The sequence below is a fragment of the Sardina pilchardus genome, chromosome 23 (genome assembly GCF_963854185.1).
Source record: "Sardina pilchardus chromosome 23, fSarPil1.1, whole genome shotgun sequence".
Classification (NCBI taxonomy): Eukaryota; Metazoa; Chordata; class Actinopteri; order Clupeiformes; family Clupeidae; genus Sardina; species Sardina pilchardus.
In genome coordinates, this window is record NC_085016.1 from 29,398,766 (window position 1) to 29,470,854 (window position 72,089).

The following is a 72,089-nucleotide window of genomic DNA, read 5'->3' on the forward strand; positions in this document are numbered from 1 at the left end:
TGGGCATGCTCAGTGGTCCAGTTCTACTGGGCATGCTCAGTGGTGTAGTTTTACTGGGCATGCTCAGTGGACCATTTCTACTGGGCATGCTCAGTGGACCAGCTCTACTGGGCATGCTCAGTGGTCCAGTTCTACTGGGCATGCTCAGTGGACCAGTTCTACTGGGCATGCTCAGTGGAGCAGCTCTACTGGGCATGCTCAGTGGACCAGCTCTACTGGGCATGCTCAGTAGACCAGTTCTACTGGGCATGCTCAGTGGAGCAGCTCTACTGGGCATGCTCAGTGGACCACTTCTACTGGGCATGCTCAGTGGACCAGCTATACTGGGCATGCTCAGTGGACCAGTTCTACTGGGCATGCTCAGTGGACCAGTTCTACTGGGCATGCTCAGTAGACAAGCTCTACTGGGCATGCTCAGTGGTGTAGTTCTACTGGGCATGCTCAGTGGACCAGCTCTACTGGGCATGCTCAGTGGTCCAGTTCTACTGGGCATGCTCAGTGGAGCAGTTCTACTGGGCATGCTCAGTGGACCAGCTCTACTGGGCATGCTCAGTGGTCCATTCCTACTGGGCATGCTCAGTGGAGCAGTTCTAGACCAGTTCTTACTGGGCATGCTCAGTGGACCACTTCTACTGGGCATGCTCAGTGGACCAGCTATACTGGGCATGCTCAGTGGACCAGTTCTACTGGGCATGCTCAGTGGTCCATTTCTACTGGGCATGCTCAGTGGACCAGCTCTACTGGGCATGCTCAGTGGACCAGTTCTACTGGGCATGCTCAGTGGTCCATTTCTACTGGGCATGCTCAGTGGACCAGCTCTACTGGGCATGCTCAGTGGACCAAATCTACTGGGCATGCTCAGTGGTCCAGTTCTACTGGGCATGCTCAGTGGTGTAGTTTTACTGGGCATGCTCAGTGGACCACTTCTACTGGGCATGCTCAGTGGACCAGCTATACTGGGCATGCTCAGTGGACCAGTTCTACTGGGCATGCTCAGTGGACCAGCACTACTGGGCATGCTCATTGGACCAGCTCTACTGGGCATGCTCAGTGGACCAAATCTACTGGGCATGCTCAATGGTCCAGTTCTACTGGGCATGCTCAGTGGTCCAGTTCTACTGGGCATGCTCAGTGGTGTAGTTTTACTGGGCATGCTCAGTGGACCAGTTCTACTGGGCATGCTCAGTGGACCAGCTCTACTGGGCATGCTCATTGGACCAGCTCTACTGGGCATGCTCAGTGGACCAAATCTACTGGGCATGCTCAGTGGTCCAGTTCTACTGGGCATGCTCAGTGGACCAGCTCTACTGGGCATGCTCAGTGGTCCAGTTCTACTGGGCATGCTCAGTGGACCAGTTCTACTGGGCATGCTCAGTGGAGCAGCTCTACTGGGCATGCTCAGTGGACCAGCTCTACTGGGCATGCTCAGTGGACCAGCTCTACTGGGCATGCTCAGTGGACCAGTTCTACTGGGCATGCTCAGTAGACCAGCTCTACTGGGCATGCTCAGTGGTGTAGTTCTACTGGGCATGCTCAGTGGACCAGCTCTACTGGGCATGCTCATTGGACCAGCTCTACTGGGCATGCTCAGTGGTGTAGTTTTACTGGGCATGCTCAGTGGACCAGTTCTACTGGGCATGCTCAGTGGACCAGCTCTACTGGGCATGCTCAGTGGTCCAGTTCTACTGGGCATGCTCAGTGGACCAGTTCTACTGGGCATGCTCAGTGGAGCAGCTCTACTGGGCATGCTCAGTGGACCACTTCTACTGGGCATGCTCAGTGGACCAGTTCTACTGAGCATGCTCAGTGGTCCATTTCTACTGGGCATGCTCAGTGGAGCAGCTCTACTGGGCATGCTCAGTGGACCAGCTCTACTGGGCATGCTCAGTGGAGCAGCTCTACTGGGCTTGCTCAGTAGACCAGTTCTACTGGGCATGCTCAGTGGACCAGCTCTACTGGGCATGCTCAGTGGACCAGTTATACTGGGCATGCTCAGTGGACCAGTTCTACTGGGCATGCTCAGTAGACCAGCTCTACTGGGCATGCTCAGTGGTGTAGTTCTACTGGGCATGCTCAGTGGACCAGCTCTACTGGGCATGCTCATTGGACCAGCTCTACTGGGCATGCTCAGTGGTCCAGTTCTACTGGGCATGCTCAGTGGACCAGCACTACTGGGCATGCTCATTGGATCAGCTCTACTGGGCATGCTCAGTGGACCAAATCTACTGGGCATGCTCAGTGGTCCAGTTCTACTGGGCATGCTCAGAGGTGTAGTTTTACTGGGCATGCTCAGTGGACCAGTTCTACTGGGCATGCTCAGTGGTCCATTTCTACTGGGCATGCTCAGTGGTCCAGTTCTACTGGGCATGCTCAGTGGAGCAGCTCTACTGGGCATGCTCAGTGGTGTAGTTTTACTGGGCATGCTCAGTGGACCAGTTCTACTGGGCATGCTCAGTAGACCAGCTCTACTGGGCATGCTCAGTGGTGTAGTTCTACTGGGCATGCTCAGTGGACGAGTTCTACTGGGCATGCTCAGTTGACCAGTTCTACTGGGCATGCTCAGTGGACCAGCTCTACTGGGCATGCTCATTGGACCAGCTCTACTGGGCATGCTCAGTGGTCCAGTTCTACTGGGCATGCTCAGTGGAGCAGTTCTACTGGGCATGCTCAGTGGACCAGCTCTACTGGGCATGCTCAGTGGTCCATTCCTACTGGGCATGCTCAGTGGAGCAGTTCTAGACCAGTTCTACTGGGCATGCTCAGTGGAGCAGCTCTACTGGGCATGCTCAGTGGACCACTTCTACTGGGCATGCTCAGTGGACCAGTTCTACTGGGCATGCTCAGTGGTCCATTTGTACTGGGCATGCTCAGTGGACCAGCTCTACTGGGCATGCTCAGTGGACCAAATCTACTGGGCATGCTCAGTGGTCCAGTTCTACTGGGCATGCTTAGTGGTGTAGTTTTACTGGGCATGCTCAGTGGACCAGTTCTACTGGGCATGCTCAGTGGTCCATTTCTACTGGGCATGCTCAGTGGAGCAGCTCTACTGGGCATGCTCATTGGACCAGCTCTACTGGGCATGCTCATTGGACCAGCTCTACTGGGCATGCTCAGTAGACCAGTTCTACTGGGCATGCTCAGTGGACCAGCTCTACTGGGCATGCTCAGTGGACCAGCTCTACTGGGCATGCTCAGTGGACCAGTTCTACTTGGCATGCTCAGTGGACCAGTTCTACTGGGCATGCTCAGTAGACCAGCTCTACTGGGCATGCTCAGTGGTGTAGTTCTACTGGGCATGCTCAGTGGACCAGCTCTACTGGGCATGCTCATTGGACCAGCTCTACTGGGCATGCTCAGTGGTCCAGTTCTACTGGGCATGCTCAGTGGACCAGCACTACTGGGCATTCTCATTGGATCAGCTCTACTGGGCATGCTCAGTGGACCAAATCTACTGGGCATGCTCAGTGGTCCAGTTCTACTGGGCATGCTCAGAGGTGTAGTTTTACTGGGCATGCTCAGTGGACCAAATCTATTGGGCATGCTCAGTGGTCCAGTTCTACTGGGCATGCTCAGTGGTGTAATTTTACTGGGCATGCTCAGTGGACCATTTCTACTGGGCATGCTCAGTGGACCAGCTCTACTGGGCATGCTCAGTGGTCCAGTTCTACTGGGCATGCTCAGTGGACCAGTTCTACTGGGCATGCTCAGTGGAGCAGCTCTACTTGGCATGCTCAGTGGACCAGCTCTACTGGGCATGCTCAGTAGACCAGTTCTACTGGGCATGCTCAGTGGAGCAGCTCTACTGGGCATGCTCAGTGGACCACTTCTACTGGGCATGCTCAGTGGACCAGCTATACTGGGCATGCTCAGCGGACCAGTTCTACTGGGCATGCTCAGTGGTCCATTTCTACTGGGCATGCTCAGTGGACCAGCTCTACTGGGCATGCTCAGTGGACCAAATCTACTGGGCATGCTCAGTGGTGTAGTTTTACTGGGCATGCTCAGTGGACCAGTTCTACTGGGCATGCTCAGTGGTCCATTTCTACTGGGCATGCTCAGTGGAGCAGCTCTACTGGGCATGCTCATTGGACCAGCTCTACTGGGCATGCTCAGTGGACCAAATCTATTGGGCATGCTCAGTGGTCCAGTTCTACTGGGCATGCTCAGTGGTGTAGTTTTACTGGGCATGCTCAGTGGACCAGTTCTACTGGGCATGCTCAGTGGACCAGCTCTACTGGGCATGCTCAGTGGTCCAGTTCTACTGGGCATGCTCAGTGGAGCAGCTCTACTGGGCATGCTCAGTGGTGTAGTTTTACTGGGCATGCTCAGTGGACCAGTTCTACTGGGCATGCTCAGTAGACCAGCTCTACTGGGCATGCTCAGTGGTGTAGTTCTACTGGGCATGCTCAGTGGACCAGCTCTACTGGGCATGCTCATTGGACCAGCTCTACTGGGCATGCTCAGTGGTCCAGTTCTACTGGGCATGCTCAGTGGAGCAGTTCTACTGGGCATGCTCAGTGGACCAGCTCTACTGGGCATGCTCAGTGGTCCATTCCTACTGGGCATGCTCAGTGGAGCAGTTCTAGACCAGTTCTACTGGGCATGCTCAGTGGAGCAGCTCTACTGGGCATGCTCAGTGGACCACTTCTACTGGGCATGCTCAGTGGACCAGCTATACTGGGCATGCTCAGTGGACCAGTTCTACTGGGCATGCTCAATGGTCCATTTCTACTGGGCATGCTCAGTGGACCAGCTCTACTGGGCATGCTCAGTGGACCAAATCTACTGGGCATGCTCAGTGGTCCAGTTCTACTGGGCATGCTCAGTGGTGTAGTTTTACTGGGCATGCTCAGTGGACCAGTTCTACTGGGCATGCTCAGTGGTCCATTTCTACTGGGCATGCTCAGTGGAGCAGCTCTACTGGGCATGCTCATTGGACCAGCTCTACTGGGCATGCTCAGTGGACCAAATCTATTGGGCATGCTCAGTGGTCCAGTTCTACTGGGCATGCTCAGTGGTGTAGTTTTACTGGGCATGCTCAGTGGACCATTTCTACTGGGCATGCTCAGTGGACCAGCTCTACTGGGCATGCTCAGTGGTCCAGTTCTACTGGGCATGCTCAGTGGACCAGTTCTACTGGGCATGCTCAGTGGAGCAGCTCTACTGGGCATGCTCAGTGGACCAGCTCTACTGGGCATGCTCAGTAGACCAGTTCTACTGGGCATGCTCAGTGGAGCAGCTCTACTGGGCATGCTCAGTGGACCACTTCTACTGGGCATGCTCAGTGGACCAGCTATACTGGGCATGCTCAGTGGACCAGTTCTACTGGGCATGCTCAGTGGACCAGTTCTACTGGGCATGCTCAGTAGACAAGCTCTACTGGGCATGCTCAGTGGTGTAGTTCTACTGGGCATGCTCAGTGGTGTAGTTTTACTGGGCATGCTCAGTGGACCAGTTCTACTGGGCATGCTCAGTGGACCAGTTCTACTGGGCATGCTCAGTGGACCAGCTCTACTGGGCATGCTCAGTGGACCAGCTCTACTGGGCATGCTCAGTGGACCAGCTCTACTGGGCATGCTCAGTGGACCAGTTCTACTGGGCATGCTCAGTAGACCAGCTCTACTGGGCATGCTCAGTGGTGTAGTTCTACTGGGCATGCTCAGTGGACCAGCTCTACTGGGCATGCTCAGTGGTCCAGTTCTACTGGGCATGCTCAGTGGAGCAGTTCTACTGGGCATGCTCAGTGGACCAGCTCTACTGGGCATGCTCAGTGATCCATTCCTACTGGGCATGCTCAGTGGAGCAGTTCTAGACCAGTTCTTACTGGGCATGCTCAGTGGACCACTTCTACTGGCATGCTCAGTGGACCAGCTATACTGGGCATGCTCAGTGGACCAGTTCTACTGGGCATGCTCAGTGGTCCATTTCTACTGGGCATGCTCAGTGGACCAGCTCTACTGGGCATGCTCAGTGGACCAAATCTACTGGGCATGCTCAGTGGTCCAGTTCTACTGGGCATGCTCAGTGGTGTAGTTTTACTGGGCATGCTCAGTGGACCACTTCTACTGGGCATGCTCAGTGGACCAGCTATACTGGGCATGCTCAGTGGACCAGTTCTACTGGGCATGCTCAGTGGACCAGCACTACTGGGCATGCTCATTGGACCAGCTCTACTGGGCATGCTCAGTGGACCAAATCTACTGGGCATGCTCAATGGTCCAGTTCTACTGGGCATGCTCAGTGGTCCAGTTCTACTGGGCATGCTCAGTGGTGTAGTTTTACTGGGCATGCTCAGTGGACCAGCTCTACTGGGCATGCTCATTGGACCAGCTCTACTGGGCATGCTCAGTGGACCAAATCTACTGGGCATGCTCAGTGGTCCAGTTCTACTGGGCATGCTCAGTGGACCAGCTCTACTGGGCATGCTCAGTGGTCCAGTTCTACTGGGCATGCTCAGTGGACCAGTTCTACTGGGCATGCTCAGTGGAGCAGCTCTACTGGGCATGCTCAGTGGACCAGCTCTACTGGGCATGCTCAGTGGACCAGCTCTACTGGGCATGCTCAGTGGACCAGTTCTACTGGGCATGCTCAGTAGACCAGCTCTACTGGGCATGCTCAGTGGTGTAGTTCTACTGGGCATGCTCAGTGGACCAGCTCTACTGGGCATGCTCATTGGACCAGCTCTACTGGGCATGCTCAGTGGTGTAGTTTTACTGGGCATGCTCAGTGGACCAGTTCTACTGGGCATGCTCAGTGGACCAGCTCTACTGGGCATGCTCAGTGGTCCAGTTCTACTGGGCATGCTCAGTGGACCAGTTCTACTGGGCATGCTCAGTGGAGCAGCTCTACTGGGCATGCTCAGTGGACCACTTCTACTGGGCATGCTCAGTGGACCAGTTCTACTGAGCATGCTCAGTGGTCCATTTCTACTGGGCATGCTCAGTGGAGCAGCTCTACTGGGCATGCTCAGTGGACCAGCTCTACTGGGCATGCTCAGTGGACCAGCTCTACTGGGCTTGCTAAGTGGACCAGCTCTACTGGACATGCTCAGTGGACCAAATCTACTGGGCATGCTCAGTGGTCCAGTTCTACTGGGCATGCTCAGTGGTGTAGTTTTACTGGGCATGCTCAGTGGACCAGTTCTACTGGGCATGCTCAGTGGACCAGCTCTACTGGGCATGCTCAGTGGTCCAGTTCTACTGGACATGCTCAGTGGACCAGTTCTACTGGGCATGCTCAGTGGACCAGCTCTACTGGACATGCTCAGTGGACCACTTCTACTGGGCATGCTCAGTGGACCAGCTATACTGGGCATGCTCAGTGGACCAGTTCTACTGGGCATGCTCAGTGGTCCATTTCTACTGGGCATGCTCAGTGGACCAGCTCTACTGGGCATGCTCAGTGGACCAAATCTACTGGGCATGCTCAGTGGTCCAGTTCTACTGGGCATGCTCAGTGGTGTAGTTTTACTGGGCATGCTCAGTGGACCAGTTCTACTGGGCATGGTCAGTGGTCCATTTCTACTGGGCATGCTCAGTGGACCAGCTCTACTGGGCATGCTCATTGGACCAGCTCTACTGGGCATGCTCAGTGGACCAAATCTATTGGGCATGCTCAGTGGTCTAGTTCTACTGGGCATGCTCAGTGGTGTAGTTTTACTGGGCATGCTCAGTGGACCAGTTCTACTGGGCATGCTCAGTGGACCAGCTCTACTGGGCATGCTCAGTGGTCCAGTTCTACTGGGCATGCTCAGTGGAGCAGCTCTACTGGGCATGCTCAGTGGTGTAGTTTTACTGGGCATGCTCAGTGGACCAGCTCTACTGGGCATGCTCATTGGACCAGCTCTACTGGGCATGCTCAGTGGACCAAATCTACTGGGCATGCTCAGTGGTCCAGTTCTACTGGGCATGCTCAGTGGTGTAGTTTTACTGGGCATGCTCAGTGGACCAGTTCTACTGGGCACGCTCAGTGTGTGACACTGCCACATTGGTTTAGGTGCTTTTTATCAATTGTTGAATTATTGCATATAATTAATATGTAAGTCTCATGTAATATCTTTATTTGATATGTATATGTACTTATTTATATGTATTAATCATGTCTCTGTACGCTGTATGGAAAAGGTATGGAGAGGGGTGTTTTTTATAAGGCCAATACGCCTACCACCGCGCACCCGAACTTATATAGGGGAATGCGCTAGGTGAATGGGGGCGGTCTGAAGTAGATAGCAAGTGCGTATGTGATTTTTGAATCGGTGGCGCCAGTACTTCAGTGCTGCAGCTACATTGTTTGTGAGAGCTTTCCTGCGAGTTTGAGTCAAAAATAGACAATACTACTGGGGAAAACTTAGTGACAATCCAGCTAAACCGTGTGCGTTTCCTGGAGTGCGTGACCTGCCGCAACAGAGGACGCACGGAGAGAAATTCTGTCGCTGTCTGCTTGGTGGATTTATCTACCAGATTTCGGTGAGCTCGATCCATTTTTTACTATTTTTTCACATTGCTGGGCCTAGCATAAAGACTGCGATCGCGTTGTTCCTTTTTTCTGGGATTATATTTTTTGTTTGTTCGTCGCGGGACTCTTTCATTTCCTGGAATGGATTATTGACATTTGTGCGCGGTCTTGGATAAGGACAGGAGATTTTTCGTTAGTTTGGACTCTTAGGTTTGTGTGCGGGACTGAGAGAAAGAGGGAATTACACGCTTGGGTTTGTTTGGGGACTTTGGAATTGTGTGTGAATATATAGCGCCGCTGTGCGCAATCTGATTTATTGTTTGATGCGTGGCTTTCTTCCTTCAACGAAATATCGTTTCATTGTCTATTGAAAGTATTCTAGCAGCGCTCAGATTTAACTTTTCGTTTTACTTTAATTATTTGGAATATATCTGTTTATTGCCAGTCATTAATTTTTCATTCAAAAGAACTCCCTTCGCGTTAAGTAACACGGCCTAAGATAAAAGGTTGAATTGTTACATATGGTGGCCAGTACGGGGATTGAAATATATAATTTATGACTGTGCATTCGTGTTAATATTGTCGTTAATATTGTTAACGCTTGTCTTTTGAATTGAGAGCATTTCTGTGTATAGCAAGCTATCATTTACACACATTGCATTGGGTTGCATTTAAAAAAAAAAAAAAAAAATACTGCTGTTTATAGAATAAGGAGTCCGCCATGTCGGAAATGAGGATGATCCCACTTATAGCTCTTGATGATTCCCTAGAGGAAGAAGAAGAGGTAGATGGAAATGAGCCTAGCACCAGGGCCTCTACTCCTACATCTAACCATGGGCCTAGTGAGCCGGGCCATAACCCACAAGGAGATGCGTGGGTCACTCGGAGAAATCCTGTGGGTGAAGTAACATCACTGATTAGTTCTCTTTACATATCCCAGACAGAGGAGAATGACCAAAGCATAGGAGATGAGGATCATACATCTTACCTCACACTTCCTGCTCTTACCTCCATCACCACTGACTTAGGTTCAGTCATGGAAAGATTGGATAATCTTGACACTGACTTCCGTGACTCTGTTACTAGTGCTCTCAACAGAGAAGCGAGCATCAGGGGATATGTTGATAGAAGTGTTGATGCACTGGAACAAGATATGATATCTACACTCAAACAGTTTGAAGAAATGTTAGTGGAGTGTTTACAGCGGCGGGATGAAAAGTGGAAGGCAGAAATACAACGGCTGAAGCGCGCTAGCCATATGCCTGTCACTAAGCCTGTCCAAACCACAGGGGCTACCATCCATCCTCTTTATAGTCGCTATTCCACAGCTCCAGCTTCTCATGGCTTGCCTATGGCTCAAGCTTCCACTGGTCTCGCCTCTCAAAGCTATGTTCCTCTTAGCACTGCTACTCCTACCGGGGTCGCCTCTCAAAGCTATGTTCCTCTTAGCACTGCTACTCATACTGGTGTCGCCTCTCAAAGCTATGTTCCTCTTAGCACTGCTACTCATACTGGAAATGCCTTTCCATCTCTTTTCTCTTCTATTGCCTCTCCTGATGTGCCGTCTGCCGCCGCCAATGTTGCTGAGCCCGCCGTTCCTCTTTCTGGTCAGCTCATGAGGGGCCAACCGGTTTCTACCACCGCTGTGACCCAGATCCAAACTCCAATCACTGGTTCGGGTTCTCAGCAGCCAACACAGCCCTTCACCACCAGCACCAACCTCCCTACTCCTTTGACTGGCCAGACTACAGCCACTGTGCCTGTAGTTTTCTCAAAGCCTGCTCCTGGCCAGGCCACAGCCACTGTGCCTGTAGTTTTCTCTAAGCCTGCTGTTCGCATGGACTTCCCCTCTTTTAGTGAGTCCAGAGAAGTGTCTGATGTTCTGGAATTTGTGGAGAAATGTGAAACATATCTTGCTGTTCGGCCATTACCAGATGCAGAACTAATAGGTGCACTTTCTGGTGTTCTTAAAGGGCCAGCGCATAGCTGGTGGTCTGTGGCGAAAAACAAAGTTCACAACTGGCCAGAGTTCAAGGAGGCGTTTCAGGCTGCTTTCCTTCCTCCTGATTACCTCTCGGAGGTAGAAGAAAAGTTACGCGACAAGGTGCAGTTGCCTGAGCAGTGTTTGAGGGATTTTGCGTATGATTATCGTGCACTTTGTCTCCGGTGGAAGCCTGAAATCACTGAGATAGAGTTGGTGAGAAAAATACTTAACAACTGTAATCCCCGAATAGCTGGCTGTCTTAGAGGCACCGTCACTACTATTGACCAGCTTGTTCAAGTAGGCACGTTGGTGGAAAAGGACCACACCTCTTCAAAGGAGTACTGGGGCAAAGTGGATCAACAGAAAGCTAAGGAAAAGACCTCAAAGAAGACTCACGACAAGGGCAGCGTCAAAAAACCTGCCGATATGGTGACTGTAGTTCATCATGGGGAAAAATCATCTCCGTTGGCTCTACTGCATGTTCCAATTGCAGTGAGGGGAAAACATTGCCGTGCTGTATTTGATACTGGATGCACTTTTTCTCTCATGCGTCAGAGTATGTGGCTGGAGATGGCTCGTGAGGGTGAACAATTGAAGTCCAGTGGAGATCAGAACTTTGCTCTTGCTAATGGAGTGACCTACGGCGCCATGGGAAAAGCACATCTGCTCTACTGCTGGCATGAAATGATGTGGGCACTGGATACATATATCCTGGCGGATGACAATCTGGCTTTCCCCATCATTCTTGGGTTGGATTTCCTCAGCAAGACCTCTACCATCATCAATATGGGGGACCAAACGTATGGAGTGAAGGGACCCAGAGGTTACACATTTCATCCATTCCTGGCACAGCTGGATGAGCATCATGGCACTGTCGCTCGTCCTAATGCCAGTCTTTATGTGGCTGTTCCTTCAGGGAACTCTGTAGTGCCATTTTCTTCACCCAGCGTGGCAACCCTGTCCTTTCCTGATCAGCCTCCGGAGATCCAACAGCTGCTGCAGGCCTGGCCTGATGTGTGTTCAGGGGGACTGGGGAAGACCACAGTGGAAGAGCATAAGATCTTTACAGAGGATGAGGTCCCTGTCCGCTGCAAAGCCTATCGTGTATCTCCTTATAAGCTTAAGATCATTGCAGACCACGTAGATCAGATGCTCAAGGATGGCATTATTGAGCCTTCTCAATCTGCGTGGGGTGCTCCAGTGGTTTTAGTCGGCAAACCTGATGGGTCAATCAGGTTTTGTGTTGATTTTAGACGCCTCAATGCCAAGACCCATCCAGACGCTTACCCCATGCCTCTCATACATGACCTGCTTGAGTCTATGCATGGTGCAGCGTTCTTCAGCACTTTGGATTTGAAATCTGGATATTGGCAGGTTGCAATGTCTGAAGAGAGCAAAGCAAAGACTGCCGTCATAACTCCAATGGGCCTCTACCAATTCAAGTCTATGCCGTTTGGACTTAAAAATGCCGGAGCCACGTTCCAAAGGCTGATGGAGAAGGTCCTGGGGCAGCTGAGGGGGAAAATATGTTGTGTTTACATTGATGATGTGATTGTATACTCAGCCACACCCAAACAACACCTCCGAGATTTGAATGCTGTCCTGAAGAAGCTCCATGAGGCAAAGTTGACGCTTAACCTAAAAAAGTGTCTCTTTTTCCGACAGGAGCTGAAATTTTTGGGCCATGTGGTGTCAGAGAAGGGCGTTCAGGTTGATCCAGAGAAGACCCTGGCGGTGACATCATATCCCACTCCCACCAACATCAAATCTCTGCAGCGTTTCCTGGGCCTAGTAGGGTGGTATCACAAGTTCATTGATCACTTTGCAGACCTGGCCGCGCCACTAAACCGTCTGAAGAGGAAAGATGTGGGGTGGATCTGGTCAGAAGAGTGTCAGCGAAATTTTGACCAGCTGAAGAAGGCACTGGTGAAAGCTCCTATCCTGACACAACCTGATCACACACTACCATTTGAGGTTCATACGGATGCCAGTGTCGTGGGTCTGGGAGCTGTGCTGGTCCAGCGGAATGATGGTGGGGAGAAAGTGATAGCCTATGCTTCCAGGGGGTTGCGTGGGGCGGAGTGTAACTACTCTACATCCGAAAAAGAGTGTCTTGCGGTGGTGTGGGCCATTGAAAAATGGAGGCACTTCCTTGAAGGTGTAGAATTCATTGTTTTTACGGATCATGCTGCCTTGACTTGGGCCTTTAACTGTCCAAAGACGTCATCACGCTTAACTCGCTGGATCCTGAGGCTGCAACAGTTCCAGTTTAAAGTCCAGTACAGAAAGGGCTTACATAACATTGTTCCTGATGCTTTGTCGAGAGCCGTGACCCCTCCACCTTCAGCAGCAGCATATGTTGCCATGAACACTTCCATCAGTTCCACCGACCTTCCCACCTCATTGTCGGCAATAAGGGAAACTCAGGAACAGGATGCAGATGTCAGTGATATGGCCAAAGAGGCTGCTGATGATAGTAGGCCAGGTAGGGTAGGGTTCACCATGGTGCAAGGTCTCCTGTACCGTCGATCGCCTGTGAGAGAGGGGGGAGACAAGTTCCAACTGGTTGTACCCAAGAGCCTTGTGCGCGTGTTTCTTGCCTACTTCCATGACCATCCACTGAGTGGGCATTTGGGCAGATTAAAAACCCTCTTAAAGGTTCTTGAGGTGGCCTGGTGGCCATCTGTTCGAAAGGACGTGTGGAGCCACGTCAAGGGCTGCAACATCTGTCAGGCTTATAAGCCTGAAAACCGCCAGCCTGCAGGGTTCATGCAGCCCACCCCAGTCGAAGATGCCTGGGAAAAGCTGGGAATGGATCTTATGGGGCCATTTCCCCGCAGCAAAAAGGGTAATACTTTTCTGCTTGTAATTGTCGATTACTTTACAAAGTGGGTGGAGATGTTCCCTTTAAAGGACAGCAAAGCCCACCGCATTGTGACCATCCTGAGAGAAGAGATCTTCACCCGTTTTGGCGTTCCGCGTGACTTAGTCTCAGACCGGGGGCCTCAGTTCACTGGGCACGAGATGGCAAACCTCTGTAAGACCTGGGGAGTGACACAGAGGTTTACCACCAGCTATCACCCCCAAGCTAACCTCACGGAACGTTCCAACCGGACCATCAAAACGATGATCGCCTCTTATGTCGGGAACCAACACAAGAACTGGGATCAATGGGTCAGAGAGTTCCGCTTTGCCATTAATGCCGCTTACCACGAGACCACGGGCCGAACACCCGCAGAGCTGGCACTGGGAAGATCTCTGAAAGGGCCACTAGAGAGATTGATTAGGACATCGCCGTCTCCTCATCAACCTCCATACACCATCCTGGAAAGACAAAAGGAAATGTTTGAAGAAGTCAAGAAGAGGGTTGGGGGGTGTCAGGCCAGACAAGCCAAGTATTATAATGCCCGCAGGAGAGGTGCACAATTTCTGCCGGGAGACTTGGTCTGGGTTCGCACTCACCCACTCTCAAAAGCGTCCGAAAACTTCTCAGCCAAGCTTGCGCCTAAATGGTCAGGTCCGGCTACGGTGGTGAGAAAATCAGGCCCTGTCAATTACCAAATACAGTGGAATGACCAGAATAAAAAGATTGACACCGTCAATGTGGTTAATGTGAAGCCCTACTTCGGGGTTCAGCCTCCGGTACCTCTGGCTGGGGGGGGGGGACTGTGACACTGCCACATTGGTTTAGGTGCTTTTTATCAATTGTTGAATTATTGCATATAATTAATATGTAAGTCTCATGTAATATCTTTATTTGATATGTATATGTACTTATTTATATGTATTAATCATGTCTCTGTACGCTGTATGGAAAAGGTATGGAGAGGGGTGTTTTTTATAAGGCCAATACGCCTACCACCGCGCACCCGAACTTATATAGGGGAATGCGCTAGGTGAATGGGGGCGGTCTGAAGTAGATAGCAAGTGCGTATGTGATTTTTGAATCGGTGGCGCCAGTACTTCAGTGCTGCAGCTACATTGTTTGTGAGAGCTTTCCTGCGAGTTTGAGTCAAAAATAGACAATACTACTGGGGAAAACTTAGTGACAATCCAGCTAAACCGTGTGCGTTTCCTGGAGTGCGTGACCTGCCGCAACAGAGGACGCACGGAGAGAAATTCTGTCGCTGTCTGCTTGGTGGATTTATCTACCAGATTTCGGTGAGCTCGATCCATTTTTTACTATTTTTTCACATTGCTGGGCCTAGCATAAAGACTGCGATCGCGTTGTTCCTTTTTTCTGGGATTATATTTTTTGTTTGTTCGTCGCGGGACTCTTTCATTTCCTGGAATGGATTATTGACATTTGTGCGCGGTCTTGGATAAGGACAGGAGATTTTTCGTTAGTTTGGACTCTTAGGTTTGTGTGCGGGACTGAGAGAAAGAGGGAATTACACGCTTGGGTTTGTTTGGGGACTTTGGAATTGTGTGTGAATATATAGCGCCGCTGTGCGCAATCTGATTTATTGTTTGATGCGTGGCTTTCTTCCTTCAACGAAATATCGTTTCATTGTCTATTGAAAGTATTCTAGCAGCGCTCAGATTTAACTTTTCGTTTTACTTTAATTATTTGGAATATATCTGTTTATTGCCAGTCATTAATTTTTCATTCAAAAGAACTCCCTTCGCGTTAAGTAACACGGCCTAAGATAAAAGGTTGAATTGTTACAAGTGGACCAGTTCTACTGGGCATGCTCAGTGGAGCAGCTCTACTGGGCATGCTCAGTGGAGCAGCTCTACTGGGCATGCTCAGTGGACCAGCTCTACTGGGCATGCTCAGTGGACCAGTTCTACTGGGCATGCTCAGTAGACCAGCTCTACTGGGCATGCTCAGTGGTGTAGTTCTACTGGGCATGCTCAGTGGACCAGCTCTACTGGGCATGCTCATTGGACCAGCTCTACTGGGCATGCTCAGTGGTGTAGTTTTACTGGGCATGCTCAGTGGACCAGTTCTACTGGGCATGCTCAGTGGACCAGCTCTACTGGGCATGCTCAGTGGTCCAGTTCTACTGGGCATGCTCAGTGGACCAGTTCTACTGGGCATGCTCAGTGGAGCAGCTCTACTGGGCATGCTCAGTGGACCACTTCTACTGGGCATGCTCAGTGGACCAGTTCTACTGAGCATGCTCAGTGGTCCATTTCTACTGGGCATGCTCAGTGGAGCAGCTCTACTGGGCATGCTCAGTGGACCAGCTCTACTGGGCATGCTCAGTGGACCAGCTCTACTGGGCTTGCTAAGTGGACCAGCTCTACTGGGCATGCTCAGTGGACCAAATCTACTGGGCATGCTCAGTGGTCCAGTTCTACTGGGCATGCTCAGTGGTGTAGTTTTACTGGGCATGCTCAGTGGACCAGTTCTACTGGGCATGCTCAGTGGACCAGCTCTACTGGGCATGCTCAGTGGTCCAGTTCTACTGGACATGCTCAGTGGACCAGTTCTACTGGGCATGCTCAGTGGACCAGCTCTACTGGACATGCTCAGTGGACCAGCTCTACTGGGCATGCTCATTGGACCAGCTCTACTGGGCATGCTCAGTAGACCAGCTCTACTGGGCATGCTCAGTAGACCAGCTCTACTGGGCATGCTCAGTGGTGTAGTTCTACTGGGCATGCTCAGTGGACCAGCTCTACTGGGCATGCTCAGTGGTCCAGTTCTACTGGGCATGCTCAGTGGAGCAGTTCTACTGGGCATGCTCAGTGGACCAGCTCTACTGGGCATGCTCAGTGGTCCATTCCTACTGGGCATGCTCAGTGGAGCAGTTCTAGACCAGTTCTTACTGGGCATGCTCAGTGGACCACTTCTACTGGGCATGCTCAGTGGACCAGCTATACTGGGCATGCTCAGTGGACCAGTTCTACTGGGCATGCTCAGTGGTCCATTTCTACTGGGCATGCTCAGTGGACCAGCTCTACTGGGCATGCTCAGTGGACCAAATCTACTGGGCATGCTCAGTGGTCCAGTTCTACTGGGCATGCTCAGTGGTGTAGTTTTACTGGGCATGCTCAGTGGACCACTTCTACTGGGCATGCTCAGTGGACCAGCTATACTGGGCATGCTCAGTGGACCAGTTCTACTGGGCATGCTCAGTGGACCAGCACTACTGGGCATGCTCATTGGACCAGCTCTACTGGGCATGCTCAGTGGACCAAATCTACTGGGCATGCTCAATGGTCCAGTTCTACTGGGCATGCTCAGTGGTCCAGTTCTACTGGGCATGCTCAGTGGTGTAGTTTTACTGGGCATGCTCAGTGGACCAGTTCTACTGGGCATGCTCAGTGGACCAGCTCTACTGGGCATGCTCATTGGACCAGCTCTACTGGGCATGCTCAGTGGACCAAATCTACTGGGCATGCTCAGTGGTCCAGTTCTACTGGGCATGCTCAGTGGTGTAGTTTTACTGGGCATGCTCAGTGGACCAGTTCTACTGGGCATGCTCAGTGGACCAGCTCTACTGGGCATGCTCAGTGGTCCAGTTCTACTGGGCATGCTCAGTGGACCAGTTCTACTGGGCATGCTCAGTGGAGCAGCTCTACTGGGCATGCTCAGTGGACCAGCTCTACTGGGCATGCTCAGTGGACCAGCTCTACTGGGCATGCTCAGTGGACCAGTTCTACTGGGCATGCTCAGTAGACCAGCTCTACTGGGCATGCTCAGTGGTGTAGTTCTACTGGGCATGCTCAGTGGACCAGCTCTACTGGGCATGCTCATTGGACCAGCTCTACTGGGCATGCTCAGTGGTGTAGTTTTACTGGGCATGCTCAGTGGACCAGTTCTACTGGGCATGCTCAGTGGACCAGCTCTACTGGGCATGCTCAGTGGTCCAGTTCTACTGGGCATGCTCAGTGGACCAGTTCTACTGGGCATGCTCAGTGGAGCAGCTCTACTGGGCATGCTCAGTGGACCACTTCTACTGGGCATGCTCAGTGGACCAGTTCTACTGAGCATGCTCAGTGGTCCATTTCTACTGGGCATGCTCAGTGGAGCAGCTCTACTGGGCATGCTCAGTGGACCAGCTCTACTGGGCATGCTCAGTGGACCAGCTCTACTGGGCTTGCTAAGTGGACCAGCTCTACTGGGCATGCTCAGTGGACCAAATCTACTGGGCATGCTCAGTGGTCCAGTTCTACTGGGCATGCTCAGTGGTGTAGTTTTACTGGGCATGCTCAGTGGACCAGTTCTACTGGGCATGCTCAGTGGACCAGCTCTACTGGGCATGCTCAGTGGTCCAGTTCTACTGGACATGCTCAGTGGACCAGTTCTACTGGGCATGCTCAGTGGACCAGCTCTACTGGACATGCTCAGTGGACCAGCTCTACTGGGCATGCTCATTGGACCAGCTCTACTGGGCATGCTCAGTGGACCAAATCTACTGGGCATGCTCAGTGGTCCAGTTCTACTGGGCATGCTCAGTGGTGTAGTTTTACTGGGCATGCTCAGTGGACCAGTTCTACTGGGCATGCTCAGTGGACCAGTTCTACTGGGCATGCTCAGTGGACCAGCTCTACTGGGCATGCTCAGTGGTCCAGTTCTACTGGGCATGCTCAGTGGACCAGTTCTACTGGGCATGCTCAGTGGAGCAGCTCTACTGGGCATGCTCAGTGGACCAGCTCTACTGGGCATGCTCAGTGGTCCAGTTCTACTGGGCATGCTCAGTGGAGCAGCTCTACTGGGCATGCTCAGTGGACCACTTCTACTGGGCATGCTCAGTGGACCAGTTCTACTGAGCATGCTCAGTGGTCCATTTCTACTGGGCATGCTCAGTGGAGCAGCTCTACTGGGCATGCTCAGTGGACCAGCTCTACTGGGCATGCTCAGTGGACCAGCTCTACTGGGCTTGCTAAGTGGACCAGCTCTACTGGGCATGCTCAGTGGACCAAATCTACTGGGCATGCTCAGTGGTCCAGTTTTGATTTGATTTTATTTGGATCCCCATTAGCTGATGCAAAAGCACCAGCTACTCTTCCTGGGGTCCACACACAACATATAATAGACAAGAAAATCAACATACAAATAAGAAATCAACATACAACACAACAGATATAAAAACAGGAAAAGAAAATACTTTTCCTGGGGTCCACACACTATAACAAACAAGAAATCAACAAGACAACATATATAAAAAAACAAACAAATAAAAGAAAAACAGAAAAATAATGACTAACTAAGCCACCAACACACAACACAGACAAACCTCAACAAGAGATGAAGTGACAAAAAGGAAAAAGTGCATGTGAGTTAATAAAAACCAGTAGGCTACTGTACATACTAGGATTTAGTGCAATCAACCATAAGGTGCTGCTTTACTTGTTTTTTGAAACTAACTTTGCTCTGGATTTTTGATATCTGATCTGGGAGGTAGTTCCATTCAACCATAGCTCTACATAGCACTGTGCGTTGTTTCAGTGTTGTTTTGATTAGTGGAATTGTGTAGTTACCACTAGTAGCATGTCTAGTGGGGTATGTGTGAACATTGGAACTAAGTGTGAGCTGTCTAAACAAACAGTCTGGTTTGTTTAGTATATTTATGGTCTTTATAAAAGAAAGAAGCGATGCTTTCAACCTCGCCTCAACTGTCAGCCAGCAAAGTTGGTCATGCATGTTTTTTACATTGGCTCTCTGTGTGCATTTAAGGGCAAGCCTTGCTGCTCTATTTTGTACCCGCTGAAGCTTCCCTAGATTAATTTTTGTGGTACCTGACCAGACCACTGAACAGTAGTCTAACTGTGACAAGACCAGGGTTTGTAGGACCTGTTTGGTCAGATGAGGTGTTAAAAAGGAAGAGCATCTTTTGACTACAGATATGTTCCTCCCCATCTTTTGCGCCAATAAATCTATATGCCTTGACCATGACAGTTTACAGTCTAAGTTTACACCCAGGAGCTTTATTTCTTGTACTTGCTCAACCGCAACATTGTTCAGTACTAAATTGAGTTGGGGCTTAGAGCTTAATGAGTGTTTTGTTCCAAATACAATACTCTTGGTTTTAGATATGTTCAGGACAAGTTTGTTATCAGAGATCCATTTGAAAACCTCCTGCAACTCTTTGTTGAGGGCTGAGGTGATTTCCTCAACTGTTTGTGCAGACATATAGAGAGTTGAATCATCTGCATACATAGACACACAGGCTTTCTTACAAACAAGTGGGAGATCATTTGTAAAAATGGAGAAGAGCAATGGTCCAAGTGAAGAACCTTGCGGAATCCCACAATGTATATGTTGTGCATTTGAGAGGCTTCCATTAAAGATAACTTTCTGTGTCCTATTGGTTAGATAACTTTCTATCCATGCTATGGCAGATGGAGTAAAGCCATAACACTTGAGTTTTTTCAATAGTAAGCTATGATCAATTACATCAAAGGCAGCACTAAAGTCTAATAGTACTGCTCCAACAATATTCTGTTGATCCATATCTTTTAACCAATCATCCGTCATTTGCGTGAGCGCTGTGGAGGTTGAGTGTCCTTCCCTGTAAGCATGCTGGTAGTTGCTTGTCAAGTTGTTCAGTGACAGGTAACATTGTATCTGACTAAATACAATTTTTTCCAGCAGTTTGCTTAGAACAGGTAACAAGCTGATCGGTCGGCTATTTGAGCCAGTAAAGGCAGCACGGGCATTTTTAGGTAGAGGGATTACCTTAGCCTCTTTCCAATTCTGAGGGCACATATTACTATCAAGACTAAGATTAAAGATGTAGCATACAGGAGTGGCAATATAGTCCGCTACAATCTTCAATAACTTCCCATCTAGGTTATCAATACCTGGTGGTTTCTCATTACTGATAGACAATAAAAGTTTTCTCACTTCTTCTATGGTCACATTGCAGAATTCAAAAGAACAGTTCTTGTCATACATTATTTCGTTTTGTATACATGAATCAGTTCTACTGGGCATGCTCAGTGGTGTAGTTTTACTGGGCATGCTCAGTGGACCAGTTCTACTGGGCATGCTCAGTGGACCAGCTCTACTGGGCATGCTCAGTGGTCCAGTTCTACTGGACATGCTCAGTGGACCAGTTCTACTGGGCATGCTCAGTGGACCAGCTCTACTGGACATGCTCAGTGGACCAGCTCTACTGGGCATGCTCATTGGACCAGCTCTACTGGGCATGCTCAGTGGACCAAATCTACTGGGCATGCTCAATGGTCCAGTTCTACTGGGCATGCTCAGTGGTCCAGTTCTACTGGGCATGCTCAGTGGTGTAGTTTTACTGGGCATGCTCAGTGGACCAGTTCTACTGGGCATGCTCAGTGGACCAGCTCTACTGGGCATGCTCATTGGACCAGCTCTACTGGGCATGCTCAGTGGACCAGCTCTACTGGGCATGCTCAGTGGACCAGTTCTACTGGGCATGCTCAGTAGACCAGCTCTACTGGGCATGCTCAGTGGTGTAGTTCTACTGGGCATGCTCAGTGGACCAGCTCTACTGGGCATGCTCATTGGACCAGCTCTACTGGGCATGCTCAGTGGTCCAGTTCTACTGGGCATGCTCAGTGGAGCAGTTCTACTGGGCATGCTCAGTGGACCAGCTCTACTGGGCATGCTCAGTGGACCAGCTCTACTGGGCTTGCTAAGTGGACCAGCTCTACTGGGCATGCTCAGTGGACCAAATCTACTGGGCATGCTCAGTGGTCCAGTTCTACTGGGCATGCTCAGTGGTGTAGTTTTACTGGGCATGCTCAGTGGACCAGTTCTACTGGGCATGCTCAGTGGACCAGCTCTACTGGGCATGCTCAGTGGTCCAGCTCTACTGGGCATGCTCAGTGGACCAGTTCTACTGGGCATGCTCAGTGGACCAGCTCTACTGGACATGCTCAGTGGACCAGCTCTACTGGGCATGCTCATTGGACCATCTCTACTGGGCATGCTCAGTGGACTAGATCTACTGGGCATGCTCAGTGGTCCAGTTCTACTGGGCATGCTCAGTGGTGTAGTTTTACTGGTTATGCTCAGTGGACCAGTTCTACTGGGCATGCTCAGTGGACCAGCTCTACTGGGCATGCTCAGTGTGCTTCTGTCTGTGCTAGAGCATGCTCAGTGGACCAGCTCTACTGGGCTTGCTCAGTAGACCAGTTCTACTGGGCATGCTCAGTGGTCCAGTTCTACTGGGCATGCTCAGTGGACCAGTTCTACTGGGCATGCTCAGTGGACCAGCTCTACTGGGCATGCTCATTGGACCTTTTCTACTGGGCATGCTCAGGGGACCAGTTCTACGGGGCATGCTCAGTGGTCCAGTTCTACTGGGCATGCTCAGTGAAGCAGTTCTATGGGGCATGCTCAGTGGACCAGCTCTACTGGGCATGCTCATTGGAGCAGCTCTACTGGGCATGCTCAGTCGACAAGCTCTGTGGAGCAGCTCTACTGGGCATGCTCATTGGACGAGCTCTACTGGGCATGCTCAGTGGACCAGTTCTAAAGGGCATGCTCAGTGGACCAGCTGTACTGGGCATGCTCAGTGGACCAGCTCTACTGGGCATGCTCAGTGGGCTGCTGTCTGTATGCTAGAGCATGCTCAGTGGACCAGCTCTACTGGGCATGCTCAGTGGGCTGCTGTCTGTATGCTAGAGCATGCTCAGTGGACCAGCTCTACTGGGCATGCTCAGTGGATCAGCTCTACTGGTCATGCTCAGTGGTCCAGTTCTACTGGGCTTGCTCAGTGGACCAGCTCTACTGGGCATGCTCAGTGGTCCAGTTCTACTGGGCATGCTCAGTGGACCAGTTCTACTGGGCATGCTCAGCTCTACTGGGCCTGCTCATTGGACCAGTTTAAGGTCATATTTTGGATATAGTTCTGTAAACATAGGAATCCAAACTTCAAGTATTGGTGTTCACACTCATCAAAACAAATACAACGTCAAATCACCTGTCCCCACAAAAGAGGTGCGTAAAAACATTTTGTAAACCCTCTATAGTATAACCATTTATATCACCATTGATATACTTATTAATACCAACCATCATGACTTACAGTAATACTAACACACTCTATTTCTATTTCCCTTTCCCCTATACCTCACCTGTGAGGTAAACCATTACCAGCCATCAACCATCTCCGTGCCGGGGCCGGACCATTGGTCCGACATCCCATTAGTCCGACATCCCATTCGTCCGAAAATGAACCATTCAATAGAGATACCATTAGTCCGACATCTCATTACTCCGAAAAAAAGAGAACCATTGGTCCGACGTCCCATTAGTCCGACCATACACAGTAGAGATGCATGGATGACTTGAAACTGAAAGATGCAAAATTCGCGGAAAAGAGGAGACATCTTTTTTTGCAGCATTGTGTGTCTAACAACAGGTGGAAATGTGCTAGCCTGTTGTAACAATCAACCGTTTACCTTCGGCTGCGTTAATTAAACGCAGAAGGGTTTTTTTGAATGACTAAATATGAATGGCAATAAACAGATAATTCTGAGAATGAAGTAGGCTACAACGTAGACTACACATCTGAGTGCGTCTCTTGATTATAACAATGAAACAATGTCGCTTTCTTCGGTTTAACAGTAAAGGAAGACACACACCAAACAATAACCCAGGTCGTGCACAGCGGCGCTTTATATTCACACACAATTAAATGTCCCAAACAATCCCAAGCGTTGCAATTCCCCCTTTCATTCAGTCCCGAAAATAAACCTAAAAGTCCAAACTAAACGAAAGATGTCCTGTATTTTGCCAGGACCGCGCACAAGAGTCAATAATCCAATCCAGGAAAACTAAAGGGCCGCTGCCGACAAAACGTCCCGCAGCAATCAAAAAAATATAATGCTCAGAAAAAAGGGAAAACGCGATTGCTGTCTCTCTGCTAGACCAAGCAATATGAAAACACAGAAAAGCAATCGATCTCACCAAATCTGGTGAATGCACCAGCAGTCCCCGAATTCGGCTTTTTCTCTTCGTGCGCCCTCTGTTTGGTAACGCAACGGTCCAAACTGCGCACAGCGTTTAACTAATGTGAAAGTACGTTTCCTCGGTATTGTTGTTAGTTTCAAACTCGAAGGAAAACATTTACAAACACTCGTTGCCGCAGCACTGAGTAGGCTAGGCCTACTGGCGCCACAGATTCAAAATCTCACACGCATTTGCTACCCTCTTCAGACCGCCCCCATCATAGCGCATTCGGGTAAGGTGCGCGGGTGCGCGTGCATATAAAAAAAATACATAGAAATAAGTAGGCTACATATACATACAATGATATTACATGAGAACAGAGTTATTATATGCAATTAAACAATGTAATATTTAAGAAATGGCACCTAAACCAATGTGGCAGTGTGTTGTGTGACATTTTGGGAAGCCAGGACTATGCACAAATTAAAACGAGTTTCTGGAGTGAAACTTTGAATTTAGTCAGACCTGTGTGATAGAAGAATATGGCAAGGCTCTATTTCTAGCTCATATCGAGAAGAACGCACGATGGAAATAACTGTGACTAACTGTAGATAACTTGTAGCCTAGAACATAAAGGTAGGAGTTCATTGTCCTATACGTTTAGCTATGTTGGAATGTAGGCTAATTTGTGGTTTTGTCGTATGAAAGTTTATACGACTGAAACACGTTTGCTTCGATGTTCGTTTGCAAAAATATAAAACACATCTCATGCTAGATGAAGTTCATCGCGGGATGTGAGCCTGGGTCACCTGCATGACAGTCACGCACCCATCCACTAGCCTATGTCCCTGCTATTGAAATCATAGGCCTACTACAAATAGCGTCACATCACTCTAACTGTAAACAGTGGTAGACGGAGTTTTTAGGAAATAGACCAAAGTCTGGATTTGTTTATGTATTGTATGGTCGGACTAATGAGATGTCGGACCAATGGGCTTCTTTTTTTCGGACCAATGGGATGTCGGACTAATGGGATCTCTGGTCAATGGTTCATTTTCGGACTAATGAGATGTCGGACTTATGGGATGTCGGACCAATGATACGGAACCCCCAAACCGTTGGTTCCGTCAACCTGTGCTTTCGTCACCTGTAGCCTACAACTTTAAAAAATAGAAGGAGAAACTTTTTTCCGACAGTGTTGCAAGCATTGATTAAGGCTACCTATTCGCTAGTTTCAAAGAATTTCTGAAAATGATGCAACTTACATTGTTTGAACTTGATCTGTGTGTGGTCCAAGGAATCTTGCGGCTCTGCAGAGAGTACGTCTTTCGTGGTGTCATGCGCAGCGTGACAGGATATCAACTGAGGTATGTTTTGCGTGTTCTCGGGTTCGGTTCCCAGGCGATGAATTTACATAAGCTATGTTAACACATTAATATTGCCATGTTTAGTTATACTCTTTAATGAAAGGCATGATTTGGGTCATGTGCAGCTTGTTGTCAGTGGGCTATACGATGCAAGGCAAGCCAGCCTATAGCCTAATTCTGTAAAGGCTATGATAATTAAAACCGCTTCATATAGTCTATTGATTAGGCCTGTAGTTCGGAAATCGAACCGATTGTATTACACAAATTAAATATGAAATGACATATTGAAAGCCAATATAGGGAGGGAAAGTAATCTCATCGCCATCTAGTGGTTGCGTTCCTAAAGGCTAGCGGGAGGGGATGGGATTTTCTTTTAGAAAAAATGGTACTTTGGGGTTAACTGTAACCATTTTTGAGGCCGTTTAAAACGTGCATCAAATCACACAATTTGGTCGTTTTGGGTGTCGTAGCGTGTAATAAAGGTCGTCAACAATCAAATTGACTACTTTTAAAATTAATTTGAAGAGTTTAAGAGGAGAGTTTTTGGTTTTCTTCTAGCTTGGGTAAGCTGCAGGAGGATATAATTTAGCAATTGCTGCCAACAGGCTAGCCTACTGTCAAAAACATCCTTGTGTGCGGATGACGGTCTGATTCAAGCAGGAGGGTAGAATTTGGCGAATTTGGCGGCAGCTGCTGCCAAAATACTGTGGGGGAAAAACATCCTTGCGGTTTTGACACCACATAATAAACTCAACAAGGTAGCCCAGGTGCTGGCGAGCCGTACCTCTGCGGACCTGGTTTCTCCACACTATACTTTTGCCCCGGCCGCAATCGCTGCCAATCCTTCTTCTCCTCCTCTTCAGATGAAGAAATAAAAAAGAACGAGTCGATTTGACAATTACAACTTTTCTTACAATCCCTCCAACAGGCCACCGCCAACAAGACAGGCTCAGCAGCCTCATACAACTGTAGCCTACTGTGTTGCTACGGGACCCGACGTCAGCGGATAGGCTACTAGGAGCGCGATTGGCAAGACAACTAGAAATTCTTCTTTTAAACTCTTAAAACGAATGAAAAAAGTAGTCAGTTTGATCGTCGACAACCTTTATTACAACCCACGACACCCAAAACGACCACATTGTGTGATTTGGTGCGTTTTCAACAGCCTCAGAAAATGGTTACAGTTAACCCCAAAGTACCGAAAAAATATATCTCGGCCCATGATGGGAACTTAGTTAAATGCCTTCTATATGCTATGCATTTATGTCAGCTCTATTGCTTCTAGTGGTCATACTTTATTTTTTAGGATCAGTTTAATTGTTTTGAGTTTGTTTGTAACATGGTGATAACGAACTACAGTAGCCTACTAGCTACAGTAGCATTTGACGTCACCAGTTTGGGCGCTTCATCTCCAACTGATCAAAACGGCAATTTGCTTAACTGGCTTTACATATTTTTGTAATAACAGAGAGCGATGTAAACCGCGTAATTACCTTTATGTTGGGATAACTTGTGTTATACTCCTACTCACACAAGAGCTGGCAGTAAGTGTGATTGTCTACTAACTAACCAACTAGCTAACAGGCTAATAAACAAACCATGCTAGGCGAGTAACGTCGTGGAAAGGTGTCACGTCACTTGAAGTTGTAGTCCATTTATGAAATGAAACGAGCATAGGGTCTGATATTTTCACAGTTAGTAGATTATTACAGTATGAAGACTGAAAAATATTTTTGGTGGATAAGATCGCTGGTAGGCCTATAGCCGCGTAGTATTTTTTTGAAAAGTCGGTCTATGGGACTTAACATTGGAGCTGCTCTTCGATAGGAACGCAACCGCTTGGGGCGCTGGTTTTCACTTTCCCTCCCTATTGCATTTCAGATAATTATATTTCACAAACACTTTGGCAGAACTATATGCTTATGGGAGACAATAGGCTAGGTTTTCTTCCAATACTCCCAGGACAATAGGCTACTAATTTATTTTATGACCACCGAAAAAATATTTCAGAGTGAACCCTTTTAATCTACAAACGTAGCCTAGGTTATCTTTATTGTTGAATAGCCTATGCCAAAGTTGTTTTGAGTTGAAATAGCCTGCTTATTCACTCGTTTTGTTCAGAGTGAAGACAATCAAAGTCACAATTCAAACCATCATAATTAGGCTGTTTAGCGATTTACAGTAGCCTACGATTTCGTTATTATCCTTTTCTGTAGGCAACTAATATTTTTTTCACTCGGTGTTCAATTTGATTACTTCCGATGAAAATCCTTTAGATGGCGCTTGTAAATCGAACTGAAATCGTCTAGTTTGCCTTAATTTTACGACATATCCTCTTTTCGTCAATCTACGGTTTTGGTCTACTTTTCTACCTCGTGCACGAGTAGACACAAAGTTGATTTAAGCCTTGTTTGAATAAACGAGGCCAAGATGCAGCTAACATAAGTTAATGGAATGGCTTCAGCCCCAAGTAAAAGTTGACGCCAGTTCAAGCCAGGTTATTTCTTTTAAAGTCTAAATTTCAGGGTTAATTTTTCAGGAAGTTAATGCAATGTGCTTATTAAACATAAATATCAGAACCGCCCACCATTGTTTTGTATGGGTTTTGATACCAAAATGCTGAATATTATCGAATATAATATGAAAAGTTGGCCCCCTCCCTTCCACTAGATGGGGTATGACGTCACAAGAGGAACTTATTAGAGTTACGTTAACAGTGTTTCGGTGCAATGAAGAAATAAATGGTATGAAAATAAATGTCCCCTAAATTTGTGCCCATGACAAATCAAACGACAAAAGCCTAAGTAAACGTTTTTTTTTTTACCATCCATAAACAACAGATGAACCTTTGCAAAAAAATTATCCCCGCTGTCATTGGATTTGAACTAGCCCTTCACTGGCTTCTGGCTAGAGTGAAATTGAGAGACTGACATGCTAACAACACTACCAAACATATTACGGGAAGACAACAAGATTACTATAATCTTTAGTCATAGGCAACGTTAATTGAGGCCATGTGAATTTGGGATACAAGGTTTTTCACAGATACCTAACGTTTTCCACAGACGCAGTCGCTGCATATGCATCTGGCTGAGAGGGACATCCTCTTCTAAAGACGAAATCAAGTGGCGAAAAAAAAAATGCCCTCGCTGTAGGCTATGGGTCTAAAATTAGGCTACATTGCCCATAATATTTAAATTATGTCGCCATCAGCCCTTTTCATTCACTCTAAGTGAAAAGTCTGTGTGAAAGGGAGGCGCAGTGTTCCTCCTTTCAAAAAAGCCACCGTGTAGGTGTAATAGCACTAGGCGTGAGGTTGACGTAGGCCACAACATTGGCATCGGAAGAATATTTTGTTTCGTCGTGACACTTTCAAAACAACAACAAAATCTGACAGCATCTTTGCAGACTGCTAATCCTTGTTTTTGAAACGATTTATGATATGATAGTGAAACGATTTAAGATGGTAGGCTATGAACACAAATAGGCTTTGCATACATTTGCAAACATGCTTTGGGTAGACAAAACGTTTTTGGATTTGATCTTACAGTTGTCATCATTTAGCCTGGCATAGCCTAGTTTAATTAGGCTATATTTTAGGCCTGCATAAATAACCTAGCCTAATAAGCTACCTCGAAACACCCCGACATTTGCTGTCCGTAGGTACATCGCAATTTTAACAGTCTTGCAACTGCAGCAACATTTTCTTTTATTTGGACTTCAGAAAGACTTTCTATGAGGAACATTTAAAAACCCATATTGAAAGTAGCCTAGGGTGTACCCCTTCTAACACGAAGACATTTCACAGACAAAATTGTGAAAGCCTACCTGTCGAAATTGCTGCTTTTATAGCTTCATTTAATGCTAAATTATAGGCTCTGAAAGAAAAACACTGTGCACACGGCGTTGGTATACGGCATACTTAAATGAAATCGGTTGAAAAATAAAGACTTGAAGACTTAGGCTAAAGTTAATTGAGAGTGAAACCTCTAAGCTTGGACGCTATCCTTGGTGTTAAATTACAATAATGACCATTGACTCCCGTCATGGCGAAACGGGGGCGAAACCTAGAATTCTCGCGTCTGTGACATCAGCTAGGAAACCTCAATAGTTAAAAAGACTAGGCTACACAGGCTACAACTAGGCTACACAGAATAATAGATAAATAACAATAACCCAAATTCATTTAAATATGCCGTATATACCAACGTCGTGCGAACAGTGTTTTTCCAAGTGTCTCCAGGTGTGTGATTGTCCTAATAGGAATGTACAAGCTGTTAACAAAGGTTTTTAATTTGTGAATGATACCGAAAGCTTTAAATGATTGCCTGGCTGGCAAGTACCTATAGCTGAAACGACTAGCTTGCTAACAAACAAACAAACATGAAACTGATCAGTTTGTGCTAGAAACGAACTGTGAGAAGAAGGCTTGAACCTATAATGTCTATCAGGTTGGACTTCAAATGCGAGGAAATATATGTGGCCCGGTTAAATGCATGAGAAGGACACAATAATATATAATGCAGGTCTTTTATTCCCCAACTGTATCAGGTAAAAGTACTGTAGTTTTAAATGTAAGGATTTGGACAAAATAGATATAAAACTCTAATTCATGTGTAGTAAGCTATCAAACAGTAAAAAGTATCTTTAAAACACGTTCTATAAGCAATAGACAACAGTAGTGGCTCTGGGTGACTGAAATAAAATAAAATAAAAATAGAAACAAGAAATAAATAACAGCATAGCACATTTAACAAGCCAAAACTATCAGCATCACATTTAACTTTCAGCAGTAGCTGCCTCCAACAGTATACATTTAAAATGTGACCCATTGTATTGCATTCAAACAGGGGAAAACAGGCTAGTCTGCACGTAACTCATATTACACTAACTCATTAAACAACCGAATAGTTAAGGCATAAAATATTATCATATGAATGCATTGAAATTTCATCCGTATCATAGTAGTCATTAAAACGATGACTCAACTTGACGTCGCATGACGGACAAATACATTCACAACATCAGATGACAGACAACCACATTCACAAATAAAGGCAGGTTAACCAACGGAACTCACTCGTTTTAGCACCCACATATGTGACCGTTGGCGTCCCCAGCTAACGTAGCTTCAAACTCCCCTCTGTATTGAACAAGGGTTATACAACGGGGAAGGAAATCAGAACAACACATTTATTGAGCTGTGAACTGTGGGCACAACATGACCGTTGATCGTTTTCTGTAATTACGTGTGGAAAACACAGACTCCGTGTGGAAGTATGAAGGCATAGAATTGATACATTAAACTCTGTGTGGAGTTGCTAACACTCACGCTGGGTCGCTGTCCTGTTCTTAGCCTGCTAGGAGATGTAGCCCCGATCTGGCACACTATCTACAAGAATCATTAATAATCACTATTTTAGTTGATAACGTTAATAATGTTAATTACACTAGTTTCCACTCCACAGCCCCAAGCTCACCATTCACTCCTGCATCCGACTGCCCAGCCACATCAATACTTCACGGACATCGCCCGAACACTTCTTCTAGCTTCGTAAACGGCCCTCTAGTCAGCCCCGTTGCCCACAGCAACACTTCCACCCCCCTTCACGTCACTGCGCGAGTCGTTCAAGTTTCCCGCTGTGTGTTCGTCATTCTAAAACAACCCTGTCCTCTGTTCACCCGGTTACATATATATTAGTGCTAATTGAAAATATGAAATGGGAGCACAGGTGCGAGTACTGAATTCAACCCTTTTATTCGCATTTTGCTCCTAAAAATCCACACCAAGTGGATCAAAGTATAGGCAAGTACAATTTTCGCGCATCTGTATACAAATTTCATAGTTGACAACTCTAACGCTCCTGGCTGGAAACTCACGCTTTCAGCATCAACCTCGCTGTCTCTCACACACTCAAGAAATGTCACTCCAAAACCATTCTTCTTTTTCTTCAATCTGTTCGTTATCAGTTGGTGACTTTGTAGCGATTAGCCTACCGTTGAAACGGCAAACCATGATAAGAATGTTGACTATATAGCCTACAATTACCGTGTTCATTTCAAATATTATTATTGTAAAAGTAAATTACGTGGGGCATCCAATATATTAACCTGACACGGAGTTCCGTTGTATATTAAACTCTTGAAGTTTATTCTTCCAAGTACACAACTTATCTTCCTGGGGTGCGTTTCTCGAAAGCATCGTAAGCCTACGATGATCGTAAAGTCCCTCTTACTACCGTCTTAAGATTTGCCGACTGTTTCCCGAAACCATCGTAGCTTAAGAGCATCGTGAAAACACTCGTAGATCTACGAGTGATCCAGAGTGCTCGTTACTGCCTAAGAGCGTCGTAACGCATATGCCTCAGTGGAGTCTCCAGCAGGAATATCAGTGACATTACACGTGTCTATGGAATGTCACCGAACTTCCTGCTGGTGACTCCACTGAGGCATATGCGGCAAGACCTCTGCAATATGCGTCTAGACACTGTATAAAACTGACTTCGCTTGTGCGAGTGTATAGGCTATGTTCTTAGGTAGTCTTAGGTGGCTGGTGCAGTAATTATTCATCAATGTTGTGAAAGTGTTATTATGTGTCCCAAAAAGGAGACGGAAGGAATATGATGGAAAAAAAAAAAAAAAAAGGCCTATGAAGTGGCCAAAAAAAGCAAAACAGGCAACAGGACAATGGGGCGGAGAACAAAATGAGAGAGTTGTGGAGACGGTGTAGGAGAGAACTTGGAAGGGCAGTGGGGCAAAAACATAGGGAGGATGCAAGGTGTGCTGGTGGTGATTGGTGACAGTGCTCTGTGGGGAGGGAATAACCAAAAAAACATCAAAAAAAGGTGTGGATGACATCACGGCGGGCCTCAAAACCAGCCCAATAGTGTTGAGGCTGGTCGTCGGGACGTCCTCCCTCGTGTGGCACACCGGCAGCCTCCTCCTCGTCCTCCTCAGGCTCATCCAGCTGAAGCCCTGCCCGCACGGCAATGTTGTGCAACATGGCTGTTACACAAATTACCGCGCAGGCCTTGGCTGGACTAAAGAGGAGTCCCCCGCTGGATCGGTGAAGACACCTGAAGCGCATCTTCCACCGCCCGATGGTGCGCTCGACAACGCTCCTCGCCAGACGGTGAGCCTCGTTGAAGGCTCGCTGGTGGTCGTCCTCAGGGTTGGCCACAGGTGTGAAAAGGAATGGCCGGAGAGGATAACCACTGTCACCGAGGAGTCGCCACTCACCCCTGGACGCAGTTGCCTCCCGGCCAATGGTGGACTCCCTGAAGATGAAGGAGTCGTGGGTGCTCCCGGGCCATCTCGCTACGACGTCGAGGATGATGCCTCGGTGGTCACACACAACCTGGCAATTGATGGCCGCATAGCCCTTCCTGCAGATGTAGATGTGACCATCATCGTGGGGTGTCAGTATGGGAACTAACGTGCCATCCACCACTCCGGTCACCTGCGGAATATGGTGCGTGCGGAAAAAATGCCCCTGTATCCCCGTCATCTCCTCTCTCGTGGGGAAGGTCAGGTGTTCAGGTACCAGGCGCAGCAGGCAGTCGGTCACCGCCTGAACGGACCGTGACACAGAAGCCTTGCATAGGCCATGGCCATCACCCACGACCTGGAGGAAACTCCCTGTGGCGAAGAATCTGAGGGCGGCCTACAGTTGCGTTTCCGCGGTGAGCGCAAAACTCCTCCGAGTTGAGCGTCTCAGGTCCTCGCCGGTGGCCTCAAGGAGTTGCCGGATAGCCTCCCTCGGCAGCCTGTACCTCTCAATGATCGCCCGATCATTAAACACCTCCATGGGGTTGTTATTCGCCCGAAGGGTAGCGTTCAGACGCACAAGGTCACTCCGGGGACGCCTCTGCCTCTCTCTCTCTCTTTCTCTCTCTCTCTATGTCGCTCTCTCTCTTGCGCACGGAGCGCGAGCACTCGCTGTCTCCCAGCCATGGTTTGCTCTGCCGGCCTACATTGTCGCTAAGTATATGTAGGTTCGTATAGTAATTACAAAAACATGCAGATGATTAAAGATAATTGATGTGGAGGCTGTGAGGTATCATCTTGATGTAATCACATGCGCAACAATTAAGTGTATGTGGCCAATGCGTATGTGTACGTCTGCCAAATAAAATGTAATTACACACACTGGCTTATGTGAGGGTTCATGTGTACAGGTTACACAACACTGCACAGGTGACTCTGATCCTGTGAGCCATTAGGAGTGTGTGTTTCACATCAAGGTACTTGTGTGTCGAAAATGCAAACGACTCATTTGTCTAATTCCTCATGGCAGGCAGGCAATAACGGTTGTCATTAGTCAAGGTTGTGTTCTGCATGTTCTTTATGGCTCAGACACATGCAACAAAGGCAGCATCATTACATGATTAGTGAAACTGTCATGCGTATTGGCTTTAACAACTAATGGTTCACATCTAAAACCTTTACAATTAAGTCAGCATTTAGCCCCACACTTTTCAATGGGAACAACTTCATCATACTTTATGAACATTTCACACCGATTTCCTTACACCACCTAGGTTCTTAATGTGGCAAAGTGAATGGTTTGCTATATTTTGACACATGTCGACTACGCCACCTGAGGCCCTTCCCCTCAGAATATGAATGATTTAAAACTGAATTATGGTATTACAAACTACCAGGCAACACAGGTTCGGGGTCACAGAAAACCAGAGAGGCATGTGTTCCAAAAATAAACTCTTATTTATTGACATTAAAAACATGGGTGAGTTCTCTCCAGTGTGGGTTCGCTCAAGTCAGTATTATTCTCCAGTGTGGATTCGCTAAACAGCAGTAGTACTCTCCAGAGTGAGTTCGCTAAAGTCAGTATGGTGGCTATTCAGGGAATGAGACACTCGTGAATACACAGCACTACAATGCACAGCACTCAGTTGTCACAGCAAACAGTGTAATCATCACAATCACTCACGCAGGCTTATGGTGACAAATCATGACACACAGTGTAACAAGCTAAGGAATTAGCCTCCATAACCGAACTGAATTCGTAGTCACTCGTGAGCAAACAGCAGCACACCTGTCGTCACTTCAGTTAATCAATGAGGGCTGACTTCGTGATGGCTAAACACAACCGACTCACAAACGGAATGAAACAAACACAAAACAAGACAAGACAAAACAGCAGCGTTCGTCGGAACTGGGACCAAGACGCCTTGATGTTACCGCTCCCTGTTATGCCCGACATCTGCTACACAAAGAACATACAATTAAACCCACGCAAGTTTACATATTAGTTTAAAAACAGTTAACGTGACCTACCGCTCGGATGTGGTCAGTCATAAGGCCCGTGCTCGGCGACTAGCTGCACTCCTAAAACCCCAATGTTTGAGTTAGCCCACCGAATGATACAAACGTAGCCAACTATGAACACAATACCACAATCACCTACCGAGAAGTCGGCGGACACACGGAACCGGCCAGAGAAGCCAATACGGGGAACGGTGAAGGCTGCGTCAGGCTAACAAATGTAGCTAGGACGTCAGCCTTCAAAACAAAAGCTAAAACTTTAAAAAGCCGCTCCCACGTACTGATTGGCTCACCTCCAATTGCCCAGAGCCACTCAGAAGGGCACTGCCAAGTTAATTAAAAGGGGCATGGACCTAGTCCTGCTACATTGACAACTATTTATCCTCAGGAATGTAGAATAATGACAAAGAAAGCACAGGCTGTGATGTACAAAACAATTTCATTAATTGTTGGGCTCACTTGGACCATCTGGAAAGAGAGGAAAAGTATTCAGGTGAAATGGCATTTCCAAAGTAAAGCCCAATCAAAACTGTGTGGCTCATTTCTATCAAACACACAATCACAATAGCACACAATTATGAATCACCTTGCTGGTCAGCCACGACAATTGGCACCGAAATAGTTGGCCGAGCCATCTCCTCTTCGGGGGTTAAGGGAGGTGCTGTGCTGCTGCCTCCGCCTGTTGCAGCTATCTGCTGCCGTACAGCAGCAGCTTTCTTTTTCGCTAGGCTAGCGAAGTCCTGCCACTTCTTGCGCAAATCTGGCCCTGACCGCAGAACCCCCGTAGCAGCTGCCAGGTTCTCTGCGATTTGTGCCCACACCTTCTGCTTTTGCTGATTGGTGTGGGCACCTTTAAATCGATCAAATATGACTCGTTTGTGCGCCTCAATTTCCTCGATGAGGAGGCGCACTTCTTCTGGGCGGAAGGCCTGCTTACGTTTTCTTTCCATTTCGTCCAAACCCCTCGGTGTTGATTTTGGCCATTAAATAGGCAACTCTTTCCACGTGACCAATTACAACGGAGGTTGATTGAATACATTTCACAGACATTTTTTTTTTTACGTGAACATGTTTTTGTGCAACGACATGTGATAACAGAGAGATGCGTTAGCCATTTCAGAAGCAATTTATTGTTTTACTAAACAATTTGTCTGTCAATTAAATGTTCGGGACGTTGAGTGATCTGTCTGGATACAGGAGGCAGTTATGTGTTCGCTCAGCGGAGGTTTGCTTTCTCTGAGTGCTCTGTAAGTGCGTTTGATTGTAAAGACATGCATAGCCAACCTGTTAAAAGCAAAGATTTTCGGTTTTGTTCGGGATCTGATTTAGCCTACTCTTGGAATGCCGCATTCATTCATTGATGGAATGGAAACGTTATGCATAGCCAAGACCAAATAGATTTATTTTACAAGTATAAATGATTTACTTTCTTGAATTTGTAGGCTGGAATGAATCGCGGCAAAAGGTTTTACTGCCGGGAGAAAAACGTCGCCTATAGGCCTAGTCCTATTCTTTTCTGTGGGCTAATATATTTTCTGCGACTCGAAATAGTCAACTAGCCTGCTTGCGACGTCTCTCCTCAGCGAGTCACGTCACTTTCACTTAATTTTATACCTAGGCTGTATAACATTTAATGTAGGCTATGGATATCTATAGATAGGCTACTCAAAGCTATTCATAACTGTTTTTACTATGTGCATATAGGCTACAAAATGTGCTCGCTTATGGCAAATTTTGATGAAAAGGAATGTTTTGCAGGGGATGCAGTACCCTCCACACCCACTTCCCGCGCCCTTGACATCTTCGTGCTTCCGTGTCTTTTTTCTAACAGAGTTGCGAAATATTCAGCACTGCTTCGGTGGACAGCTCCCCTTAAGAGCATCGTAAGAGCAATGCACGCGCGTTCACGCTACGAGCATGTTCGGGGAACAGTAGGCAAATCCTAACGATCGATCTTAAGATGAATCGTAGAAAACCCTCGTAAGAGTGTCTATCCATCGTTATCGGGAAACGCACCCCAGGGCTGCTCACCTCTCTCAGTTACTCATATCTCCTAGGCAGAATCCCAGTATGCGGGGACGAACATTTTCTAAACTCTTACTCTGCTTCCCCCTTCCTGTTTTTCAGTTCCTTTCCAAAATAAAAGTCCTCGCACCTTTTTCGTGCTACATTATCACGGTTGATAAACACGGTGTGGAAACCGTGTTAGCTTCACCCCAGCCTGCATTTGACATAGGCCTGGTTGACTTCTATGAGAAATCCGACTGATTCTGTTGTCTAAATGATGGATTTAACCACGATTTGGTGTAGGCTACACCTGCTTTAAAAAGGCGGAACATTTTCATTACAAATGTGCGCATCATATAGCCACTCTGTATCTTTGTATGGAGGTTACATTCACATTAATTCCATTCCACTAACGTTATCAGGAGAATACCGTAACGTTTTATTTTGAGCTCTGGTTGTCACTCATTGGATATAACAGATATAGCCTACCAAACTCCAAGACGAGTCATGGTAGAGTAATAAGCACCCAGCCAATTAAACATGACCAAGGAAAAAGTGACAACTCACGATGCCATGCCATGGTAGGCTACCTAAATCATAGAAGTTCACGTGACTGGACAGTGGACACTCATATTTTCTATTACACCAGAAATATTTGTCTTTACCTTTGTTCGTTTTTTGAACATTCAAGTTATTTAATGAAAACATGATGTATCCTTGAACTGCTTGACTCTTTTCCTAAAACCGAATGAAACCTGATTATGTTCACGTACATATTAAAGTGACAGGCACTCAATTAGACCTACACACCACCCCTGTAATATCATTACAGTGTAATCAATATGAAGTATTCAGTTTACTGAATATTTTAAGCTATAAGTAATTACGCAGATCCTAAAATGCTATAAATTGATAACAAAATGTATACAAATTCTGAATTCAAAATATGAAATAGAAACAAGACAAGCCATTTTCTGTGTGTGTAGGGTTTGAGCAGAGACTATGATTGCCACTGCTGTGAATGATCTGTATCCTGCTTAAGGCAAGAAGGTTTTCAAGGAAATGTCATAGTGCTCCTAATTTTTTTTCTGTGCTCCTAAACTTTTTCATTTAGGAGCACCTGTGCTCCTAGTGAAAAAGCTTAGCGTACAGCCCTGGCTAAAAGCCCTTGCAGCCTACCCGACGTTAAACCTAGCCTGGAGCAAGTTTGGTTGTCATTAGCTGAATACAGTGTTCAATTTACGTTGACGTTAGGTTAGATTGTCTTTAGCTGTTGATCACGTTACCGAGAGCAAACCGGTTACTGTAACGAAACAAATCAAGTAATGAGTAGCCTAACAGGAGACAAGACGATAACATCCTGGTTTACAGCAGCTATGGCATGGTAGAATGTTTTCATAGCTGTTAGCAGCTACAGCTTAATGAGTAGACATAACATTCAGGTTGCAGCGGTGGCATTAGTTTGGATCCTTGATTACTGACAGCTGAGCACTGACGTAACAATTAATCTTTGCCGCCAAAGGGTCTCAATGTAAACTCTATGGGAATTTTAAACTCTTTTATCGTAAATATCTCAAAAAGTATGAAGTTCACAAATGTCAAAAATACAATCGTCAAATCTCCGTTACAAGATCTTTGTAGGAGTGCTTGAATGACGTGAAACGGTTAAGTGGTTTTAGCGTTATTATTGGTCGGAAGAAGAATAATTATCCCGATAATAATAAGAACAGGGATAAAAGTACATTGCATTTACATGCAATGTAATGAAAATGGTTTTAGAAAATCGTCTTCAGTAGGCCTATCAGAAGGAAATAGCCTTCAGTTCAACCTGAAAGACTCGATAGACAACCTTTAGATTAATTCATTAGATTAATTCAGCGGTTAACACTTAGTGGTCCGGGGCCTTTTCAGGCACTTTGAGGCAGTCAGCTATACCTTGAGATTTTTAAGTTTTTCATCTAACTAAAAACACCTATGCAAAAGTGGCACATATGGTTATTCTAGAGGTCCTCCACAATAATTATATGAGAGTGAAGTGGATGTAATGAAATTAGTTTTTATTATAATTCAGTGTAAACACAACTATTTAAAAAACTGCCCTGAAGAAGGTCGAAAGCGACCGAAACGCGTCGGCTGGTCCAAAGTTTAATAAAGGACTTTTACTTATATCGGAGTGCCTCGGATCTTTTCTCTGTTTTTTGACATGAATTCTTTTTGATCCTGTTGAGCACCTGATTCTGGAATTTTACTTCCACCCACTGAAGCAATCACCAGAGAATGTCTAATAAGGGGAGAACGACCACTCGCTGAATACTTCCGCATGGTACTGCAACTAGAGGGCGGTCGCGAGCAAGTGGAGAATGAATGGAGGTGAATGGAGTTTCTCCTAAAATCCACTTTTCTCTGGATATTATTTTTTGTGTAGAAATCGGAATATTGCATGTGAAAGGGGGGTCAAGGAAAATACACACGGCTGAGTATTAGATTTTTTAAGTCCCTTAATTGCTCTAAAAAGCCTTTCAAACGTGTCAATGATGTCATTCATTAGCAGGGTGCTAGTGTGTTATGGGCAACAACGACCAAGCCTGTGAGAAACCAAGGGCCATAAGTAATTGTTCATTCAACTTTCGACCCATAACCCATATTGACCTTGCAGAAACTAAAATCCAATCTTTGATTTTTAAATGACAATCAGGTGAAACAGACCAATTTTGCTGTCTAGCCCCATAGACCCCCATTGTTTGATCACCTGCTCGTGATCGCCCCTAGTGGAACTGCAACAGGAACTGCAGGTACAATGCAGGTACAATGGAGTTAATAGCGAGTGGACCGGCTCTCCATAAATGGGCTCTGCCAGAGAATGTCTAACAAAGATCCTTAAGGCGTAGCAAGATACGTCGTCGTAGTTCATGTCTATGGGCGCAAAACGGGGATCACTTCCTCTACATAAAGAGGCGCGTCATTGCGTGTCAGACGTATTCATGGGTTTCATCAGGTCCCTTTCCACAGGTGTACAAAATCAAGCACTCGATTATCAATGCTTGATGATGTTCCAAAATAATCTTGCTGCTCTTTCAAGCCCTCTACATTTATTAGTTCTAATATGGAAGTAACACACACAAAGCATACATTTCAAGGAATTGAATAAAAACATCAATGGAATAATGGAAATATGTCGCTGCTCTCATTAAGTTACCCCAGCGCCATCTGATCGTCGTTAGCACAAATCAGGATTTGGTTCAGCTGGCTGGCTAATGTGTTGTCAAGGTAGTGCTAGAGCGTACGTAGCAACCGGCCAATAAGCAGAATAAACAAGAGGGGCACACCTGATATAAAGTCGATTTTCTCCAGACGGGAATGCTCAAAAATGCTAAAAAGGTACCTGAAGTGGTCAGAAGGGGTTGAGGGTCATGAAACCGTGCCCAAAATCCACATTCCTAACTCTAGAGAATGGAGATTTTAGCTTATAGTTGAAATTCTGATCTATGTCCATAGACTTCAATGGAACAGTTGCTGCCTCTGCTCTGCATAAAGGGGGATTTTGACCCCCCATCTTGCGATTCGGGTTCCAGGAAGTGGCTTCTCATGAAGTATCTTGCTCCGCCCTTAATTATCTTTGTGTCTAATAAGGGGAGAAGGACCACTTGTTAAATACTTCCGCATGGTACTGCAACTAGAGGGCAATCGCGAGCAAGTGATGAATGAATGGGTAGCAATGGAGCTGAACCCCCCAATACCACATTTGTCTTTATATAATTGTTTCTCCTGAAATTGCATTAATGCATGCGATGCAGGATAACTTGACTTGACAAATAGCTGACCAATGCAATTTTCAATATTTGTTGTTATTCCTAAAATCCCTTTCAAAGTTTTCATGTCACGTGACACAAAAGCGAACCACTTTACGGCCATAGACCTAAAAGAAGGTTCAGCTTCACGACGTCGTCGTAATCGGTCGCGATTTCTCGCTGACCAATCAGCATCCATGAGCTAAATGCTAGCATGTTACACGGAAAGCGGCCCATCCTATGAAAAGCATAAAGGACATGAGTGACTTTTTATTTAATTTCCAGTGGAAAACCTATACTCAGGTAGCTACTACGACAATGCACATTAAGAAATGAAGTTGTCAACTGTGAAAAAAAACGAGTTTTAGCCGCTTAGCTCCATAGACCACAATTCATTTATCACTTGCTCGGCAGCGTCCCTAGCGGAATTTCAACAGATTGCAGGAACAATCCGGTACAATGGAGTTAATAGGAAGTGGACCGGCTCTCCCTAAAGGGGCTCTGGTGTGTCTCTCCCTGGCCTGCGTTATCGGCTGCTATTCTGTTCTGTGTCGCCTCTAGGTGGAGCTGTTCTGGTGGGCCGTGCCGGACTAACTGGTGCGCTGATGGGAGGGTGCTTAAAACCATGGCCTTCTAGTCCGCTCGCTCTCTCTCTCTCTCTCATTGCTGCTCTGGCCTGACGACGCGAGGCTGGCTGCGGTCGTCGCTGCTATTCCTTTTGCCTTTCACTTTACACTTACATATACTGATATGCACGACACTTTTGGTTAGCTTCCCATTTACTGACTTCGTTATGATCATTCGTTAATTAAACGATTTTACTTTAAACCTTAGTTTCAGTGTGGTGTCCCCTATGTCACCTCTACTGTGAGCCAAGTGGTCCTGACAGAGCAGCTCATCTCGTCGCGAATCTACCAAGACAATGGCCCTAGTTCCAGTCTCCTAGTCAAAACAGAACTTTTCTCTAGTCGTTGCTTGTGTGTGATACCAACAAAACACACATTCGGACACAATAAACCATCTAAATTAGCCTGTTAACCGACCTGGCTAGCTAACGTTTGCACAGAAATGGGAAGTGATGTTCGCTAGCTAGCGGAGTCGGACTAGTTTGGCAGTGGAAAAGGGGCTTATGTGCACTACACTAATGGCCTGTGCAGACTACACGATTTCAGCCCGATTTTGCCACGATTGTGTCGTGGCCGACAAATTTCCATTGTCGGGTTCGAATATTCAAAGTCGGGAACGACATTCGAAGGAGGAAGCGTCTTGTAATCTGACATGTTCAACGACCTGCGATTTATTGTCTGCGACATTCTACGACGTTACGACCAAAAGTCTAGCATGTTAGAATTTTTTGGGAATCTCCTACGACTCCGTGTTGACACTGACACTGTGACGACACACGACGAGAAGGCTACGATAAATGATCTTGTAATGTGGCCACTCTTGCGGCCACGACGCTGCATGATTTTGTGGTTCTCTGATCGCCTAGTCTGACATGGTCAATCGTAAAAGATAATCGTGAAAGACAAAAAAGTCGTGTAGTCTGTACAGGCCATAAAGGGCATTGCTGAGACAGTGATAGATCACGACCAAAGTTATTTTATTTGTTTCATTGGAAAATACAATTTCAGTGTTGGAATGTTAGATAGACATGTGGCTTGTAGAAAACGCGTTCATAACTTACATCGCTGAATGTATGAAATTCAGCGGATAGATCCGAGATATCATTCAGACGTCAAAGTCGGAGCTGTAGAATTTCACATGTCCTTAGCGGCCACCGGTATTTCAAATGGCGCACGTAAATGCAGGGTCGGGTCCAAGCTATGAATATTTAAATGAGGACTTCTGAGCCTGAGCATTCTTCTAGGAATGCTTTTAATTGGTGGTAGTGGTAATTAAACATGAATGTATGAATGGGAAATTTTGGGCGCACGCTGAATAGTACCGCTCTTTCCAGTAGTGTCTCAGTTAGCTTGCTCCTCAGTATGCGTCCCTATATTTGGACAGCACAAACTAGTTGGTGTCACCTGACTCGGGGAGAGGGGTGTGTTGCTTGACGATTTGCATGACGTGTGGAGCTTTACCTGCGCTGCGCAATGGATTATGGGATATCTGAGGCCAAAAAAGATGCATCTATGCACGCTTGGAAATCACGCCAAACAAAGTACCCATCTAGTGAGAGCGCTTGACTTTCGGACAGTCTATTCTGACGTAACTGCTTTCGTCCATTTTACGTTAAGGATGGGAGGAAGGAGTTTAAAAGATATGGGCTTCTGTTCACTTAGGGGGGGAATTCTCCCATTCGCGCGTAAGCTTTTTTTTTACGCTTTTCTATTGCGTGCCTCTCTGTTAAGCGGATTCTCTCAGCTTCTGTCACACCCACACCGCGCAAATTCGGAATCAAGGCAGGCTTATGAAAGAGGCGTGATTTATATAAAAGAACCAGACTAATCTACCACCTCCTTAATTAGGTTGATATGAAAACGTGGAACGTGGACATTTCTCATTGACCTTCTGAATGCCATTTAAATCCAGAAAGAACACCAACCAGTCTTTGATTTTGAAAACCTATGCAAGGTGAACTGAATAAAGAACTGCCTACAGTAAAATGGTGTGCCATCACATAGCTTAGCAAAATATACTTCACGAAATTTCACTTTTGCTTTGGCGTTTGTTTATAAAGAGTGAAGACGTGCTTGAGGTGTCAAGATTTATAATTCAAAAACTCACGGTTGACAAAAAGGTTTCGCTGGCTGCTGCCTCGCATAATATCAATTTATCTATGCTAAGACATATGTATACTGACATCTGCAGCTTCGAACACAGTAGAGAGACTGACATAACGAGTTCAATCTCCATTACAAACGAATTAAAAGACAAGAGAATAATGCTGTTCCATAGTGCAGACGTCTGTGCAAATGTATGGATGTCTTCAGTGAAGTTGAAAAGAAACGGACAGAGTCGAACGAAGTATGCTATGGGATTATGACTTCTTGTCAAGTTAAAACTGAAGATACATAATCGGCAAGCTCCAATACTGAAAGTGGGTGATTATAATGGGATTTTCACTATTTAACAATGTAGCCTATGAAGTCAGTGAAGTATAATGGCACGAAATATGCCACCGTGTGACACTGTAATGCGGAAAACATGAAGCTGTATCAGCTTATAAGCATCACATTTGATACTGTAATGTCAATTTGTAAATTCCGTGTTGCCTACATGTAATTAGAACTATAGGCCTTCTGCCGACATGAGCAATGCTGTTTCACCTTGTAGTGGCGCTCGACCTTATTCCAGTCCTCCAGAGTGCGTAGCTGGAAAAGTGCTTAAGCCATGGCAGAATGAGTGCAAGAGTTGTATATATAAGAAACGCCCAGATTTTGGGGTTGCTCCACCCAAAACGCGCAACTCTCTCTACCACGCGTAAATGGTCGATTTAAGTGAATGGCAGAATTCACTTGGAGGGAAATGCGCGTAGCTGTGCGTTTTCTACGCACCCTTACGCGCATGGGAGAATTCTCCCCTTATACAGTATGTGCTCTAGGACAGTGAACATAGAGATGATCTCAGTTCTGACGCCTTTCTTAATGCATTGCGGTCCTTCATTTCCATTCGTGGCAATGTTAGTCAACTTCACAGTGATCAAGGCACCAACTTTGTTGGTGTAACAGAGGTCGTCTCTCCCCTCCCTCGATTACTCTGCGTTGTGTATTAAAGGATGGACGCCACAACATAACGTTTGTCGCTTTATTGCTCTGGGCTGGAGTGTAAAGCAAGACAAAACAAAGAAAGACAGTCAGAAAGGAGCGAGCCAGTCGCGTCACAGCTCCTCTGCCTCAGGACAGTAGCAAAAGACAGCGCACCATATTTTAAACAACACACACTGACGCAATAACAATATAATGAAATATGCCATACCTGGAGTGTAAAGCAAGACAAAACAAAGAAAGACAGTCAGAAAGGAGCGAGCCAGTCGCGTCACAGCTCCTGCCAACCAAACAGGTAAACCACATTTACAGTCAATACACACTCGGTGGCTGTAAACTAACTAGCTATGCCACTACACCTGCAGCCACGCTAAGACACTGCAGCATTACTCACGCACGTAACATGTGCATTGTGTAACGAGTTATAATATAAAATCCAGGGATTAAAACACCTTTATTCTGGTATAAAGTACGCAACACCAGAAAACAGTCTCATGTGTTAAGTGCATAATGCAATGCAAAGTAACATAGCATAAACAAAATACATAATGCATTGTATGCAAAACTCCACGTACCTCTGCCTCAGGACAGTAGCAAAAGAGGCAGAGGATGGGACTATATTACATGTTAAAGGGGTCCCAAGCGCGGGAATCAGTTCATGCCACACCCCCTGCTACCTACTCTACCGTGGGAAACTGCAAAGTGGCACAGAACATGTAGGACCCAGTGGGGAAATTCAGAGAAGCATAATTACACTTGCTACATTGGCGCAAAGAAGGAATTCACAGAAATGTGCAAAACGTGCATTCTCAACCCGTACCCACCGTAGGAAACTGAGGAAACAGTTTCACAGGATATGTAGTCTTCAGAGAGCCAGATTGTATGCTTAACCCCTTCAGACCCGCATTTTTTCTGTTGGGCAAAAAAAATTATATTCAGCTGATTCTTACTCCTATCGACCTATCCAATGTAGAAATAAACGTGGAAAAAAAAAATTGAAAAATTATTTCTTTCTTTTTTTTTTAATGTCCATTACAGTGGACATCTCGACTAAACAGGTGTAAAATTACATAAGAACTTAGGGGAAAAACAAGACATTTTTAACATAGTAGTCTTGAAACAAATAATCACACATGACTTGGACATTTAAAACTGAATGTCTGCATGTGTCTAAATGTTTTTATATGTCTGTGAGCAGGTCAAAACATGCACATTAAGTCGAACAATGTATGATTGTGTTTATTATCAATCTTGCCGTCATAATACAACTCATCACATACTAACAACAATTGGGGTAAAATGGAAGTTGAACCCCCAAATTGAACAGTTCTGGCCAAACACACACCACACACACACTAGGGCTGTCAAAATTGCTCAAAAATGACGTTCAAATATTCGAATATTAAAAAAACAGATTGATTCGATTATATTCGAATATCTGGTTGCGCATTTTGTCCATGACGCGCATTACGTCAATAACAGGACAAATTAATAAATTAATACAAAGAGACATAACTACTTGTAAAAGGTAGTTCATTTAAGTATAAATATATTTGACAACATAGGCTATTGCCTACTCAAAAACAAGTAAATCAAAGGTCAACACAGCAGACCTCACTCTCGCTTGCTCTCGCACTCACACACACACTTTCTCTCTCTCTCCCACACCCTCGCATTTGTTGCGCACCTAGCTCTCTGCGCACAACGGAAAATGAACAACAAACAAATGTTGAGTGCTGATAAAGATTTTTGTAGCCTACAAGCAATTTAAGATCGTGACTCTTGTCCCAAATAGGCTATAGCAGGCTTCATTCAATGATTGAAACAAATATTATTAAATTAGGCTAATTGAAGTTTTACAGTGGGCTAACCCGACTTCAGTTTCATGTGCTGTTACATCGCGTCGTTAATCAGCTCCTCAGCTTTCAATCCCAAAAGTTGTTGTTTCGATTCTAGGCTATTGGTGACTGTTACTGTACACAGGGATACGGTAGACTACATTGCTTGACAGAACTCCCTGAAGCCTGCCCCATCCACGACACTGATCGGTCTCCTTACAAATGAACGAAATTAATTTTCTACGCGTTCTACGCGTTTTGGTGAGACCAGGCTGCCCCTTCTCTTGTTGCAGACAGAGCTTGTGGCGGCGGGCGTGCAAAATAAGTGTCAATAGCCTATGTGGCTGTTTAGCTGTTCCACACATTATGCTATGCTCATTTGGGTGCACATTCTCGAAATGTGACCTCATTACTAGTGGTAGAATGGTATGCTAACTGTATCTTACATGCATACTACTTGATTTCGCACCTCCAAAAATCCAAAGTAGGCTACTTACGATATACAAAAAAGTAGCCTACTGTACTTCCAGGCATGGCTTTTAAGAATTTAGGGGGTTAAAATCAAAGATCATAGAGCGTAGCGTTAAAATCACGTTCTCTGCTGTGGTCGAGTAGGGCTCTGCACCTTCTGCCGTCTTCCAATGAAGTCAACTTTCAATAATGACTGTGCTCATGCAGCTCCTGTCACCTGTCCCTGATCCTTCACGCAGCGCATCCTATGAGCGCATTCACTCACAAAGCAGACAGCGGCGCCTCTGCTACTGTGGGTGTGTTTTTACACATTCGAATATTCATTTTCATAATCGAATGTCTGATTTTTAAATCTATTCGAATATAAATTCGAATTTAGAATATTCGTTGACAGCCCTAACACACACACACACACACACACACACACACAAACATTACAATTAGTGTAAACGGATGTTGAATATCCAAATTGAACAGTTCTGGATTTCTGGCCACACACACTCACTCACACGCTCTCACTCATTCATTCAAGCTCAAAAACACACACACATTAACATTAGAATTAGTGTAAATGGAAGTTGAACGCTTAAATTGAACAGTTCTGGCCTTCTGGTCACTCACTCACTCACTCACTCACTCACTCACTCACTCACTCTTTCAAGCTCAAACACACAGATTAACATTAGAATTAGTGTAAATGGAAGTTGAACACTTAAATTGAACAGTTCTGGCCTTCTGGTCACACACACACACTCACTCATTCTCACACACACACACACACACACACACACACACTGACTTACTCTCTCTCACACAAACACACACTCTCACTCATTCATACACGCTACAGTAAAACACACACACATTAACATTAGAATTAGTGTAAATGGAAGTTGAACACTTAAATTGAACAGTGCTGGCCTTCTGGTCACACACACACACACACACACACATACACACACACACACACACACTCTCTCTCTCTCACTCACACACACTTTGATATGACACTCATTTTCGATGAGCGGCCTTGAAACAATTCCTGTGAGGCACAAAGCATAGGTGGACATTGCATTTATCGCAAAACACATGTGTCTTTCCTGTGCAGAATGGCCTCTTGCATCTGGTGGCCTCCTTCTTGTTGTCATAGTTTGGCATATGGTCCACCATATCAAACTGGACTTCAGGTAGGGGCCTCATATCTTGAAGTTGTGGTTGAGGGGCACGCTGTGGTTCCGGAGACATGCTGGGTCTCCCGCGTTTGGCTGCCACTGATTGATTGACTCTCACCAGACACTGGGCCACATTCATCTTGAAATGGAGGAGATCCAGGATGTCTTTGGTCAAGATGCCGGCCCTCTCAGAGTCCAGCCTACTGTATACTCCAACCAACTGTTGACGATAGCCAGGTCAAATGCATGGGTGATCATTCTGAGGGTCCACTTCCTTGACCGAATTTCAGTACGGTACAGACTGATAAGTTGATCAAGCAGGTCAACACCGCCCATTGCCATTGTAGAGCTTGATCACCTCTGGACGGGGCACCCTGACAAATCTGGCATTCTTTTTGTCCCACCGTTGCACGTCATCGATTCTGCCAACACCAACAAAGTTGGACACCATGACAACTGGTCTATTATCATACCATTTGACCACTGCCACCTTCCCATCACGGCTCACAGCCTCATCATGGTTCCCCCGCTCCTTTCTTGCCATTTCTTTGTCGGGCACTAGAGGAGGCCTGGCAAAGCGGCAGATCCTTGCTGTCCCAGCAGCATGAATTTTCCTCTCAGCCAGCAGCTCCAGAAGATTGTATGATGTGAAATAATTATCAAAATACAGCTTGTGATTGGCATTGGTGATTCGCTGTGAGAGATGGTGCACCACTGCAGCTCCAAGTCCCAGCTGTTTCTTGCAATGTTCTGAGATCTCCATTATAGCACCTTGGTGCAGCAGGAAGTCATAGGCCAAGCCACTTTTGCCACACAGAAAGTATGCTTTCACCCCCCAAGGGTGTGGCTTGCCTTTGACATACTGCTTAACAGACAGCGATCCACGAAATGGCACCATTTGCTCATCCACACAAAGGTTTTCTTCTAGTGGAAGCTCCACGCATCTTCTGCGTATGGCATCTTAAGCCTACCTTACATTGCCAGACTTTGCAAAGATTTGGAAAAGATTTTTGAAAGACTGCAGTCTCAGACCCTCTCACATCTAAAGACAATTCATTGAGTTTTTAGTCACATGCCAGTCTCAGATTAGGATTTTGCAAAGACTGTGGGTCACTATTTACAAGACTGCTGCTAGATTCCTTCAAATTATTTCCATCGTGCACTAGGCTACACGTCATCATCAACAGGAACTCACGTGATAGCCTACTCATACCAAAGTCATTTTTTCACGTTTCTGCAGCATTGTTTCATGTGTGACATCCCTAACAGATATAGAGCTGTTCTGTCACGTAGAATAATTAGACTAATAATTTATATGAAATGAAATAACAAAAATCATATAAGCTACAGCTGTTGCCTATTTTGCCCTTTCCTGTTTCGTGTTGGAGCTATGGTCACGATTGGTCTTTAATGTTCACGTCACTATTTGCATGAGCCACGACTGAAAAGACTTCCGATATTATATCAAACATGTTTGATATTGTCGTAACGGCAAAACTAGAAAAAGACTGACTCCGACGGACTTAAAACCGCTAAGATTGGCACCTTACACTAAACGATTTAGATGACGGGAGCGCGCCGAGATTCTAGTACAACTACCAAGATTTCCGCCCGATTTTGGAAATTTAGTCGCCGACTGTTAAAACAGACCAAAATCGTGCAATGTAAGCCAGCCTTTAGGCTGCGTTCAGACTGCCAGCCAAAATCCGATTTTTAGCCCATTCAGATTTGTATCGGATGTCACTTTTGAAGTCTGAACAGTGACAGGTCACATGAAATCCGATTTTTGCGAAACGGTTGCAAACCACATCCAGGAGGTAGTTTCATATCGCATTCGTATCAGATATGGACAGATGCGTCTCAGTCTGAACAGCTCAAACACTCAGATCGGATTTGACTGTCCGTGACGTGACTTTACGTGCGTGACCGCCCACCTATTTCGAGTTGTGGAGCAACGTTACGGCTATGTCTTTTGACCATGTTATATTAAATGTGACCTAACAATACTCAATGCTAAATATAGCATTATACAGTCTCTGCTCTGTTTCATGGAAGTTGCAAGAATCCACATTGTTCTATTAATTGCCGTTACATAATTAAATAGCCTCAACAGTTTGAAGCGGAGCTTGCCACTGATTAGTTTCGGTTTCTGTCGCGCAAATGCGCACACTTATGCATGCATTCAATGAACACTCACCTAGTTGTATTCTATGTTTAATCACTCCAAATTAGCAAGTATTTCCCCCTGATGGCAGAAATGTTTGTTTTCGTTGCTACAGCAACCCTACAGCAACCTGTCAGATCTGCTACTAATGTGACCCAGTCTGAACAGAGCGGAACGGAAATGAGAAGGAATCAGATTTGAATCAGATTCGTCTGCAGTCTGAACGCGGCCAAAGAGAGGACGTACCTTGAAAAACACATCATGGTTTCCTGCTGGCTTCTCCAAATTGTTGACTACATGCAAATGTGACTGGAGCTGAAAGAATCTGTCACGGGACAAGCTGTTTCGAAAAATACTAATGTCCATCCCAGCTTCCCAGTACATGGAGACTCTTGGCATTTTCATCACTCCCATAGCAAGGTGGAGACCAACTAGGATTCTGATTTCTCCCGAACTAGTGGTTTTGAAACCTCGTGTACCACTTTGCAGGGCTGTTATGTCCTGTGGGTTTGTGTTGCTCTTTGCCCTGCTCTGTCCTGTGCTTGTGAACTGTGTTGCAGGACATCTTGGTGTTAAGTATCAATTCTGTTCCTGCCATTGGCGATTGGATGGGCTGCAGTATAAAGGGGGCGCTGTTCCCTTTGTCTGGAGCTTCGCTCTGCACGTTCCCCTGTCCCGCTCCGCCCAGCCGTACTTGCCGTCATTGCCAGAGGCGCCAGAGTGAGAGGCTGGCATGGCCTTGGCGTAGGCCTCGTTGTTAGGCCTTGTTTCTGGCCTATGTTGCTACTTTGTCCATTTACTTTGCTAACATACTTTTTTATTATTATATATTCACCTTTTTTGTAAATAAACACCCTTGAATTTGAGCGTCATTTCGTCCGTCCGCCTTTTTAAGAGGTTTTCTACCTCAATCCTTTTGTTGCGTGTCTATCCCCTAGACTGGCACGTAACAAAATTGGGGGCTCTCCGGTCGTTTTTGAACCCTTCGTGGCAAATGTGAAGCCTCATTCGCTTCGGTTTTTCTTATTTGAGAAATCTTTTTCCTCATCTGTTGGGAGCGCGCGGTGATGCGGGAACTCTGGTGAGTTAGGTGTCTCCAGCAGGACTAGTAATCCTTCCATCGGAGCACTTTTATTATTTTGTTTGTTTGATTATGTGCGGATTTTTCTTTTCTGGGGTGGTGTTTTGAAGGGTAAACCCCGGGGGGAGCTTCGAGGTTTCAGTGGATTTATTTTTCAATTCAAGTTTATTGTCATATACTCATAAAAGGAATTTATAAGTAATGAGATTCATTGTGCTCAAGTGTCCAGAAATAAATTAGAAAGAACAAAAAAATAAATGAGAAGAAAAGTGCCATCTTAAGGGGGTTTCCCAGGACGGTTCAGCATCCTGATGGCTTGAGGGTAGAAACTGTCCTTGTATCTGCTGGTACGGGTCCTTAGGCTCTTGTATCGTCGGCCTGAAGGCAGGAGGGTGAAGAGATGGTGGCTGGGATGACTGGAGTCAGAAACGATTCGCTTGGCCTTTCTTCTGCATCGCTGACTGTAGATGTCCTGGATGGATGGTAACTCAGTCCTAGTAATACGCTGTGCTGATCTGATGACTCTTTGTAGCGCTTTTCGATCCTGGGCAGTGCTGTTACCATACCATGTTGTTATGCCACCAGTCAGAATGCTCTCTATTGTACAGCAGTAAAAGTTGGTCAGTATGTTGTGGTCCATGGTAAATTTCAGACGTCGCAGAAAGATGAGCCGCTGTCTTGCTGTCTTTGTGATCACACCTATATGGTGTGTCCAGCTCAGATCCTCACTGATGTTAATGCCCAGGAATCTGAAGCTTTTGACTCTCTCCACTGCTGCACTCCCGATGTGAATGGGTGCGTGTTCTTCTCCCTGCAGCCGCCTGGGAGACCACACTTGATGCAGCCGATTATGGTGGTGTCATCAGCAAACTTAATGATGGTGTTGGAGCTGTCAGTGGTTGCACAGTCATAAGTGTACAGTGAATACAACAGAGGGCTTAACACACAACCCTGTGGAGCACCAGTGCTGAGTGTTAGACTGGAGGAGGTGATGTTACCTAGCCGTACTGCCTGTGGCCTGCCTGTTAGGAAATTTAGTATCCAGCTGCACATGGAGGGACTGATGTTCAGGTCTTGCAGTTTCATGATGAGCCTAGATGGTATTATGGTGTTGAAGGCGGAGCTGAAGTCGATAAAGAGCATCCGTACATACGTGTTGTTCTGATCCAAGTGAGAGAGAGCAGTGTTCAAGGCCAAAGCTACAGCATCATCTGTAGACCTGTTAGACCTATAGGCAAACTGAAGTGGATCTAACGCAGTAGATAGACAGGATGTGATGTGGTCTTTGACTAACCTCTCAAAGCACTTCATCACAACAGAGGTCAGAGCGACAGGGCGGTAGTCATTTAAACAGCTCACTGATGATTTCTTAGGGACTGGGATGATGGTGGCCCTCTTAAAGCATGTGGGGACTACAGACTGTAGCAGTGAGAGGTTGAAGATGTCGGTGAATACCTCTGCCAGTTCAGAAGTGCAGGCCTTAAGAACACGCCCTGGGATGTTGTGAGCTTTATGTGCATTCACTCTTCTGAAAGATTTATACACATCTGTTACAGATACCTGAAAAGGGCAGCAGTCTTGCTCTAACAGTACCTCTGACCTGGTGGGTGTCTCAAACCTGGCATAGAAAGAGTTCAGTTCCTCTGCAAGACAAACAGAGGTCACATCTGCTCTGTGGCTCTTTCCTTTGTACTCAGTGATGGTCCTTAGCCCACTCCACATATCCCTGGTGTTGGATCCTGTGTAATATGACTCCACTTTTTCTCTGTACTGTCTCTTGGCCAATTTAATGGATTTCCTTAATTCATAACGGGCTATCTTGTACTCATTAGGGATACCAGACTGGTAGGCTGCTGTCCGGGCCTTGAGTGCTGAAGACACCTCTCCATTCACCCACGGTTTTTTATTAGGAAAAGTTCGTACAGTCACTCTCGGTACAACGTCGTCTATGCACTTACAAATATAGTCTGATACAATTACAATGTAATCATCGATGTTATCCGCGGTAGCCGAAACATACCCCAGTCTGTTGTTTGGAAACAGTCACGTAGTGTAGCATCTGACTGATCAGTCCAGCGCTGAACTGAGCGAATCACAGGCGGTTCCCGTTTCAGCTTCTGCCTATAAGCTGGCATTAGGAGAACAGATGAATGATCCGATTTGCCGAAGGCTGGGCGGGGGCGGGCTTTATAGGCGTGAGTGTACGGCGTGTAGGCGTGATCCAGAATGTTTTCACCTCGAGTTGGAAAGTCAACGTGTTGATGGTACTTCGGTAAGACTTTCTTGAGGTTGGCTTTGTTGAAGTCGCCGGCTACAATGAAAGCAGCCTCTGGATGCAAGGTTTCCTGCCGATCAATGATATCATGTAGATCGTCCATCGCCCGTTTGGTGTCAGCTTGCGGTGGAATGTAAACGGCGACGAAAAAAATTGCAGAGAATTCCCTGGGTAGATAAAAGGGCCTGCACTTGACCATCAGGTGTTCTATGTCAGGAGAGCATCCCGATGATGATGTTTGCACATCCACACACCACATCTTGTTGATTAGGATGCAAACGCCACCTCCTCTGCTCTTCCCCGAGTCAACAGTTCTGTCCTGTCGATGAATGGAGAAGCCCTCAGGTAGGATGGCAGAGTCTGATATTGAGGGGTCCAGCCATGTCTCAGTGAAGACAAATGAATTGCAGTTCTTAATTTCCCGTTGAAACGCCAGTCTGGCTCTGAATTAATCTAATTTGTTCTCGAGTGACTGTACGTTAGCAAGGAGAATGCTAGGAAGCGGAGGACGATGCTGTCGTTTTCTTAATTTCACCAAGACATCGGCTCTTCTCCCCCTTTTCCTCTGGCGGCGTTTTTTCCCCGGTAACCAAGGTAAACAGCCAGGTAAACAACTTTGGTAACCATCGGAGTGAAAGTCCCAAGAAGTGTTTTCAGATGTCAGATGAAGTCGTACAGATGGTACGGGTTGAGAATGCTCCTTTCTTTCCCGCACATCGGGACTCCCGAAGCATCGGGAAAACTGCAACCGCAAGGGGGCAACATAGACCGCCCTAATAATATGAAGGTTCGGCTCATGGAAAAACCCGAGGACACCACGCTGGTGACAAGCGGAGAAAAGAGACATGACGCTCGGCATGTTAGATTGCAGTTGCAGAGTTTTCGAATGTTTACAGCCTATCTCACTCGACGTAGCCTATAACTCAGTCAGTCCAGCAGAGATGCCAGAGCAACGTTTTGGTCAATGGAGAGGGAGAGAAATGCTCCGCATATCCGTCTCATTTAATCATTAAAATGAAAGTGATGACTGGCGAAATTAATCAAACGACGTTTCAATAAACCATTGTTGAAATGAATGAAAATGGTTTTAGAAACATATAGGCCTATCAGAAGGAAATAGCCTTCAATTCAACCTGAAATACTCGAAAGGCAACCTTAGATTAATTCATGAATTCATTACGGTTACAAGACCGCATTTCCGTGAATAGGCTATTATTGTCAACGTCAAGGCGAAGACGAAAGAGATGGACAAGATGGACATTTTGGCAACATTTACATGCTAGGAATACTTAGAAATGTGTAGGCTATTTTAAAACGGAGGCATGTTCATTTTAACCGGCGACGCTGGGTAGCCTACATGTACCCAGCACTTGTTATCACAGATTTTGTCCCCACCACTTTTGACGACTGAAAATAAAATGTATTTAACAGAAATCTCTTTAATACATGCCTGTGCTTGTCACTTTACTTATAACCGTAGGCTACATGCATGGAGAAGATCGCGCATTTTGTAACATTGTAACAATTGATGGTCAGATATGCGATAGGGCAGTGAGGGTAATTCATTGTAACCATCGACTAGCAGGCCTAGCTCCGCAAAATAAGTTTCTAGCAACGTATGTATCGTATGCATGTTCATGTTGATTCAGAGATAGGCATAGACTACCATAGGCTGCTGGGCGTCAAGCTATATGACAGCATTTTATCATGTGGTGAATTAATAACTAACGTCAGTTTAACATGTCAGAACTTTTGATCGGCGTTTCAAGTCCATTTGCCGAATAAAGCTTGTTGAAGTTCACATCCAGCTGTGGCGCAAGTGGTTGAAGCATAGGTGTCGTACGCCAGCGACCGGGGTTCGAAACCCAGTCGAGGATCCTCTCCGGAAACCATTGAACCAAAATGCATTGATTTGTTAAAAAAGGATCCTTTTTATTGCGATGTCTGCTGAAAAGAAAAGTTAATATGTTAATTCGTGGATCAGCGCGCACTCACGCACATTTTTACATTGACATAGTGTCGGGCTCAAGTGTAGTCCTCAGTGCCGCATATAGGTAGGCTACAGGGGTGTGTCTAGGGGGAGGCTGGGGGAGGCAATGCCTCCCCAAAGATAACCTCTGCCACCCCAGAGAAATGATCTGCGACGGGCGACAAATGGAAAATGCACACCCACTTCTCTGTTGGATTACTCACGAAGTTCTAGTCATACTAATATATAGTGTCACTTGTTGACAGAGCACGATCTTAGCTTTCTGATGGTATTAAGAACTTAGTTGCTGTAAAAACGGTTCGCGAGAAAATCAATATGAATTTAGGCAAGGGCTGCATTAACATTCGCATTATCTGCGAAAAGTGCCAAATGCACACCCATTCTTCTGTATTGGATTGCTCACGAAGTTCTAATCACACCGATATCATATGCATATCACCTGACAGAGCACGATCTTAGCTTTCCGATGATATTAAACACTAGTTGTTGTAATACACAGTTCGCGAGAAAATCAACCTGAATTTACATGAAATGTAATCGTTTTTATTCCATCTCCACAACATTACCCTCGGTAAAATATCTCAAGCTCTTCGTTCAACCTACACGTGGCAAACCATATCAAAACAAATGGCAGACCTTACCAACTACGAGGCCGCTATAAAGCATTAATTTGTACAATAAGCCATTCCCGAGTAGGCTAATCCAGCTTTTAAATTGCACATACACAGGTCTCCAACTTCGCTCTGTATGTAATAGCACCCCACAATAATCACTGCATGCATATTGTGCTCTTCTTGTTTGTTTTTTTTTAACGTTTATTTAAACCACATAGAATCAACGCATTGCTTCCACATATTTCTATGCATTATGCCTATTTTAGACTAGCCGAATATCATTACTGAAGCCTAATTACTCTCACGTTCTCTTAAAGTGACAGGCACTCAATGACATTAAAGATACATGTAAATCAATATGACAATCATGTAAAATGTGAGTCAAAATAAAAAAAATCTATATGAAATAGTCAACTTAATATAACTAATTACGCATAGGCTAGCCTATCATAATGTAAACTTAATATGAATTTCAAAATGTTTGAAATACAAACAAAGCCACCTTTTCACTGAGTGTGTTGGGGGAAGAATATGCCTTGTAATGTCTTTGATCTCCACTGGTGTGGTGGGACTCCCAAATCAAATCAAGAAAGTATCAAAATTCTTAACTTATTATCAGTATCAAAACAATTGTGACACACTAATAGTCTTATGTATTTTTCATTGACTATGTCTCCTGGCTGATGCATGATAGATAGATAGACAGATTGATAGATAGAATGGCTACAGATCATCTATGATTCTGTATAGCCTACCTATTATTGTATTGAATGTGAGTTGTATCAGTCACAACGCCACTACAAATGATATCGGGAAACCCATACATTTATTCACCTGGTTTAACAACGACTACATTGTTTAGTCTAGGGCCTATGGGCCCTGTGAGTCTGCCAAGTGGCCACGCGCTAAAAGATCATGCTTTTTTTGTTGCCACCCCAAGTAAGCCAAACGCCCCCCCAAAGATTGCATCCTGGTAACCCCTCTGGCTATAATGTAGTGAACTGGTTAGACGAGTGTGGGGGAGGGGGAATGATCGCACAAGACAATTGCTCTTCATGAACTGAATCTCACAGGCGGCTGTCGATTTTTAAATGTAGCCTACTACACCACTTGCGAAATCGGACGTGGCACATAGCCTAATTATTAGGCTACTGGATAGCAAATCAGACTTTGTTATATCCTTGGCGGAGATAATAATTAGGCCTATCAAATTAAAAGCACACTACGACAGGTATACTTGTGTGATCACGCAACACAAGAGAGCATTTAGCGATGGGACAGTTGTGAATGCTTAACACCCTGGAGTCTAAATACCCCCGGGGGATTTGAAAAACTGTTCCAAACACACATCTCAATCTCTGCTTTTATCATATTATAGAAACACCATTAGAAGCCTTTAATCAACTCGTTTTCAAATATATAGCCTATGTTTTAAGAGAATATGGCAATGATAATGGCACTTTCTAAAAACAATAAATTCTTAGGATTTGTCCTCTCACCTGCAGCAGGCCCATTCAATCCCATCCCATCCACCTAAAGGCTGGCTTACATTGCACGATTTTGGTCTGTTTTAACAGTCGCCGACTACTTTTCCAAAATCGGGCGGAAATCTTGCCAGTTGTACTAGAATCTCGGCGCGCTCCCGTCATCTAAATCGTTTAGTGTAAGGTGCCAATCTTAGCGGTTTTAAGTCCGTCGGAGGCAGTCTTTCTCTAGTTTTGCCGTTACGACAATATCAAACATGTTTGATATTATCGTAAGTCTTTTCAGTCGTGGCTCATGCAAATAGTGACGTGAACATTAAAAACCAATAGTGACCTCGGTCGACGAACACGAAAACGGAAGGGGCAAAATAGGCTACAGCTGTAGCCTATGATTATTTGTTATTTCATTTCTTATAATTTATTAGTCGGCTATTCTACGTGACAGAACAACTCTATATCTGTTAGTGATGTCACACTATCAAACAATGCTGCAGAAACGCGAAAAAAATTACTTTGATATGAGTAGCCTATCATGTGAGTTCCTGTTGATGATGACGTATAGCCTAGTGCACGATGGAAATAATTTGAAGGAATCTAGCAGCAGTCTTGTAAATAGTGACCACAGTCTTTGCAAAATCCTAATCTGAGACTGGCCTGTGACTAGTCTGTGACTAAAAACTCAATGAATTGTCTTTAGATGTGAGAGGGTCTGAGACTGTAGTCTTTCAAAAATCTTTTCCAAATCTTTGCAAAGTCTGGCAATGTAAGGTAGGCTTAATTTGCATTTGAAAGAGCCAATCACTAAAGTGACACATTTAGTCTAGCCTACTTTATGAGTTTTTTTTGACCCCTCTAATAAATTGATTAATTAATAAATACGATAATGGAGGAAGGGCTGCCTAACTGTTCCCCCTAAGAGTTTTTTCATAAGATAAAATGTTTACTCTATTTAAGTTTAGGATTTGGTAGACAAGACAACCTCGGAAAAGTTCTTCAGATAAACAATGTTTTATTGAATTAAAGGAAAGAAAATGTATGGCCAGGGTTTCGGGGCTTGCGAAGGCATTCGTTGATCTTATCGATGCAGTCCTTGCGGCCACTTCTCCCCATCGTAGGGAACTTTCTGCTTAGTGTTGACAACACAAAGGTCTTGACGTTGTGTGGCAGTGCTTGCTTGCCCTTCGATCCATCCCAGTTGGTGGTTTTGCACCAGGCTCTGTAGTGCTCCTTTGTGGTGATGGCTCTGAAGAGCAGGCATCCGTATCTACCAACGTTGCCGCGACTCTGTTGGTGAATCCGAGCATGTTGTTCTGGGCCAACAGCAAGCAAAGTCACGTCTTCGTGCTGAGAAGGAACTTGAATGCTGTTGTCGAATGTGGCAGAGAGGGCCAACGGAGGCGACAAAGAGAAATAAATATGATTTGACATTTTAATGTTTGTAGCGCGCCAGTTTACCCAGTGTGTGTGCATTGAGTAGTTCCTTAAAATACGGAACAAAGAGCGTCCCGTAGGCTATCTGTTCAATATAGAAGAAGACTTTAACTATTACTTATATATTTCTTATAACGAAACGCGAAGAAAAAATACGAGGATTGACCATCTCGCCTCTCCGCGTTTCCCCCAATATCATGGCGACAAAGATAAATAAATATGATTTGACATTTTAATGTTTGTAGCGCGCCAGTTTACCCAGTGTGTGTGCATTGTGTAGTTCCTTAAAATACGGAACAAAGAGCGTCCCGTAGGCTATCTGTTTAATACAGAAGAAGACTTTAACTATTACTTATATATGCCCTTCGATCCATCCCAGTTGGTGGTTTTGCACCAGGCTCTGTAGTGCTCCTTTGTGGTGATGGCTCTGAAGAGCAGGCATCCGTATCTACCAACGTTGCCGCGACTCTGTTGGTGAATCCGAGCATGTTGTTCTGGGCCAACAGCAAGCAAAGTCACGTCTTCGTGCTGAGAAGGAACTTGAATGCTGTTGACGAATGTGACAGAGAGGGCCAACGGAGGCGACAAAGAGAAATAAATATGATTTGACATTTTAATGTTTGTAGCGCGCCAGTTTACCCAGTGTGTGTGCATTGAGTAGTTCCTTAAAATACGGAACAAAGAGCGTCCCGTAGGCTATCTGTTCAATATAGAAGAAGACTTTAACTATTACTTATATATTTCTTATAACGAAACGCGAAGAAAAAATACGAGGATTGACCATCTCGCCTCTCCGCGTTTCCCCCAATATCATGGCGACAAAGATAAATAAATATGATTTGACATTTTAATGTTTGTAGCGCGCCAGTTTACCCAGTGTGTGTGCATTGTGTAGTTCCTTAAAATACGGAACAAAGAGCGTCCTGTAGGCTATCTGTTTAATACAGAAGAAGACTTTAACTATTACTTATATATTTCTTATAACGAAACGCGAAGAAAAAATACGAGGACTGACCATCTCGCCTCTCTGCGTTTCCCCCAATACCATGGCGACAAAGAGAAATAAATATGATTTGACATATTAATGTTTGTAGCGCGCCAGTTTACGAGGACTGACCATCTCGCCTCTCCGCGTTTCCCCCAATATCATGGCGACAAAGAGAAATAAATATGATTTGACATTTTAATGTTTGTAGCGCGCCAGTTTACCCAGTGTGTGTGCATTGAGTAGTTCCTTAAAATAGCCTACGGAACAAAGAGCGTCCCGTAGGCTATCTGTTTAATACGGAACAAAGAGCGTCCTGTAGGCTATCTGTTTAATACAGAAGAAGACTTTAACTATTACTTATATATTTCTTATAACGAAACGCGAAGAAAAAATACGAGGACTGACCATCTCGCCTCTCTGCGTTTCCCCCAATACCATGGCGACAAAGAGAAATAAATATGATTTGACATATTAATGTTTGTAGCGCGCCAGTTTACGAGGACTGACCATCTCGCCTCTCCGCGTTTCCCCCAATATCATGGCGACAAAGAGAAATAAATATGATTTGACATTTTAATGTTTGTAGCGCGCCAGTTTACCCAGTGTGTGTGCATTGAGTAGTTCCTTAAAATAGCCTACGGAACAAAGAGCGTCCCGTAGGCTATCTGTTTAATACGGAAGAAGACTTTAACTATTACTTATATATTTCTTATAACGCTGGCTGTAGGCGATTTCTATAACCATTTTCATTCATTTCAACAATGGTTAATTGAAGTGTCGTTTGAATAATTTCGCCAGTCATCACCTTCATTTTAATGATTCAATGAGATTAAGGAGTCGACTATTGACGGATATGCGGTCTTCATCATTAAATGCAGTTGAAACTTTCTGCCACCTGGTGGTTGTTTGGGTACATTGCCTTAGCCTCGAAAAAAATCGGCTTGACGCACTGCGGGATCTCTTCGGGAGTCCCGCGGGAGAAGGTGCATTCTCAACCCGTACCCACTGTATATCCAGTAGCACCTGTCTGTCATACGTGATTAGCGCTTGACACCTTGCTAATACATGTGAGAATAACACTATAAATATTTTAAAAACGCATTTAGGTTTGGGGCCTACTGTGATCGCGAACCTTCAATTGGTAACTCCCTTTGAAGAAGCGCAGGTTTATGTAGGTGGGGTTTTCCGGTAGGTAGGCTTAGGGATCAGAGTTCCCGTGCGTATGTTTATGCTCAAAGTTACGTGTTTCCAATCGAGGTTTTTGTGATTGCATTTTGTATTCCGATGCTGCTGGGGCACAGGTAAGACAACATTTTCTTGTTTTGATATTTTAATGGTTGTATGCGCTTAGCCTACGCCTATTGTTTGGAGAACAAAGGACAGGCCTCGTTTTTTGGCAGTGGCGGGAGCGTAGTCTTGTTAATCTTCCTGTATTGTAGCAATTCGAATTGTAGCCATCCAAATTGATTTCCCTTGATTTTTGTTTGAGATAACTTGGTCAAGTTTGTGGTGGGGGGAGTGATTGCATGAGAGATTCGTTGTCCGTCTTTAACACTAGAAGCGCCGCGCCGTTCTGACCCACTTATACCTAGAAGCGCCGCGCCCCGGTCATTTGACCGCTTTGACGACCTACTAGAAGCGCCGTGCTGTTGTGAACTACTTAAAGCGCGGCGAGGCGGTCAAATGACCGCTGAGTCCTTAGACTGGGAGGCTGTTACTTACACAAAATGATCGCTAGATGGCGCTTCGTGCACGAATCAAATCGTTTGGTCATAAATTCAGTTTGCACATTCGTGTCAGACCGTGTTGTTGATAGTCTGTGGTTGTTTCAATAGCCGTGTTCAAGTTCAACTCCAAATGACCTTTTGCAGCAACGAGAGCTGCCGGTGGCAGCAGGGGCGGGGATGCAAACGCTGCTATGAAGTTGTACACTCTCTACTTCCCGTAGTGTAGACTTGGCTAGACTTGACCATGTGATGAATCACGAGGCACGGACCCGCACGGACCCTTGTGGATATGAGGAGGGATCTAAACACCTGCACATACGTCAGGGATGTAAAAGCCAATTAGGGCAAAGACCTGACGTCATGAAGGCAGGGTCTAGGCTCCGCTGCTCTCCGCAGTATCTCCAGACCGGCTGCTCTTTTGCGGAGCAGCCGCCTGGCCACGCCTTGCTCCCGCGATAAGTTGAGGCCATGTGATACCGACTGCCGAGTCGAAAACACACCCATCTAGACCATCGTGGACAGATTTTTAACCACGTGCATCTTGTGCTGCGCAGTTTTTGTGCTGCGCAGCCAACTTGAACGCGCCTATTATGACATACAGCACGTTAGAGTTATCTGTTCATTTAGTTGTGTTGATTTGTGTTGTTTGAGGTAAAAACTCTGGAAGAAAGCAAACTTGACTTTCAACTAAAATGCTCTAAAAGTGAATGGGTAAAAGTCAATTCACTCCCCAAATTCACTTCTATTAATTTAATAGGTAGCCTATCTGTTTGCGCCGCCGAAAATGAACAGTCTGCCGACAATGAACAGTCTGGTTTCAATTACACAGTAGCCAGGATTTCAGGCCGCATTTTACAGGCTACCGTGGCTACTTTCTAAAACATGTTTTATTCATTTAGGGAGAAGCATCTTATAGGGTCTAGCTACATCGGAGGGAGGGGGATAGAGAGCTAAGCTGATATTCTCCGTTTTGTGAATGTGTATGATATGTTTGCGATGTCTGCTGAAAAAAGGCTATGGGCTTATTGTTTCTACAATTTAAGCTAACGTCTACGTGAATTCGAGATCCAGCATTGAGATACACATTTTAACTATGCTGGAGAGGAGAACTGTAGCCCACTGGTTAGAGCTTCGGGCTCACAGGCAAAGGATCGCTGGTTCGATTCCCGACTTGTTCATGGCGGAAGTTATTTTAAACAAAGCATCAATAAATATAGGCTATGTTCTGTTTTTTCTATTCACACAACTACACGCACGCTGGCGAATTCGAACATTCCGAAACGCGCATATGCGATGAAACATGATTGCGCATTCTTCCACGAGTTGCCTAAATAGCCATGCCTACAGCCTAGCCCAGGCATCACCAAATGGCGGACCGCGGTCCGGGTCCGGACCCAGTGACGGTGCTGTCCGGACCCGTTGAAATTGTCGGCCTAATATTATCAAAGAGCATCGTCCGTAGCCAAGCCAATCAACTCGATTGTTTACCTTTCAGCAACAGAGAATAGGCCTAGCGGGAGAGAGAGGAGATGAGAGAAAATGGCTTGCTCAAAAATGATGGTGAAAACCGAACTTTTAAAGATGAATGGACGGACGGACCAATACGTTCGTGTTGCTGTAAATATGCGCTGTGAAACTGTGGCGACGTTAGCGTGCGTCACTGAGAACAAACACGGGTCGTTAGAGGAAAGGTACACGCAGAAGTCCGCAGTGAGGGCAAGTAAAACTTGAACAGCACTCCGAGAGCTAACAAACAGACAAACAAACGCAAACCCCGATGAAAACATTACTTTCCTCGGCGGAGGTAGGATAATAGGCCTAATTATCAAATTGAAAGCACACTATGACAGGTCTACTCGTGTGATCACGCATGCATGTACAGGCAAATTAGTGTTCGTTAAAGATTGCGTGGATTTTGATGCAACACAAGAGAGCATTTAGCGATGGGACAGCAGCTGTGAATGAGTGCTTAATGCGGCTGCAGAAACTTTACAGATCCCATTGTCAGCTTCAACAACAAGATTCAAGAACATCTGAACTATTAGCAGAGGATACTAGAACGCAGTATGCAAAGGTCTTTTTTTCTTTTCTTAAAGATCCACTTTTATTTTATTCAAAAGATTCGGAATGTTTTACATTAGGCCTAGGCTGCTTGAAATAGGCCCTAAGTTCAGGCTGCTCAAAGTTATTTTGCACTTTATATTTATTCCATTCAGAATAAATTCAGTGTCTGTTGTCTGTCTTTCTTGAAATGTAGGCCTAGTAGCCTAAAGACAACTAGCCTACAGTATTGTTTTGCATTCAAGTACCATTCAAGTTAAGACTTTTTGGTATGTTACAAGCATATTACTTTGAAAACACTTGAAATGTAACAATAAATTAAATAGGCCTAGAAATGTACATGCGTTATTGATTTTATTAACTTCAGGGTAGCCTACACTATTTTCAGTGACAATTTAAGATTCGGACCTTTGCCGGGAGGACATTTTAGTAACTGGACCTCTTTGAATTTTAATTGAATACCCCTGGCCTAGCCTATGCACAGAGAGAGGCGGTGGGGGTGGGGAGGCAGTTAATTGTCCTCGATGCGCGGTGATGTCTGTAGTAGCCTAGCCTAGACGAGTGTATGGGGGAGGGGGAATGATCGGTTTCAAATAGGCTATGTTGCAATGGATAGTGTGTTGTGTATAGACCCCGAAGCCATTTGCTTTGAGAATAACGGCTGGCTGATGAAGTTGGCTGGCTAGCTGGCCCAGCCAAAACCTAAATGAGGCTGCAGCCGCCAACGTTTTCATGACTGATCATGGCTTTAGTTGCCACTTCATGTCTACAGATGTCTATATTGTACTAGATCTCAACACACAATGTTATTGTATTGTTTTGGACAACGTTCTGCACGTTTCACTTCAATGTAGACTGCATGCGTTGTGAACAGGAAAGGAAACGGTGGAAGTCGCATCACGGACTTCTGTTTTGTTCTGTAATACCTCTATAATATCCTTTAGCCGCTATAGTATTTCTATAGCCTAGCAGTCTTGTAGTAGGCCTACTTCTGTAGTATGTCCCAATTTACTATAGTATTCCTATAAGATTCCTACAATATTTAGTCCCAAAATACTATAAGATTCCTATAGTACTTTTTCGTAAGGGCGCGTAGCCTAATAACCTATCGCGTTCAATGTTGTAAATCCGTCTGTTCCAGAATATTTGGTTCATATCATCAATCTTTGGTTTTGGTGTTTGTGCAACCTGGCCCTGGAGATTTAACAAAAGTCTGACTAGCCCTACGTAGGAATTAGGAAAGTATGTAAGGCGAGATCAAGATTAGGCTACGTTGCTTTGCTTCTTTCCCCCATGTCGACTCACTGCGAGTTCTGTATATCGTAGCAACGAGCACAATACTGATGTGGTGTGTCCAGTGGGAAAATCTCATGTAGCCTAATTTCTAGGCTCGTTTATTTTTCGCGTGTCTCTATGATATAATTATTTTTAGATGCAAAAAGTCTAACTGGCTTAGTTTGTCAGGTGGCGGCTCAATTTGGCTAGTATTGTGATTCATCCGTTTATTTCAGATAGTTTGTTATGAAAAACCATTAACAAAAAATAATTGTTCGTCGACGTTGAAAAACAGTCTGCGAATAAGCAACATTTTATCGCTCGTGCCAAGCTGCGAACCCAGGTCTCCTGCGTAGTAGTCGAGAGATTTAACGTTGTGCCACTGAATGAATGCACCACATTTCTTTGGAAATATATTTCTTTGTCCAGCAAATAGGCTATGTAAGAAAATGCTTATTAGTCTGAGCTTTAAAAGCCTACAAATAGAAGATAAGATACAACTACGAATGTACGTAGGCATACGCGCCCTACGTACATAAATAGGCTTCGACGAATTTCAGCTGAAAATATTTTTTACACACGTAGGCCTGCCTAATAGAACAACGTCGCAGAACAACGTTTTCAAAACAAACTCGCATTTTACCACTGTAAATCGCCTCCATAGACTATGCCATGTAAATGAAAAATAGTTATTAAAATAAATCACATATATAATACATATTGCACATATATAAACTATATGTTTTATGGTAAAATATTATTCTCATGCCCGACTGACAGGAAACCCTTGCGACATCTGCTGTGAGAAAAGAGAATAGCAGCCTGGACAAACATGGCCGAACGCGAGACAACATAGTGTTGTCACATAAGTGAGCGCAAAATAGCTCTAAACTAGCTTGTACCGGTGTGCTTTTGGTCATGTAAAAATTCTGGGTGACAAAACACTCACATTTAGGAAAAGTCGTGAATGTAGGGTCCTGGAATTGAATCGAGTGAAAAGATTTATTTTTTTTTGTAATCACTGCGGTCAAATGACCGCAGCCCGGCCGTTCTAGGTATATCTAGGTCAAACCTACACGGCGCTTCTAGTAATACGCGTCAGCGGTCAAATGACCGGTGCTTGGCGCTTCTAGTGTTAATGAAGCATTATAGGCCCGGCTTTTGATTATTGTTGGTTGCTCGTTTTTTTTGTGTGTGTGTGTGGCTTGTTCAAAAGTTGATAATTATGTCTGCGGTTGATGAATTTATCAAGAGCCCTTCGAATGAGCGTCTGGCGCTCTGTACAAAAGAACAGTTGTTGCCGATAGCTGAACAGTATTCGATTGACATCACGAGTGACGATAAAAAGAAGAAAGAGCTTATGTTTAAAGCAGTAGAGATGGGCTTATTGGAACAAAACATTCTAGTAGCTAAAACTGACGGAATAACGTCTCCAGGGTCTTCAGCTGCGGGGTTGTCTGAAACTGATTTAAAACTCAGGGAATATTCGTTTCAGGAACGTCGCATGCAATTTGAGGCAGCCAAATTAAGAGCTGAACGCGACAATCGATCTGTGAGAGAGAAAGAGATTGAGAAAGACCTTGAAGTTCGTAAAATGGAAATTGCACATGAGATGGGAAAAAGTGCCTGAAAAAGTTAGAGGCTGAGGAACGTGAGAGGGAGCGTGCATATCAACGCGAAATAGAAGACCGCCAGTTTACACTAAGAAAGTTAGAGTTGGAATTAGCTTCCAAAAGAGACGGTAGTTCCAAATATTTCAGATGGGATTGCTTTTAATATATCACCACCTTACATACCACGTTTAGCCTCTAGTCTTGGTTCTGCTGCTGCTTCTAATGTTACCTCTCCTCTTACTGATTCGGATGCAGTACCGATTGACGTGTCGCGTTGTATTAGTATGGTTCCACCTTTTAACGAACGGGAGGTGGATAAATATTTTAATCATTTTGAAAGGGTTGCGATCACCTTAAAATGGCCTGTTGGCATTTGGAGTCTGCTCTTGCAGTGTGTGCTGTCTGGAAAAGCACAAGAGGTATACTCCGCGCTCACTCTTGAGCAGAGTTCTGACTACAACGCCGTTAAAACTGCAATTTTGTATGCTTATGAGTTGGTGCCCGAGGCATATAGACAGAAATTCCGTCATCTTCGGAAGGATGATAAAGTCACTTATGTTGAATTTGCACGCGAGAAGGAGAGCCTGTTTGATCGTTGGTGTACATCAGAGAGCGTTAAAACAATAGAGCAACATCGTGAGTTAGTTTTGCTTGAGGAATTTAAAAATTGCATTCCTGAAGATGTTGCAACCTATCTAAGTGATAGGCAGGTAAAAACATTGTCTCAAGCAGCTGTATGCTCTGATCAATACTCGTTGACTCATAAACGCAATTTTGTTCCTTCATCTCGCCGTGTTCACACTCCACCGTCCAGCCCAAAACGAAGCTGGAGAAATTCAAATTTTGATAGACCCCCGCAAAATGAGACGCGTGAATGTTTTTATTGCCACGAGGTGGGCCATCTCATTAGTACGTGTCCTAGTTTGGAGACGAAAAATCAGGCTTTTAAGAATCCGCCCCATAAAAGCATGGGGTTTGTGCACACCTTGACGTCGGAGAAATCTGACGAAACTGACTCCGGTTATAAACCGTTTATTTTTAACGGGGTTGTCTCTCTTACGGGTTGTGAGGAAAATAACGTGTCAGTGAAAATTTTGAGAGATACTGGTGCCGCACAAAGTTTGATTGTCGAGTCTGTCCTTCCATTTTCCAGTGAGAGTTACTGTGATTCTGACGTATTGGTGCAGGGAATCGAGATGAGTTTCGCGAAAGTTCCTTTGCATGGTGTGCACTTAAAAAGTGACTTAGTTTCCGGTCTCTTTAAAGTAGCTATTCGTTCTCGGCTACCTGTAAAAGGAGTTGCCTTTATATTGGGTAACGATGTAGCGGGCGGGAAAGTGTTACCTTTTCCGGAAATAACTGTGAGTCCATTAGCACCTAGCATAAATTCAGATCTGACTATCTCGTCCATCTTTCCAGCTTGTGTAGTGACTCGAGCTCAAGCACGCAAGTATGAACATGCTGTGGATTTGTCTGACACATGTCTGTCCCTCGAAAAGTCGCCCTTCATATCACCTGCGCCAGAATCGCTGTCCACGTCCAGTGGTGCTGAAATTGCCGATTCCTCGCGGCTTTCTACTACAGGCGGTCCTGAAAATGTTGATTCGTTGCCGCTGTCCGTTGATAAGGTGCTGATTGGGCGTGAGCAGAAAAATGATCCCTCTCTTGCCAAGTGCCGACCCATTCCTGTGTTTGGTGAGGCATTTGAGAGAATTATGTTGGACTGCGTGGGTCCTTTACCAAAAACAAAATCTGGCCATCGTTTTTTGTTAACGATAATGTGTGTTGCTACACTGCTATTTGCTGTGCGTGAAACCACACAAGAGTCATTAGGTTTCAGTCCTGCTGACCTAATTTTTGGCCATACCGTCCGAGGGCCGTTGAGGCTTTTGAGTGAAGAGCGGGGGTCACAGAGAATGGATCAGCCACGCAATATACTTGATTATGTTAGTTCGTTCCGTGAATGCTTGCATCAAGCATGCGAGTGTGCTGACAAAGCATTGTCGATCGCTCAGTCTAAAATTTGTACGCCTGACAGGAGGCGTAAAACAAGAGTGTGTCACATTAACATGCTGAAATCTTATGTTTCTAGAGATGTGAAAGAGTCCGATGACGTTCCTGATCCTGTCCCTGTCACGTCAGCTTCAGCAGTGACCTCTCCTTACTCCCCAGAGGATGGCCTCAGTTTGCGTGATGTTCCAGTTTCTGGTGCTCGTCTCCAAAATTCAGAGACTCTAAAAAGATCTAGATGGTTTTCTCTCGTATTTGCCAGATTGTTTCTCGGAATGATTGGCTACTATCGTAGTTTCTGTGGAAATTTTTCGGATGTGGTGTTGCCTTTGACTGACCTACTATGTAATACTTCTGACTTAATTTGGTCTGTAGACTGTCGAATTGCCTTTGATGATGCCAAGGATTTGCTCTGTAGTTCACCTTTGCTTGCTGCTCCTAATTTTCAGCTGCCTTTCAAACTTGATGTGGATGCAAGTGCAACAGGAGCTGGTGCTGTCCTTATACAGGGGGATTTGGATGGACTGGATCATCCAATTTGTTACTTTTCCAAGAAGTTCCTTAAACATCAACAGAACTACAGCATTTGCTTTATTGTTGTGTCTGCAGCATTTTGAAGTTGTGGTATTCATAGATCAATTAACAGTATATGTTGATTTTTGGTGGTGGGGGTGTTATGTCCTGTGGGTTTGTGTTGCTCTTTGCCCTGCTCTGTCCTGTGCTTGTGAACTGTGTTACAGGACATCTTGGTGTTAAGTATCAATTCTGTTCCTGCCATTGGCGATTGGATGGGCTGCAGTATAAAGGGGGCGCTGTTCCCTTTGTCTGGAGCTTCGCTCTGCACGTTCGCCTGTCCCGCTCCGCCCAGCCGTACTTGCCGTCATTGCCAGAGGCGCCAGAGTGAGAGGCTGGCATGGCCTTGGCGTAGGCCTCGTCGTTAGGCCTTGTTTCTGGCCTATGTTGCTACTTTGTCCATTTACTTTGCTAACATATTTTTTTATTATTATATATTCACCTTTTTTGTAAATAAACACCCTTGAATTTGAGCGTCATTTCGTCCGTCCGCCTTTTTCAGAGGTTTTCTACCTCAAACCTTTTGTTGCGTGTCTATCCCCTAGACTGGCACGTAACAAGGGCATAAATGTTGGCGTTGTCTGTCATGGGAAGTGATATGTTTTATGTTGGCCTAAAGTGCCTACTGCGCATGTGTGACGTGTGTTCTGATTAGGCTGAGTTGTGTATGTGATGCTCCCGCACGTATTCAATAAAGAGTCGTGGTTTATTCAAGAAACATCTTTTGACTGAAGTCGTTTATCCCGACGACGAACGTTACATGGTGTCAGAAGCAAAAATTGAGCTGGATTCGACACGAAAGTGAGTTTAGGAGGACCGAAGTGTCCATCGCCATGGCAAAGTTCACCCCCCCGGAGCAGTTCGACTTCTCCAAGCCTGAAGCGTGGCCTGACTGGAAACAGAGGTTTGCTAGGTATCGAGTTGCTTCACTGCTAACGGAGGATGATGAAAAAGTGCAGGTAAATGCCCTGATTTATTCAATGGGATCGGAGGCCGAGCACATATTCAGGTCATTTGTGTTCACTAACGTCGATGATGCCGACAAATATGCTGTAGTCATGGCCAAATTCGAGGAACATTTTATCCCGAAACGAAACGTCATTTATGAACGCGCGAAGTTCCACTCTAGAGTTCAGCTCCCCGGGGAGAATGTGGAAACTTTTGTCAGGCAGCTCTATGAGCTAGCTGAAAACTGTGATTTTGGAGTTCAAAAAGACGAACAGATGCGCGACCGTTTAGTGATTGGAATTCGTGATAAGCAAGTGTCACAAAAGCTGCAAATGAAAAGTGATCTAACACTACGGACTGCCGTCGAAATGGCCAGGCATTGTGAGTTGATCAAATTTCAGAACGAGGGAGGAAAAGGCACAGAGCATGTGGATCAAGTAAAATCATTCAGAAAGAAAGATAAAAAGGGAACTAGCCACTTAGCAAAAACGAACAAACAGACAAGAAAAGGAGCATGCACGAGGTGTGGGCGAAATCATGATAATAGTGAGCAGTGTCCTGCTAAAGGAAAAAAATGCATGAATTGTCAGAAAGTTGGACACTTTGCTACAGCTTGTTTCTCTAAAACAGCTGTGCAGGAGATAACCGAAGCTGATGAGGATGACTGCATTTTCCTAGGCTCTGTTGAGCTGAACCAAAGCAAAAATACAATGCTAGCAGAGGACGAGCCACCATGGCGCACCACCTTAACAGTAGCACATACACCAGTTTCATTCAAAATTGATTCCGGTGCAGATACTTCAGTTATGACCGACACTACATTCGAAACACTTAAAGTCAAGCCAAAACTCAGTGCAGTGAAAAACACTTTACAAAGTCCAGGCGGTGTAGTGGCCACAAGGGGGCAGTTTTTAGCACACTAAAAGGAGAACCAGTGAAGATCACCTTGAGAGATGGCGCTCAGCCGTACAGCGTTGCCACACCACGAAGGGTTCCCATCCCCCTGCTCCCTAAAGTAGAAGAGGAACTTAAAAGAATGGAGTCAATGGGCATAATAGAGAAAGTAACTGATCCAACTGAATGGTGCGCTCCCATGGTTCCAGTAATTAAAAAGAACGGAAAAATTAGGATCTGTGTGAACTTGAAAAGACTCAACGAAAATGTAAAGAGAGAGAAGTTCATCTTACCCACTTTGGATGACATACTTCCCAAGTTAGCCAAGAGTACAGTGTTCTCCAGCTTAGATGCTGAGAGTGGATTTTGGCAAATCCCTCTAGAAGAAAATAGTGCACTTCTGACCACCTTTATCACACCGCTAGGTAGATACTGTTTCAAAAGACTACCTTTTGGAATAACATCAGCGCCTGAAATTTTTCAACGTAAGATGTCAGAGCTGCTGCATGGGCATGAGGGGACAGTCGTGTACATGGACGACATTTTGATAGCTGGAGAAACACAGGCTATTCATGACCAGAGACTTGAGAGAGTTATGGAGACAATAAGGGCTGCGGGATTGAGGCTTAACAAAGACAAATGTCGGCTTAGCCAGCCAGAACTGAACTTTCTAGGACAGGTAGTGACCAAAGATGGCATAGCCCCCAGCCCAGAGAGGGTTAAAGCCATAACAACTATGGGACCACCCCAAAATGTGAGCGAGTTGAGACGGCTGCTCGGAATGGTGAACTATATTGGGCGCTATTTACCAAACCTCTCCACCGTGCTGCAACCGCTCAATGAACTGCTCAAGTCTGAGCGTGACTGGTGTTGGGGACCACAGCAAAAGCAAGCGTTCACTAACGTGAAACAGCTCATTTCGTCAGCACCCATCCTGGTGTTCTTTGACCCTACAAAGCCAACCGTCGTTAGTGCAGATGCTAGCGGGTACGGGCTCGGAGGAGTCCTTATGCAGGACCATGATGGAGCACTGAAACCTGTTGCGTTTTGCTCGCGCACACTCTCTGATGCTGAAAAGAGATACGCCCAGATCGAAAAAGAGTGTCTCGCTGGAGTGTGGGCCTCTGAGCGTTTCTACCAGTATCTTTGCGGCTTAGAGAGATACAAGTTGCTTACCGACCACAAGCCACTGGTAACTCTTATCAACTCGAAAGACCTTGACACCACACCTATACGTTGCCAGCGCCTGCTCATTAGGTTAATGAAGTTTAATCCAGTCGCAGAATATGTCCCAGGAAAACTCCTAGTCGTTGCAGACGCCCTGTCTAGACAACCCATGGGGACACTTCACCAGGTGACCTAGAAGCAGAGGTGAAAGCATACGTGGACTCAGTTGAGGACGACCTGCGAGTGAGGAAGCCAATCATCGAACAGATAAAAGAAAAGACAGAAACAGACGGCGAACTCCAGTGTGTCCTCAAGTATGTTCACAATGGTTGGCCCGACCACTTGAAGAGCGTTGCGGTGAAGGCGAACGCATACTTCAAAGAACGTGGCTCACTCAGCGAGGCCAATGGAGTGCTGCGACGGGGCAAACAGATTGTGATCCCAGGAAGTATGAGAGAAAACATGCTGCAGAGGATTCACGAGGGCCACCAAGGCCTCACTAAGTGCAGAGAGCGATACAACGGTGCTGTGTGGTGGCCTGGAATCGCCAGTGATGTGAAGAAGCTTGTGATGGCTTGTAAACATTGCAATACTCACAGACCAAGCCAGAACAGAGAACCTTTGATCACTACACCATTGCCAGATCTGCCGTGGCAAAAGCTCGCCGCTGACTTGTGCGAGTACAAAGGTCGTCACTACTTGATCGTGACTGACTATTTCTCCAGATGGCTCGAGATCCTAGATCTGCCCAAGACAAATTCAGAGACAGTCATACAAAAGCTGAAAAGCATCTTCACACGATTTGGAACTCCTGAGGAGCTTATGACTGATAACGGCCCTCAGTTCACTGCTGAACAGTTCAAGTGCTTCGCAGCGGAGTACG